The 71,300-nt window shown below is 49.8% G+C and overlaps 2 protein-coding genes across 2 annotated transcripts in view; both read right to left on the reverse strand.

Moving 5' to 3' along the window:
- Positions 1-2,371: 2,371 nt before the first annotated feature.
- On the reverse strand, positions 2,372-59,270 carry ARHGAP33 (Rho GTPase activating protein 33). The gene is given in 24 exon segments (XM_056846410.1): positions 2,372-3,596; positions 5,461-5,741; positions 5,744-5,818; positions 9,136-9,693; positions 10,612-10,686; positions 13,045-13,190; positions 14,324-14,513; positions 15,786-15,931; positions 17,114-17,221; positions 17,386-17,468; positions 22,714-22,858; positions 23,001-23,103; positions 24,575-24,724; positions 27,720-27,779; positions 28,729-28,795; positions 30,336-30,413; positions 31,599-31,721; positions 33,621-33,713; positions 36,270-36,407; positions 37,261-37,344; positions 37,463-37,547; positions 39,722-39,850; positions 58,070-58,200; positions 59,265-59,270. Coding segments are annotated over 24 exon segments (4,203 nt in total). The 3' UTR covers positions 2,372-2,447.
- A 9,492-nt stretch (positions 59,271-68,762) lies between these two features.
- The window catches only part of PROSER3 (proline and serine rich 3), an 18,965-nt gene continuing 16,427 nt past the window's right edge, over positions 68,763-71,300 (reverse strand). The window contains exons 11-12 of the mRNA XM_056846411.1: positions 70,708-70,789; positions 68,763-68,829 (exon numbers count right to left, since the gene is read on the reverse strand). Coding sequence (XP_056702389.1) covers positions 68,763-68,829; positions 70,708-70,789 — 149 coding nt within the window. The remainder of the gene's footprint in view (positions 68,830-70,707; positions 70,790-71,300) is intronic.

Raw genomic sequence — 71,300 nt, forward strand, 5'->3', positions numbered from 1 at the left:
TAAGATTTGCTCATTCACTGTAACACATTTATCTACAGCAATGCTCCAATAGCATCCAATAGATGCCCATTTCTTCCTCTAACAGATACATCTCCCAAACCAGCAAGACTCATGGCTATGGATTCTAATGCCAACATTGTGTTCTCATGAAGTTTTATACTCTTTTTTTGAGCATGCACCCATGCCTCCCTAAAGGAACACGAGAAGTGGCTTCCAAACGTTCAGCTCCTCTGAAAACCCAGGGAAGGGCACAGGATGAGAACATGGGGTAGTCTTAAGGTCGGTGCCATGGTAGTGCAAAATAAAATAAAAATGAAATAAATAACCTGATGACATTAGTGCAATTTCTGCAGTTTAAGTTGAATAAGTTTGTTGGGTGAGTCACGTTATCTGAAATTCTGGCACAGGGGTAGGTTGCTCATTTCCTACTGGCAGCCATATTGGAACGGGAGCCCTGTGAACATTATGCATATGCCTTTTGCGCATAAACCACCGTCACTTGCATTAATATGACCGATGCCTGGTCGTGGCAGAACATGGGCTGCGTCTCACCGCAGGAAACTGGCAGCCAGCCAGGGGTGGCCAAGATCCAGTACAGGCGTAGCTCCAACTGTTTAAATTCAGGAGTGATTCAGCCTCTGGGGGGTTGATGCCTTTTGAAATTACATGTTCAAGGCTCTAATCCTAAGCCCACATCCTTAGAAGTTAAGTCTCACTGAATCAGGTGAAACGTGCTTTCAGGTAAACATAGAACTGGGTTGGCTAGAAAGGACACAATCCTCGCTGAAGCGAACCGTTTTTCCCCAGACCCTGCTGATTTCGATGGGGAATGGCTCGAGTGCATGCTTCTTGCGCCACTGGCATCAACAGGAAATAAAAGTTACATCTGAATTGTGCTCAAACAGAATGCAAAATGCATTTTTTTTTTTGCAAAAGTGAATGGCCCCCGAGGAGTCGCCATCGCTGTTTCCAATTTTTGCTATGAGATCTGATATTATGAAGAGCCCACAGGCTGTAGAAAAGTGCTTTTGGGGTGGGGTGGGGGGACACGGGGTTATGCGGGGGGCTTATTCATCACCCACAATTGCACTAGAATCGTGGGATGGGTGAGCCAGCAGGGACTGTGCATCCAAAGGGGAATAAGGCATCGATTCCCCTCCCTCCTTCCCCCACATAGCTCAAATACTGTCTGCGAAACACACACAAACACCGGCACAGACATACACACGTCAAAGCCCACGCCAATTCCAGACACAAACTCACATCCCCCCCACAAAAAGAACACTGATACACCCAACCCTACATCCTTCCAAACACACACAAACCTGATTCCCAAACGCACACACATACAAAAAAATTTCCATGCCAGGCACACATGCATCTTAAAAACAAAAGAATCCCCTCCACACATACATACATATACAAAGACCCCTCTGATTCTAAATAAACGTACAAACGCTTCGATCCCACCTGCTCCATCAACTAAATTTCTCGGAATTCGCCTCGTTCTACCCAGATTTAAACCCCACAAGCATATGTCCTGTCTCAGGATGTTACACATGCGCAGGCTGGAGTCACTCTAAACATCCTTTTTCTCCTTGCACAAACTGTGGTCACACCTCTGGGGAGGCAGAAGAAAAGGGTGTGTGTGTGTGCTGTTAATGTTTTAATTGGGTTAAGACATGGGTTAAAAAGCTAGAACTTTTCCTCGCTGGAAACGCTGGAAGGATGTCGCGTCTGAAGGGATTGCTGCATCGTTCGCTCCGTCCCTCGCTCCAAAGGCCCTTGGGTAGAGCTCCCGAGAGATTGCGAGCATATCGCAGAGCGATGTGCTTCAGGGGCATCAGGGTGCCAAGAGCAGCCCACTGTGTCAACGCCGGCACCTTGCACCCCCATGAACATGACTAGCAGCACGTTTGGGTCCCGTAGACGTCAGCTGTGGGTGTTATCGCAAGGGCGGCATCGCCATCAAAGCAAAAACAGGAAGTTTGGCCACCTCGCCTGGTTCGTTATGAAGTGACCAAAAGGTCTCCTTTGATGGTGTTCAGGAGCAGTCCCTGGCAATGCATGATGGGAGCGCAGCGGCAACAGGTGGAGTCGCCGGGGAGTCGAAGCGCTGCAGACAATCGCTTCGCGACGTGATGTTGTGCTGGTCTTTGCACGACGGACAGAGTCGCAGCTGCCTCCAGAGGTTCATGTGCTTTCCAAAACCAACAGCCAGTAAAGTCACAGAAACGGGCAAACACAGCAGCCAAAATGGGCGCCAGGTGAGACGTCCCCGGGATCCGCAGCGGCAGATCCTTCCCGCCGACGCCCACGCTTTTCACAGCAAACAGTACACAACATAGTTCCATGAACAGCCAGAGGGAGGTGGGGAAGAGAGGCAAGCAGAAACCCCAGAGCCCAGCCCCGGGGAGCCTTGGTGTGCGCCCCCAGGGCACGGTCTCTCAACAATAGCTGTGCGTTTGGCCCTCCGTGTACACTGTCCAACTGGGCCCCAAGTAGCACCTGGACGGAGACCCCTCCCTCCTTTCGACATTGCCATACTGCAGGGGGGACGGGCAGCACTCGTCCAGCTTCCGCAGCGATGAAGTGGGGGCAGAGGCCTGGCTCCCCGGGCGGGCCAGGGGCCCATCGTACGTGATGATGGGCTCGGGACCGTAGGGGGGTCGGCCCCAACAGGCTGGGGGAGGGCGGTAGAACTGCCACATGGTACGGCTGCACGGCAAAACATCCATCAGCTGGCGGTATGGCCCAGTGGACGGGTATCCCCAGCCAAGCCTCTGCTTCTGAGGCAAGGGAGGTCTGCTGTGGTGTGCTAGAGGCTGAGCAGCTCCGGGGTCGGAATGACTGCGAGGGTGTGCCGTTTCGGGTGGGGGGGAAGATGCGGGGATAGCGGAGGGGGGCTCGGGGAAGGGCACGTTGACGTAGATGGGCTCCTGCCGAGTCACCGCGGGCGGCATTGGCTGGCTGTGCACGCGGTTGTTCTTCAAGATGGGTTGGAGTGACGACGGGGCTGAGGGGAGGTAGGGCTGGCGCCATGGCCTCTCAAACACCCCATAGGAGGCGTTAAATGTGGCCAAATACTCCGGGGGCGGGTAGGACGGCCAGGGCCGCGCCATTCCTGGGTAAGCTGGAGGCTCTCCCGCAATCTCGTAATAGAGATTCTCGTGTTCCAACTGGGAAGGGGGCGTCCCATTAACGCCTGCCCGAGAAGAGACAGGGAAGCGGCTGCTGTGCCGGAGTTGGTGATCTGGGAGGTAGGACTGGAAGGTAGATAGCCGGCTTTTGAGGGGCAGGGGACTCGGGGTGACGGGGAAGTGTGGAGGAGGCGGAGGCTTAGGCGGGGCGGGAGACTGAGTGGACGAAGGGAAAGGGTCTTGGGGCTGGCAGGGCGCAGGATAGGGTGCCGACAGGGGAGGCGGCTGGTGGTGGAAGTTGTAGGTGACGGGCGAGGCGGGAGACTGGCAGGACAAGCGGTACGAGTCCGATAAGGAATGTGGCGGGGGATCTCTCTGGGGCAGGTCGCTGAGGACCCGCCGGTAGGGCGAAAAGGAATCCGAGCTACCCAGGGGTGAGGCCTGGCTTAACGGCACCTGTGGAGAGAGAGGGAACAGTAGAGACTCGTAAAGTATTTTGGAAAACACGCACACAGATAACCCTGGCTCCTTCCCACAGAGATCCTATGATTGCTTCCTCCAAGTGCATGCTCCCCACACCTTCTATCCCAGGGTCCCCAACGTGGTGACTGTGGGTACCATGGTGACCACAGGGACCTTTCTTGGCGCCTGCCCAGTGTTTTGGCAATCTGATTGGCTGTGCAGATTTTTTAAAAACATTGCTTTGGCGGCAGTTGCCACCACAGCACAAGGATCTTCGATGCTTGACGGAAGGTCTCGGCAAGAAAATATTCTTAAAACTATATATTCATTTTTAAAAGGCATCCTATCAGACATCGCTTCTGTCTGAAACGTTAAAGGTTTACTATTAAAATTACACATAAGAGTGTGTGGCTGTCCTCCACGAGAGCCGGGGCCTTTTCGGCCCTGGCGCCGGCCTGGTGGAATGCTCTGTCTGGTGACGTAAGGGCCCTGCGGGACCTTAAAGGGTTCCACAGGGCCTGCAAGACAGAGCTATTCGGCCAGGCCTATGGCTGAGGACAGCCGCAAATATCATCAGCTGGCCTCCCTATTGCCCCTCCTTCCTGTTCTATTGTTGATGTCAACGGAGGGGTAATCCTGCTGCAAACACCCAGCAAAGCGAGTATGGTTAGGCGCCATTTGAAACTTTGTAATTTTGTGTTCTAATTGGGATTTTATTGTTTTAAATTTAGATTCTTATTGTTGGGTGTTGTGATGTTTTTATATGAGGTTGCCCACTCTGAGCCAGCTTTGGCCGGGGAGGGCAGGCTATAATTCACAAAATAAAGTTACTCCTTGACATTTTGGGGTTGGCTCCGCCTCCCGCAGCAGCCATTTTGGGGCTGCGCCCACAGCCCTGGGCCAGGATTTCAAAGGGCCCACAGGCTCAAAATGGTTGGGGGGCCCCTGTTCTATCCTAATCGTTGCCTACTGGGTTTGCGTTCACAGAGAGAGAGAACTTAGCAGAGAGTTCTTCTTTTGTCCAGACTTGGAAACTCCACAGGACGTAGTGGCGCTTGAGAACATCCTCCCTCCGCCATGGTGATACAAGATAGGTCATTCATGATTGGATCCTTTCACTCACGTTCACCCCTGGTCTGTCTGGGTCGTTCCTTAGAGTTATGCATGAGTTTTCCGGCCATTAGAAATGACCTTGCTGCCAGCCCTCGCAAATCCCGGGACCTCCTGTACCTCTATTAACCCAATTCTTCCATCTCCCCTGAGCTCAGCCCAGGTGAAATCCCCATGCATAAGGCAAAGCGTGGGACACGGAAACTTGGGGGAGGGGCGTTTCACAGAAAGCACTACAACCAATTACAAAGCAGTGTGTCAGGGGACAGGGATTCAAATGCTTCCTGCTTCCTCGGAGTTCTTTCTCAGCAGAAGAACAGCATTTAAAAACGAGGGTTGGGTTTCTCCCACCCTCCCTATTCCTTTCAGATAGCTCTGCTTTTTGTTTTTGCTCTTAAAATACTTTTTTATGCAGCAGTTGGGTTTCTGTGGGGGGCGGACTTTTCTCTCACTGCAGCCAATTACAAAGCAGCATTGCAAGGGGCGGGGATTCAAATGCTTCTTGATTGGAGCTTGGAGACTGCTGGTGCAGAGATTCCCCCACAGGAAAGTGTGGGTCCAGTGAGCAACGAACCTCAGGTAAAACTCCCATGTATAAACGACCATAATAATACACTAATAAACTGAGAAACTTGCAGCCTCTGAACAGCAACCCCAGCTCCGCCACCTCCCCAGCCTTATGTCAGGGCCACCCAGCCCTTCCATACCCCTTCCGGTCAACCCCTTCAACCAGCCTCTGTCTCCTCACCTGGTTTCCACCCTGGCGCTCACGGCAATGGCTGCCGACGCTCCTGCCCCTAGCCTGGCCTTGCAGCGATGCGGGACCTGCGGCCTTAGGGCTGGGGCGTACCATGGAGTAGAGCGCCCGCGCTCCACTCGACAGCTCTCCTGCTTTGCACTCCAGGGACAGCGAGCGTCGGAAGTGCGTCCGCGGTTCCCTCTTCCCGCGGCTGGCTTGCTGCTGCTGCTGCAGTACTGCCTGGTGCGCGCTCTCGGCCAGCGCTAGCGCCATCAGCCGAGCTGGGTTCTTGGAGGAGGAGGTGGCGGGATATGGCGCAGCACGGAGAGGGCACCGGGAGATGTGGGGACCGCTTCAGTCTTTGGACCTGAATGGGGGGGGGGGGAGAGAGAGAGACAGAGAGACAGAGAGAGTGAGGAGAAAGATCATGGTGGATCCTACAATCATGATGGGGGCGAGAACATCTTCCCAGGAAGGAGTGCCCAAAAAAAAGCAGACCAAATATGCGTTACAGAGTATATCCTTCCTGCTCCAGCTGGAACTGCAGAGAGATGAAGGTTGAAGTGAGGAAAGGTTGAAGGGAGTTGGGTATTTAGCCCTGCAGAGGCGACGACTGAGAGGTGACCTGATAACCATCTTCAAAGTACTTAAAGGGCTGTCATATATAGAGGAGGGTGCCCAGTTGTTTTCTGTTGCCCCAGAAGGTCGGACCAGAACCAGCGGGTTGAAATTAAATCAAAAGAGTTTCCGTATAGACCACTGGTTCCCAACCAGGGGTCCATGGACCCCCAGGGGTCCGCAAGAACTAAATTAAGGTCTGCGAAACAAAGTTATAAACCCATAATAAAATTGATATTTTCAATTAAAAGTTCTCTATTATAAAAATATATATTCAAATATTATTTTAAGTTTAATGTTTAACTAACAGTTGTGATTAAAAGTTTATTTTCAATTCTCTGATTTTTTATTTTGAACCTTGGGGTCCCTGCACCGAACAAAAAAGTCCTAGTGGTCCCTGGTCAAAAAAAGGTTGGGAACCACTGGTATAGACAGCAGGAAGAATTTTCTAACAAGTTAGAGCGGTTCCTCAGTGGAACAGGCTTTCTCGGGAGGTGGTGAGCTCTCCTCCCCTGGAGGTTTTTAAGCAGAGGCAAGATGGTCATCTGTCTGCAATGCTGATTCTGTGACCTTAGGCAGATAATGAGAGGCAGGGCATCTTGGCCATCTTCTGGTGACTAGGGATGTGGGGGGGGGGGTAGTTGTGAATTTATTGCATTGTGCAGATGTTGGACTAGATGACCCTGGTGGTCCCTTCAAACTCTATGATTCTCCAGACATTCCCAGCTCCCTCAGCCTTTCCTGGTAGGGTTTGGTCTCCAGGCCCCTGATCTTCCTCGTCGCTCTCCTCTGCACCTGCTCCATTCTGTCCACATTCTTTGCTGAAGTGAGGCCTCCTGAACGGCACAGGTGCGGCCTGACCAATGCAGTGTACAGCGGAACTATGACATCTTGCGATTTGGATGTTATGCATCATAGCATAATAATTTAACAGTCTGTATGGCAGACATTTATTCAAATATTATCTACTTCAGGCAGATTCAGATGACCACCTAATCATACACCTGCACCTGATGTGTATACAAATCTTCTTTATCACTTAGCAGAGTAATATAGACCCAGACACTGTGGCAAATCTGGGTCCATCCATTTTGTCTCCTAAATGTGTTGTATTTGATGAGTTTTATGGACCCTGTTATGGCCATTTCAAGCAGTGCTCAAACTGTAGGGGAGCCAGGGGGGGGGAGACCTTCCCCCATCTTCTGTGACAGGCCCCCTAGCTACTGTTTTAGAATGCTCCCGAGGAAGTTATGATATGGGACCTACATAATTTTGTTGTTTATAATTTTTACATTAGACCTCAGAATGCAAATGTCTGACCTTTTGTACATTTTCACATTCTGCTTTTGAAAACCAACTTTTCAGCTTGCTGTCAAAGCCACTTTTACTATTTTATTTTTGTCGATAACTTTCAAGGGAACTATGTTAAATGTCAGAGACCAAGATTTTTGGGGTATAAACTTTTGGGAGAGAGCTCCCTTCATGTCTGATGATGGGAGCTTTGACTCTCGAAAGCTTATACCCCAGAAATCTTCTTGGTCTCTAAGGTGCTACTGGACTCAAACCTAGCAGTTCTACTGCAGACCAACACAGCTACGAAAGAAAGAAAGAAAGAAAGAAAGAAAGAAAGAAAGAAAGAAAGAAAGAAAGAAAGAAAGAAAGAAAGAAAGAAAGAAAGAAAGAAAGAAAGAAAGAAAGAAAGAAAGAAAGAAAGAGGGAGGGAGGGAGTAAAGGAAGGAAGGAAGGAAGGAAGGAAGGAAAGAAGGAAGGAAGGAAGGAAGGAAGGAAGAAGGAAGGAAGGAAGGAAGGAAGGAAGGAAGGAAGGAAGGAAGGAAGGAAGGAAGGAAGGAGGGAAGAAGGAGGGAGGGAAGGAGGGAAGAAGGAGGGAGGGAAGAATGAGGGAGGAAGGAAGGAAGAAAGAGGGAGGAGGGAAGGGAAGGAAGGAAGGAAGGAAGAGGGAGGGAGGAAAGAAGGAAGGAAGGAAGAAGGAGGGAGGGAGGGAAGGAAGGGGGAGGGAGGGAAGGAAGGGGGAGGGAGGGAAGGAAGAATGAGGGAGGAGCGAAGGAAGGAAGGAGGGAAGGAAGGAAGAGGGAGGGAGGGAGGGAGGGAGGGAGGGAGGGAAGGAAGGAAGGAAGGAAGGAAGGAGGGGAAGAAGGGAGGGAAGGAAGGAAGGAAGAGGAGGGAGGGAAGGAAGGAAGGAAGGAAGAAGGAGGGAGGGAAGGAAGGAAGAGGGAGGGAGGAAGGAGGGAGGGGAGGGAGGGAGGGAAGGAAGGAAGGAAGGGAGGGAGGGAGGGAGGGAGGGAAGGAAGAAGGAGGGAGGGAGGGAGGAGGGAAGGACGGGGGAGGGAGGGAGGGAGGGAAGGAAGGAAGGAAGGAAGAAGAAGGAGGGAGGGAAGGGGGAGGGAGGGAGGGAGGGGAGGAGGGAAGGAAGAGGGAGGGAGGGAGGGAGGAAGGAAGGAAGAAGGAGGGAGGGAAGGGGGAGGGAGGGAGGGAGGGAGGGAAGGAAGAAGGAGGGAGGGAGGGAAGGAAAGAGGGAGGGAGGGAGGGAAGGAAGGAAGGAAGGAGGGAGGGAGGGAAGGGAAGGGAAGGGAAGGAAGGGAAGAAGGAAGGAAGGAAGGAAGGAAGGAAGGAAGGAAGGAAGGAAGGAAGGAAGGAAGGAAGGAAGGAAGGAAGGAAGAAAGAGAGAGAGAGAGAAGGAAAGAGGGAAGAAAAGATAGAAACCACATGTTTAGCGCTGAGAGTTTGCAAAATATTTTTCCCATTCAAATTAAGTTTACCTCTAATCAGTTACCCCATAATCTATTAGTTTTACTGATTAGATTTCACCATCTCTGAGAGTCAAAAGAGCTCTGAGCAGGGGGCCCTGTCTCCCCTTCTGGGGCCCCTCAGCTACACTCACAACCAGAGCGGATGTCTCCATTCCCATCCACGCACACGTACTGACAAAGAAGGTGTTCTAACTCTTGGGCTATGAGTTCAGAACGGTCGACGGGCAAGTCTTCCCGACTAACAGAACGCAGAGAGCTTGCATTCACGGAACACAAGGTGTGCGCCAAAGGTACTCACTGCGAGGCAGCGCACGGCCTTTGGCTTGCGTGAGCTTGCAGCGGACTTCGCGTTTGCAGCTGTCACTCAGCTGGCCCCCAGCAGCGCTCAGCAGCATGGAGATCATGTGCGGGGGCGAGGCGTGCACACTCCGCCCCTTGGCCTCGCCGCCGGCAAACATTTCCAGCACCTTGTCGGGCAGGGAGATGGGTAAAGGCTCCGACGTGTCCTGTCCGATTGTGGGGGGCGAACTGGGCGAGAGGGCCCCGGGGGGGCTCGGGGAGCTGGAGCTGTCGGAGGGCGAGGATCGCCGGGCAGGAGGGCTGCACTGGAAGGTCAGCGGGTCGAAGTCCAGGCCGCGGAGGCCGGGAGGACTCATCTCCAGCTCCGAGTCCAGCTCTGAGTCGCCTTCCAGCCAGGAAGAGCGGCGCCGTGCGATCATGTCGGCTGCCCCAGCGGGGCCGTCCCCCCGGCCCGACACGGAGGAGCCCAGGGAGGAACACGAACGGCATGGCTTCAGGGTGGGGAAGGCGTCGCTGCTGGAGTGTGGGCGCCGCAGGCAGGGCAGCTTGGGGAGACCTAGGCCAAAGATAGAAAGAAAGAGGAGTTGGTTTTTCTATGCCGACCTTCGCTAACACTTAAGGAAGAATCAAACTAGCTGATAACCCCCTTCCCTTCCCCTACCCCCAACAGACACCCCGTGAGGTAGGTGGGGCTGAGAGAGCTATAAGAGAGCGGTGACTAGCCCAACGCATAATGCTGTTATTATGCCAATAAAGGTTTATGTATGTGTGTGTGGCTAGCCCAAGGTCACCCAGCCGGCTTCATGTGGAGGAGTGGGGGATCAAACCCAGTTCTCCAGATTAGAGTTCGCCGAGCCAAACCACCACTCTTAACCACTACACCATGCTGCAAGGATGAATGGCAGGACCCCCCCACCCCCGACAAATTGTGTATTTGAGAGTAGAAGAAGAGTTGGTTTTTATATGCCAACTTTCTCTACCACTTAAGGAAGAATCAAACCAGCTTACAATCGCCTTCCCTTCCCCTCCCCACAACAGACACCCTGTGAGGTAGGTGGGGCTGAGAGAGCGTGTGACTAGCCCAAGGTCACCCAGCTGGCTTCGTGTGTAGGAGTGGGGAAACCAACTGAGTTCACCAGATTAGCCTCCGCCGTTCATGCGGAGGAGTGGGGAATCAAACCTGGTTCCCCAGATCAGAGTCCACCGCTCCAAACCACCGTTCCTAACCACTACACCATGCTGGTTCTTGCACCAGCACTAACCCTCTCCCCCTTTTAAGCCCGGTGGCGACCATCGTGGGCCGAGCGGTTGGGAAGGCCGTGACCCGCTGTGATTATACAGGGGACTTTTTGTGCAGCTGATTTTTTTTTTTATTACAGGGGGAAAGTCACCACGAGGTTGGCAAAGCCAGTACAAAAAGCAGGCTCCCTCTTCCTGGCTCGCTACTTCGCAATTCCCAGCCCACAAGATTTACCTGTCATACTGGCCTGGGAGGTCAGGGACTCCTCGCTCTTGGCCGATCTCAGGGTGACGGTCTCAGCTTGGCCCCCTAGGGCAAGAGACAACGAGAGGCCAAGTTATCGTCAGTCCCCAGAAAGGCCTTAACACAATCTTCCACCTTGTTTCAAACCTCATTCATTCAACAGTTCCACATGTCATGCTGCTGGGTACTCATTTTCCAAGGGCGGGGGGGGGGGCTGATTCAGATTGGGACCACAGCATGGGAGCATAAGGGGCTTTACCCTTCCCTCCCTGCACCATTTTCTCGACCTGAAATGGCCTCAGGAGAGGAGGAGGAAAAGAAGAGTTGGTTTTTATATGCCGATTTTCTCTACCAATTAAGGAAGACTCGAACTGGTTTACAATCACCTTCCCTTCCTCTCCCCACAACAGGCACCCTGTGAGGTAGGTGGGGCTGAGAGAGCTCTAACAGAGCTGTGACTAGCCCAAGATCACCCAGCTGGCTTCATAAGGAGGAGTGGGGAAACAAATCCAGTTCACCAGATTAGCCTCCACTGCTCATGTGGAGGAGTGGGGAATCAAACCCGGCTCTCCAGGTCAGAGTCCACCGCTCCAAACCACCGTTCTTAACCACTACACCATTCTGGCTCTCCTCTGGAGGAGGAGGAAGAGTTGGTTTTTTATACCTTGCTTTTCTCTACCAAAAGGAGTCTCAAAGCAGCTTACAATCACCTTCCCTTCCTCTCCCCACAACAGACACCTTGTGAGGTAGGTAGGGCTGGGAGAGTTCGGAGAGAACTGACTAGCCCAAGGTCACCCAGCAGGCTTCATGTGGAGGGGAATCACACCTGGTTCTCCAGATTAGAGTCCGCCACTCTTAACCACTACACCACACTGGCTCCCCATTGAGGGGCTGGACGTGCAGCCTGTCAGTACATATGTACCCATCCACTCATGGGGCAAGTAGCATCCCCTGCCCGAGCCGTTTCTCCCACAGTGACATGGTCCCATTCCGAATCAGGGTCCGGCACTTGGGCGAAAAGTTGGGTCCCGGAACCCAGACCCAACCCATGAAAAAAAATCTTGTCTAGCTTAGCTGTAAGTCTCCATATCCCAGCAAGTTTATTCTCCGCATTTGCAACTGCACTATTATTGTGAAGGGGAAGGTTCCCTGTGCAAGTACCGGGTCATTCCTGACCCATGGGGTGACGTCACATCATGACGTTTACTGGGCAGACTATGTTTACAGGGTGGCCTTCCCCAGTCCTCTGGGTGCTCATTTACCGACCTTGGAAGGATGGACGGCTGAGTCAACCTTGAGCCGGGATACCTGAACCCGACTTCCATTGGGATCGAACTCAGGTCGTGAGCAGAGCTTGGACTGCAGTACTGCAGCTGACCACTGTGTGCCACGGGGCTTCTGCACTATTATTAACTGGTGCAAAGTTCCATATTGGAATATCTCACTTTCCTTTTCAAAAAGTCCCTGTGGCTGCTCAAATAAGCTTAGAAACACACAGGAATCGCTTGATTAGGCGCCAGAAGCCCAAATGAGAGCCTTTGTTGCCCTGGATACACTTTAATTGTATTAATAAAGTCTGATTCTCTAATAGCCCTAAGGCTATTAAATGAGAACAGGTTATACAAAATTGTGTGAATGCAAGGCTCCTTTGATTTCTTTACATAATTTATCAAGGACATGAATTGTGATTTTTTTCCCCTGGGTATAATTTTATATTTTAGCCAGAATAAACAAAAAAAACACACCAAAAAATGGGTACTTGAAGAACTCCAGCATGTCTTTTTAAAGGCACTTTGTCCTATAACTGAACAGTTTAAATGTCAGAAAAGGTAAGACAGTCTGTGCAGAAACATTTATGGCTTTTATTTCCTGTGCTTGATCTTAATTGCTTTTGTAAATTGTTTTCTCTAAAGAAAAACTTCTAGTTCAAAATGTGCGGGGAATTCTAAAATGTCCTCAATGGGTATTCAAGCAAATTTGTATTGCAGATTTCTGCGCTACTTTAGTGTGGAATTTGGAGGGGGGGCAGGAAACATACAGACCTGCCTCGTACATCCTAGACCAGGGTAGCTACAGATTGGTTATGGAACAAAGGAAGACAGTGTCGGTAAAGAGAAGAAGAAGAGTTGGTTTTTATATGCCAACTTTCTCTACCACTTAAGGAAGAATCAAACCAGCTTACAACCGCCTTCCCTTCCCCTCCCCACAACACACACCCTGTGAGGTAGGTGGGGCGGAGAGAATTGTGACTATCCAAGGTCACCCAGCAGGCTTCATGTGGAGGAGTGGGGAAACCAACCCGGTTCACCAGATTAGCCTCCGCCGCTCATGTGGAGGAGTGGAGAATCAAACCCGGTGCTCCAGATCAGACTCCACTGCTCTTAACCACGACACCACACAGTCAATATCAGTTGGGTCTCTCACCTGGCAGAGTCTCTCCGAGTCCAAAGAGCTCACCGAGCCGATGTGATTTCTTGCGGAAGGTGACGGGCGCCTTGCCGATGGCGAAGAATGCCTTCCAGCTGGGGCCCGAGGTCTTGCGTAGTCTCCCGTTGCTTTCTGCCTTTTGCCTATAGGAGGGACACACGGGGTCAGTCTGGAACCACGCTCTCCAGCACCCTGGATTAGAGAGAGCGACACACTCCCTCCAAGAGAAATCCAATTCTCCCTCAAAGAACACACTGCCGCTGCAGGTGAAAATCCAGCATCTCCTTTGCTGAGCTGGCTGTTAAAAGATCTTGCCCTGGACGGCCCAGGCTAGCCTGATCTCATCAGATCTCAGAAGCTAAGCAGGGACAGCCCTGGCTAGTACTTGGATGGGAGACCGCCAAGGAATGCCAGGGTCGCTATGCAGAGGCAGGCAATGGCAAACCACCTCTGTTCGTCTCTTGCCTTGAAAACCCCATAAGGGGCTGCCCTAAGTTGGCTGGGACTTGAAGTCAACAAAACAGAACAAATGACAACGATGTTTGTAAGAATTATCTTGCTGCATCGAAAAATCACAGAATCAGAAGTGGCCATACAGGCCATCTAGTTCAACCCCCTGCTTAATGCAGGATCAGCTTAGAGAATCCCTGACAAGTGTTTCTCCAGCCTCTGTTTAAAGACTGCCAGTGAGGGGGAGCTCACCACCTCCCTAGGTAGCCGATTCCATTGTCGAACAACTCTTACTGTAAAAAAATGTTTCCTAATATCCAGTACCTTTCCGCCTGCAATTTAAACCCATTATTGTGAGTCCTATCCTCTGCTGCCAACAGGAACAGCTCCCTGCCCTCCTCGAAGTGACAGCCCTTCAGATACATAAAGAGAGCAGTCATGTCCCCCCTCAACCTCTTCTTCTCCAGACTGAACATTCCCAGCTCCCTCAGCCTTTCCTCGTAGGGCTTCGTCTCCAGGCCCAATCATCCTCGTGGCTCTCCTCTGCACCCGCTCCATTCTGTCCACATCCTTTTTGATATGGGGCCTCCAGAACTGCACACAATCCTCCAGGTGCGGCCTGACCAATGCAGCATACAGTGGAACTATGACATCAGATTTGTCTAGTCCAGCATCTGGCTTTCAGCAACACCCAGCCCAACGCCACCAGAAGCTCCCAAGGAGAGCAATGGAAGTATGGGCCTTCTGTCCCCAGAATCCGGACTGGGGCCTGCCTCATTGCCCAGAGGTTCTTGGGACCTACCCCTACGTTCTCCATCCCCGTTACCTGGCGTCAGGTGATCCCAATACGGAGGAGACTTTCCCCTGTCCCTGCGGATCGGTGGACTCGCGGCTGGCCTCCAGCTTGGTCATCTTGCACAGGGCCTGAGTGCGCGCCTGAGCCTCCTCCAGAGACAGCAGTCGGGTGGAAGGGCAGCTGACCAGCTGGGATTTGGGTCGGGGAAGGAAGCAGCGTCCTGGTGGAGACAGGAAATTGGCGGTGCAGGGAGGAACGTTACAGCCTGCTCATACGCTCACGGGTCCAGTGTCCGAAGGACACTGTGACCATACAAACGGATGTCCCATGGACACGCACGAGAGGGTTTCAGTGCAGAAAGTAGTGCTATGTGCCACTGGAACACAGGTCAGGAAATAACCCCTCACTAGTGATGGTCAAAAGGGGATAGAATGTTACTCTGGAATTTCCATATTATTATGGCTGAGGTCGGAGTTGGTTTTTATACTCCGATTTTCTCTACCTTTCTCAAACCGGCTTACAATCACCTTCCCTTCCTCTCCCCACAACAGGCACCTTGTGAAGTAGGTGGGGCTGAGACAGTTCGAAGAGAACTGTGACTGGCCCAAGGTCACCCAGCAGGCTTCATGTGGAGGAGTGGGGAAACCAACCCGGTTCACCAGATTAGAGTCTGCCGCTCATGTGAAGGAGTGGGGAAACAAATCCAGTTCACCAGATTAGAGTCCACCGCTCATGTGGAGGAGTGAATATGCAGGGCAATTCAGCCTGGAACGTGCTGCTAATTACCATGCAAAAATGTCCAATGTCTTTTCTGGACTCCTCCAGGGCGTCTGCCAATACTGCTATAAGATTTCACTACTATCTTCTTGTCACACACACACAAGCCTCATGGGAGAATATGGGATTCAAGAGAGGTTTCTTCATTCTTGCTAAGGCACACAGCTAGCAATTACAGAAGGCGACCTCCTAACAAAGCATCTTGGCCAAACGCCCAGTGGCCAATTTTGTCAGAATTAGACATTCTGTGCCAAGGAAGAAAAAAGAAGAGTTGGTCTTTATATCCCACTTTTCTCTACCAGAAGGAGTCTTAAAGCAGCTCACAATCGCCTTCCCTTCCCCACTCCACAACAGACACCTTGTGAGGTAGGTGAGGCTGAGAGAGTTCGGAGAGATCTGTGACTAGCCCAAGGTCATTCAGTAGGCTGCATGTTTAGGAGTGGGGGAACCAACCTGGTTCTCCAGATTAGAGTCCTGTGAAGGAGCGGGGAATCAAACCTGGTTCTCCAGATTAGAGTCTGCCACTCTTATCCACACCATGCTGGCTCTTTGCCTGAGGTGGGAGGGTCGGGCGGACATCTACAGCTATAATAAAAATGTAAATAAACTGCTCTTTCTCAGCTTCCCTCGAGAATTCTGGGATTTGTAGGAAGATGCTGGGTGAGTCTTAGCAGGATTCTTAGCACCCTGACAGAAATACGGTCTGGAGAGGTACCTGCACTGTCCTTCCCAACGGAGGTGAAGGTGTCGCTGAAGAGAACCTGAACGTTGTTGAGAAGAAACTCGACCACGAGGGACTGAACTCGGACTTCCTGGAAGGCGTCAGCGCCACACTGCGCTACGGACTCTAGGGCCATCGAACTGCCGTGAAGAAAGGGAGGAGCAATTATTAGGCAGCCTGGTATTTCTGTGAGAATCAAGGAAGGCTGGGGAAGGGTACAAGCACATTTGTGGGTTTCTAATCTGTGAGGGGCGTGGCACAGACCTGAGGTAAGCAGGGAAGTAAGGCCAGGCTGCCAAATTATGAGATCACGATGAACACAGGCAGGGTGCCAGGAATGGGCATTGGGTTGGTGTGGGGGGAACTCTAAGGCATTATGGGTAAGGTCAGGAACAGAGTAATGGTGGGGGAAAGAGATAAAGGCTAGTAAAAGCACAGGTGGAATCTCAGATGAAGAGCTAAACAGCATTGCCGGCAGAACATCTTCCTGTTTCAAACGCGTGCCAAAGCTACAGCCCCAATTCAGTGGCTTAGGCTGAGATCGGAGGCACTCGCCTTGATCCAAAGGGGTGGGGGAGGACAGAATCCCAAACCAACAGCTTGTATATGTGCATTTGAGTGTATTTTAGTGGCTGTGGCTCAGTGGAAGAGCATCTGCTAGGCATGCAGAAGGTCCCAGGTTCAATCCCTGGCATCTCCAGTTAAAGAGACTAGGCAGGTAGGTGATGTGAAAGACCTCTGCCTGAGACCCTGGAGAGCCGCTGCCGGTCTGAGTAGACAATACTGACTTGGATGGACCATGGGGTCTGATTCAGTATAAGGCAGCTTCAGGTGTTCATGAGACAAGTCACACAGCTACATTTCTAAGAAACAAAACTGCAAGAAAGAACTATTAATTTATTTACTTCACATATAAGCCATCTTTCTCCCTAACTGGGACCCAAAGCAGCTTACTTCCTTTTCCTTGCCTCCATTTTATCTTCACAAGAACCCCAGGAGATAAGTTTGGCTGATTCTATGGCAAAGTGGGGTTTGGAACTCAGGTCTCCCAGATCATAGCCCAGCACCCTAACCACTACATCATACCAGCTCTCTCAGGAAGCTGAGCTAAGCCCAGGAACTATAGATCCATGGTATGGTGCAGGAAAGGGGGAGTTTCATGCCCCAGAGGACTGTTGCTAAGGGCAACAGGGAAGCACAGGGAAAATGCCAGGGAAGCACAAGTATGGTTTTTGGGAACAGCACAGTGAAGAGCCGGAGAGGGTGCCAGGCAGAGTGTCTTGGCAGCATAGGGAAGGCAACAGTGCGTCTGGGCGACTCACCGCAGCAGGTTGGGTGCCCAAACAATGGCTAAGTTGCGGATGTGCATGCTGGTGTTTTGACTGTGCATAGCCATGCGTGCCAGGTGCCGCAGCAGGAATTCCAGGGTCCTGTTGGGACAGAGCAGAAGCTGCTACCGCTACGGCCCGTTTCTAGGAGCCTCCCTCGCAACCCAGCCCGCGGCCCGGTGCCCACCTCCAAACGCTTCTCTGCCCGCCATGCCCGTTTCTCAGGGCTACCTTCAGAGACACCCGTATCTCAGGTAATTCTGTACCTGTAGTGTGGCGGAGGCAGCTGCTGGATGACATCATGGACGCGCACCAAGCGCTCCTCGTTCCCGGAGACGGACACAGCCTCCTGCAAGCATGGGAGACAAAAGTAAAAAAGGGGGGAGGTCAGTTTGGCAACAAGGCTTCAGGTGGGGCAGGGCCCTGTCAGTTTTACGAAGAGGAAGATGGAGATGTGGCTCCTTGAAAGTAAGAGGAGTACCATTCTTCAAGCCTATCTTGTTTATCTTGTAAAGATGGTGGTTAAGGGGAGACATGACAGAGGTCTATAAAACCATGCATGGTGTGGAGAGTGGACAGGGAGCTTTTCTCCCTCTCTCACAATACTAGAACAGGGGGTCATCTGCTGAAGCTGGAGAGTGACAGACTCAAAAGACAAAAAGAAGTATTTCTTCACACAATGCATAGTTCAATTGTGGAACTCCCTACCCCAGGATGTGGTGATGGCTGCCAACTTGGAAGGCTTTCAGAGGGGAGTGGACATGTTCATGGAGGAGAGGACTATTCATGGCTACTAGTAAAAATTGTTACTACTCATGATGCATACCTATTATCTCTAGGATCAGAGGAGGATGCCCATTATATTAGGTGTTGTGGAACACAGGCAGGATGGTGCTGCTGCAGTCGTCTTGTTTGTGGGCTTCCTAGAGGCACCTGGTTGGCCACTGTGTGAACCGACTGCTGGACTTGATGGGCCTTGGCCCGATCCAGAATGGCTTTTCTTATGTTCTTACATTCTTATCTCTCGATGTACACAATAAGAGACTCTGAGCAAAGCTGTAAACCCATATTCTCAGGCCAGTTAAGAACTACGGGACTGTCTAGCTGAGCTAAGCAAAAGGGCTGCCTAGTCCAGCATCCTATCTCTGATTGTAGCCAACCGGTTGCTTTTAAAAGCTTGTGAGGCACAAAGGAGAAACCTGACCCTTTTCCCAGAGCTGGGAGTGAGCAATCTGTCGCTTCTGGACATTCTGTTCTAGCAGCTTGATCCCATGTATGCTTATTCAGTAGAATCTCTCATTGACTTCAGTGGGACTTCCACTATAGTTATTGTGAGTCAGGATTAGTCTTAGTTGCCCCAGGAAATAGCCACTGATCAACCTAGCCTCTTCCCTGAATTCAATGAATCCCTTTTTAAAGCCACCAGTATAACTGAGGTCTCCCATCTACTGATGAAGGACCCCCACCTGCTTTGCAGAAATACAGCCCAAATCAGTCTCAGACATCACAAAAAAGTAACCTAGGGTCGTTTATGCATGGGGGTTTTACCTGAGGTTCATTGCTTGCTGGACCCACACTTTCCTGTTGGGAATCTATGCACCAGCAGTCTCCAAGCTCAAATCAGGAAGTATTTGAATCCCCGCCCCTTGAAAAGCTGCTTTATAATTGGCTGTAGTGAGAGAAAAGTTCCTCCCCCCTCGAAACCCAATTGCCGCATTAAAAAAACATTTTAAGAGCATTTTAAGGACAAAAACTGGAGCTATTTGAAAGGAACGGGGGGGGGGGGGAGAAAACCAAGCCTCATTTTTAAAAGCCTTCTGCTCAGAAAGAACTCCAAGAAAGCAGGAAGTATTTGAATTCCCGACCCTTAACATGCTGCTTTGTAATTGACTGTCTGCTTGCTGTGAGGAAAAGCAAGCTTCTGTGTCCCGCGCTTTGCCTTACGCATGGGAATCTCAAGTAGGCTGAGCTCAGGGGAGAGGGAAGAATCGGTTTAATAAAGGAACAAGAAGTCCAGGGATTTGTGAGGCCTGGCCACGAGGTCATCTCTAATGGAGGGAAAACTCATGCATAACTCCAAGGAACAAGCGAGACAAAGGGGGGTGGGGGGAATGTGAGTGAAAGTACCCATGCATAAACGACCTGGGTTGCAAATTCTTCCCAGGTTCCAAGGGATTTTTTTTAAATGGTACAATTGCACGAGAACAAACCAACATAACTTCAGAAAAGCAAAGGAAGTGATGTGAAGTTCACTGGAATTTTAAAAAGTGGTGATCACTGCAGAGGTGGGATACCAAAGCCAAAACAGGATGCAATTCTTCTAGTTTTTGGTCAGGTCAAGGCATCATGCCAAACGGCAGCAAGTTCACGTGGAGGACAGACAAGACTCATCTGCATCTCCTGCTTCCTGCCCGACCAACTGTCAGTGTGGCCAATCCAAGAGCCATAAGTCAGCGGGGCAAGAGGGAACAGTTCCTCTTTTGAGTGCCAAAGAATGCTGAAGCAAAGCTGAAGGGAGAGAAGTTAAATAACTGTGGGGGGATTGGAGAAAACAGAGGCAGTACCCTTAAGCAGAGCTGTGCAGGAATGAGGGATAAATGCAAGCAGGGGGTGGGGAATGGAAGAAGAAGAGGAAGAGGTGTTGGTTTTTATACCCCACAATTCTCTACCTTTAAGGAATCTCAAAGCAGCTTACAATCACCTTCCCTTCCTCTTCCCACAACAGACACTCTGTGAGGTAGGTGGGGCTGAGAGAGTTCTGAGAGAACTGTGACTGGCCCAAGGTGACCCAGCAGGCTTCATGTGGAGGAGTGGGGAGTCGACCCCAGTTCACCAGATTAGAGTCTGCCACTCTTAACCACTACACCACACAGGCCATGCTAATCCATCTGGCCCTGTTTTATCTACTCTGACCGACAGTGCCACTCTAAGGCTCTTATGCAGAGAAAGATCTCTCCCACCTTCTATCTACTTTAACCAGTGACTCCAGAGATGCAACGCAAAGCTGTGCGCTCTACTACTTAGCCACGGCCTCTGTCTTATACTGAATCAGGCCACTGATCCACCAAGGTCAGTACTGTCTTCTCAGACTGGTCGCTGCTCTCCAGGGTCTCAGGCAGAGGTCTTTCCCACCACCTGTTGCCTGGTCCTTTTAACTGGAGATGCCGGGGATAGAACCTGGGGCCTTCTGCGTGCCAAGCAGATGCTCTACCACTGAGCCACAGCCCCTCCCCATCTTTGGCTGAAGTGGCGGGTTCGTCTCGCTAGCTGCGCCCGGCCATCGCCCTCCCTGAGACAACCAAAAGTAATTGAAACAAAACTGAGCAGGAGCAGAAAAGGGAGAGGTGGGTGCGGGAGCTGAGCGAGCTGAAAATAACACAACACAAAGAGCAGGTGGGACAAAAGAGAAAGGAAGTGGGTGGAATCGCTGCACAGATCGTTGTGTAGGTGGCCGACGCGGGAGGACGATTTAATTGCACACTGTTGTCCCCCCCTCCTTCTCTTAGCTCCCACTTCCATTGTTCAGCCTGGGAACAGGCACACGGAAGAGACTGGGAGGCTGCTGATTACTACGCCCCTGGGCCAACTCTCCGTTCACACTTCGGGCCCATGGTGGCTGCAGCGTGTCAGCAACCGACGCTTGCTCGCCGCTTTCCGATCGAGTGTCAAAAGCCGACCTGCTCCTAGGCGCCGCATCGGTCCCAGAACGAATGCAGCATCGTGCCACTCAAACCGATAACCAGCTCCACCCGGTGCCTCCGTTCAGATCCGCTTGTCGTTCTGCACAGGGGCTTTACAACTGAGAGAGGCTTTAAAACTGGGGACTGAAACACTTTTTCGTCTTTAAAGCAGCCGCCTGGATGAAGGGTTCTGGGTCATTTATGCATGGGAGTTTGACCTGAGGTTCGTTGCTCGCTGGACCCACACTTTCCTGTTGGGAATCTCTGCACCAGCAGTCTCCAAGCTCAAATCAGGTCCCCAACCCAAACGCTGCTTCGTAATTGGCTTACTTCATAGACCTTACTGTGAGAGAAAATCCCCTCCCCAAAAAACCCAGTTGCTGCATTAAAAAGCATTTTAAGAACAACAACATAAAAAACAGAGCAATCTGAAAGAGTGGGGAGAAATCCAAGCCTCGGTTTTAAAAAGATTTTCTTCTGCTCAGAACGAGCTCCAAGGAAGCAGGAAGTGTTTCAATCCCCACCTCTGGACATGCTGCTTTGTAACTGGCTGTGAGTGAAACCAAACTTGCGTGTCCCGCACTTTGCCTTATGCATGGGGATTTCACCCGGGCTTTGCTCAGGGAAGATGGAAGAGTCAGGTTAACGGAGGAACAGAAGTCCCGGGATTTGCAAGGGCTGGCAGCAAGGTCATCTCTAATGGAGGGAAAACTCATGTATAACTCCAAGGAACAACCGAGACAGATCGGGGGCGAACGTGAGTGAAAGTACCCATGCATAAACGACCTGAGACTCACGGAGCAGCATCCTGCGATGTCATGAATATTTTGGATGAACGCTAGAGTGTCTGGCAACGCAGTGGTGTCACTTCTGGTTATGTAGCCAGAAATGACATCGTGATGTTACGGGATGCTGTTCCGGCCTCTGCATTTCCCCCTTGCTGCTCGCCGGAGCAAGGGCAGGCAATGGGGGGTAGGGGCACGTTGGAAACAGCAACCCTAAGAGAACTCAAAAGTTTGCACATTGGTTTGTGTTATTTGGATTGTCAAAAAACGGTAGCACATGGCTTTTGTTTTTGAGATTTTGCTCTGGGCCAGTATGGGTACCTGCAACCTTCTGTATATGGTATGCAGAGATGGATTCAGCAGGGAAGGGGCTGTTACTGGAATTATTTTTACAGAATTTACAACTGTTAATAGGGTTGTAAGTCACCTGGAGAACCACACTGCTCCAAAGTGGCCTACAGCTGTACGTTATTAAAATTTGGAACTGTACACTATCTCAATCCACAAAGGAAAGATAAAAGAAGAAGAGTTGGTTTTTATACCCTGCTTTTTCTCTACCTTTAAGAAGTCTCAAAGTGGCTTACAATTGCCTTCCCTTCCCACACCTTGTGAGGTAGGTGGGGCTGAGAGAGTTCAGAGAGAGCTGTGACTAGCCCAATGTCCCCCAGCAGGCTTCATGTGGAGAAGTGGGGAATCAACCCTGGTTCTCCAGATTAGAGTTAGCTGCTTTTAACAACTAACACCACCGTGGTATAAATATTTAAAGAAAGAAGTGTAGAAGAAGCTCAATTTACAGCGACATACATGGAAGTTTGCCCAATAGGGCTAAAACCCACAGTGGACACAAGTTTCAAAGTTCATGCAAACTGGGCTTCTATAATACTGGTGGTGCTTTCACACAAGGGGTGAGCAGCTGAACAGTGTTCTATAGTTATGCATTCTAGGGACAATCTCCATTTTGATAGCTTCTGATCTACACGGAGGAGCAGAAGCCGCACAGGAGACAGAGTGGGAAAACAATCCGGATGCATAAGGTCAGCTGCTGACTAGTGGGGAAGGAACTCTTTCAAGGGCTTTAAAACTGAACCCTTTAAAAGGGGGCCTTCCCCTGGCTCATTGTGAGACTCACAGCAAACTTGTTATACAGCTGGTAGGTGAGCAGTGGGTTTGGCAGTTCCCGGAAGTACAGCTTGCAGAGAGAGCTGACAGAGTGGATGTCCTGCAAGTAGACGTCCTTGGAGAGCTCGGGCACCCGCTCACTGTCGAACTCATGCCTAAAGAAAGATGAAGTGAGGGTTACAAAAAATCAGCATACACCCATAGCCCAATGACCCTTCCCCTTACTACTCAAGCCTGTCTGTTATTTTAGGATTTTTAAAAAGAGGTGCATCCTGCAATCCTCAGTTTGGGGCTTACCGCAACCGCTGGATGTTGGAGGAGACCCCAGAGAGGCGATAGATGCCATCCACAATGCCGTGCTTCTCAATGAACTCAGAGCAGGAGCGTAGTACCTGGGGAACTAGAATAAAAATGTTATTTACTGATTGTTTGGTGGTGGAAAGGGCCGTCAAGTCACAGCTGCCTTATGGCGACCCCACTGGGTTTTCACGGCAAGAAACGTTCGGAGGTGGCTTGCCATTATTGCCTGCCTCCGCATGGGCTGAAAAAGTTCTGAGAGAACCGTGACTGGCCCAAGGTCACCCAGCAGGCTTAGTGTGGAGGAGTGGGGAATCGAAGCCGGTTCTCCAGATCAGAATCCGCTGCTCTTAACCACCACACCATGCTAGCTCTCCACTTATTGTTTACAGTCTTCCTTTCATGCGGAGATTCAAGGCAGTTCATACAATTAAATGCAGTGCAGTCAAAGCAATATAATACACACAATCAACTGTGCAATAAAAGAGGATTGCAAAATTAAAGAGTAGCACACTAGTAAAACAAGCAATGGAACAAAAATGAATTACAAAATTAAAGCAATGATGCAACCGTGTATGTAATGTATACTATGAACAGCACAAAGACGAATAGCTAAAATTTCATAGACATTTACTGGGGCCCTGCTAGTCTCACTGTCTCACTCTGTCACAGGTAGTCCTAATGTGGTCCTGTGAAGAAGAGTGTAGGGATCTCACAGAGATCAAAGGAACGGGCACTTTTAATGTTAGGCTGTAAGGGCGGGAGAGCCCAAAGGATGGGAAACAGCATGTAGGCTGGCAGGGCGGCGGGGGGACTAGAAGAGGCAATTCTGGCAATAAGGTCCAGGCACGTGGCTCGCTACACCACAAAGGCAGTTTCCAAGAAAAGGGAACTCCTGGCTTAATCTCGGCTGCGCTACAGCGCCACCACTGATTCTGGCCAAAGGGTGTATTGCAGCTTCCATTCCAGCTGGACCAGGTAGATCTGTAGTGTCAAATAGGGTTCTGGCCTAATGGAATAACTGATTTTATTTATTTATTTATTTGCTTGGGCTATTTCTATGCCGCTGCTTCAGAGTCCTGCTTGAGGCAGTTTAAGATTAAAAACCACAATATTTTTAAAAAGTCAATAAAAACAAGCCATTGGACATAAGTGGCATAAAAAAAAAACCTACCCATACAACAGAAGCAGACCATTTAGAAGTGGATATGATAGAACCCCTAATTAAAAGACGTGTTCTGGCCTTGCGCCTAAAAGAAAGTAAAGTAGGTGCCCGGCGGGCCTCAAGGGGGAAGGGGCATTCCTCAGACGAGTCCTTGAGTCTGAGTGAGAAATGGTGTAGGTTGCTCTGCACGAAGCCCTTCCTGAACTTCAGCTAAGCTGTCTTGTCCACAGAAGTGCTTGAAGAACTCTTATCCATCCATCCTTCCTTCCTTCCTTCCTTCCTTCCTTCCTTCCTTCCTTCCTTCCTTCCTTCCTTCCTTCCATCCATCCATCCATCCATCCATCCATCCATCCACCCTGCTTCCCCCAACTTGACTACTCTCTGTGGGACCACAGCGCCAAGCTCTCACCGTCGCTGCCGGCGTTCTTCAGGTGCTCGCCCAAGTCACAGCCGAAGACCCTCTCCCGGAGAATCCCGCGCTGTTTGAGGCGCTGCTTGCTGGGCCTGGACTTCATGAAGGTGCGAAGGAACCCGATCAACTTGCCGTGCTTTTTAGACACTGAAAAGAGGGGGCAAAGTCAGAACTTAACGCCACCTCAGAACTCAAGACATTTCAGTGGAGATTCTCCCAGCTGGCTGAGAGTTATCAATAACCAGGTGAAGAGAGATAGCGCAGCTGAGATGAACGCAGGTGTGGCGTCGCGTTTAGCCCCAGTTCAGACCCCTCTCAGCCACAAAAACTACTGGGCAACTTTGGGCTGATCATTCTCTCTCAGCCTAACCTACCTGGTAGGGGTGTTGTGAGGATAAAACAGAGAAGGGAGAAGCCGTGTACACTGCTGCCCTGAACACCTTGCGGGGAACAGTGGGACAACAATATACTAAATAACAATACTAGATAGCTTTAAACAGAGGTTAGACAGATTCATGGAGAAGTCCCACAATGACTACTAGCCATGGTGACTGAAGGGAGCCTCCATATACAGAGGCTGCAAACCTCTGAATACCAGTGCTGGGAGGCAGCAGCAGGCGAGGGCCTTGGCCTCTATGCCCTGCTTGTTTGGCCCTCCATGGCAACTGGTTGGCCACTGTGTGAAACAGGATGCTGGACCACTGGTTAGATCCAGCAGGCTCTACTTGGTGGCAGAAAGCACCGTCAAATCACAGCTGACTTATGGCAACCCTGTAGTTTTCAAGGCAAGAGACGTTCAGAGGTGGTTGGCCAATGCCTGCCTCTAAAGTCGTTCAGAGGTATTGGCCATTGCCTGCCTCTAGAGATGTTCAGAGGTGGTTGGCCAGTGCCTGCCTCTAGAGACGTTCAGAGGTATTGGCCAATGCCTGCCTCTAGAGACGTTCAGAGGTGGTTGGCCAATGCCTGCCTCTAGACTTTCAAAGGTGGTTGGCCAATGCCTGCCTCTAAAGACGTTCAAAGGTGGTTGGCCAATGCCTGCCTCTAAAGACGTTCAGAGGTATTGGCCATTGCCTGCCTCTAGAGACGTTCAGAGGTGGTTGGCCAATGCCTGCCTCTAGAGACTTTCAAAGGTGGTTGGCCAATGCCTGCCTTTAGAGACGTTCAAAGGTGGTTGGCCAATGCCTGCCTCTAGAGACATTCAAAGGTGGTTGGCCAATGCCTGCCTCTAGAGATGTTCAGAGGTGGTTGGCCAATGCCTGCCTCTAGAGACGTTTAGAGGTGTTTGGCCAATGCCTGCTTCTAGAGACGTTCAGAGGTGGTTGGCCAATGCCTGCCTCTAGAGACGTTCAAAGGTGGTTGGCCAATGCCTGCCTCTAGAGACTTTCAGAGGTGGTTGGCCAATGCCTGCCTCTAGAGACTTTCAAAGGTGGTTGGCCAATGCCTGCCTCTAGAGACTTTCAGAGGTGGTTGGCCAATGCCTGCCTCTAGAGACGTTCAGAGGTGGTTGGCCAATGCCTGCCTCTAGAGACGTTTAGAGGTGGTTGGCCAATGCCTGCCTCTAGAGACGTTTAGAGGTGGTTGGCCAATGCCTGCTTCTAGAGATGTTCAGAGGTGGTTGGCCAATGCCTGCCTCTAGAGACGTTCAAAGGTGGTTGGCCAATGCCTGCCTCTAGAGACGTTCAAAGGTGGTTGGCCAATGCCTGCCTCTAGAGACGTTCAGAGGTGGTTGGCCAATGCCTGCCTCTAGAGACTTTCAAAGGTGTTTTGCCACTGCCTGCCTCCGCGTGGGCTGAGAGAGTTCTGAGAGAACTGTGACTGGCCCAAGGTAATCCAGCAGGCTTCATGTGGAGAAGCGGGGAATTGAACCCTGTTCTCCAGATCAGAGTCCACCGCTCTTAACCACCACACCACGCTGACTCTCAGGCTCTACTTATGTCCTAACAAAGGGCATGCATGAATCATTACAGAATAAAGACATGGGGGGAAGACATTCGTTCTCTCAAAGTGACCAAATTTTTTTTTTGAAACTAACAGGGTTTAAAAATAACAAAAGGTACAAGCTAGCCTCAATTCTTGGTGATTCAACAAATGAAGTGGAACGCAGGCATTTTTTCTCATTAGGAGGCTAGCTGGAAAGAAGGTCCTTACAGTTACTGAATTAGGCCATAGAGCACATCCCTGATTCCGGCTCAGCTGCCTCACACAGCGTTTCTCTACTTAAAAATATCTATGAAGCGTTATTTCAAGCTACCCAGTGTGGTGCAGTGGTTAGAGTGTCAGACTAAGATCTGCTAGACCCAGGTTCGAATCCGCACTCTGTCACGGAAACACACCGGGCCACCTTGGGCCAGTCACGCACTCCGAGCTTAGCCTACCTCACGGGGTCATTGTGAGGGTAAAATGGAGGCGGGGAGAATGATGTAAGATGCTTTGGGGCCCCAATGGGGAGAAAGGTGAGGTATAAATGAAGTAAATAAATAAATACAGCAAAGCTTGTTTACGTAAGGAAGACATATGAATTAATCATAGAATCATAAAGTTGGAAGGGATCACCAGGGTCACCTAGTCCAACCCCCTGCACAATGCAGGAAATTCCGAACTACCTCCCCCCTACACCCCCAGTGACCCATACTCCATGCCCAGATGGTGGCCAAGATGCCCTCCCTCTCATAATCTGTCTAAGGTCATAGAATCAGCATTGCTGACAGATGGCCATCTAGCCTCTGCTTAAAAACCTCCAGGGAAGGAGCGCTTATCACATCCCGAGGAAGCCTGTTCCACCGAGGAACTGCTCTAACTGTTCGAAAGTTCTTCCTAATGTTTAGATGGAAACGCTTTTGATCTAATTTCAACCCGTTGGTTCTGGTCCGACCTTCTGGGGCAACAGAAAACAACTCGGCACCCTCCTCTATATGACAGCCCTTCAAGTACTCGAAGATGGTTATCATATCCCCTCTCAGTCTTCTCCTAATGTATGATCATAACACAAAAAATAAAAATGCCCAGCATATAGCAACATCCACCTGTCTGGTAAGGGGTGACACCTCCACATTAAACACCGAAGCGCTCTAAGCAACGGCCCCAACCTGTCTCTCAGGAAGCAGAGAGGGGTCTACCCAGGTTGATTTAGAACGTATCTCACCTGAAGTGGGGGAAAGGAGGCCAGGGGGTCTGGAGATGCCGCAGCTCATCCCTTCTGCATCTGTTGGGGAAGACGCAAACTCAGGAGAGAGCAACAAAACAATCCCCTCTCGGCTTCAAGCACTTCCTTTCTCAGCTATTGATACATCCTGATACAGTCCAGCTCACCTCCTCAAATCTGGAGAACCGGGTTTGTTTTCCCACTCCTACACATGAGGGGCAGACTCTAATGGGGAGAAATGGGTTGGATTCCCCACTCCTCCACATGAAACCTGCTGGGTGACCTTGGGCTAGTCACACTCTCTCAGCCCCACTTACCTCACAGGGTGCCTGTTGTGGGGAGGGGAAGGTGATTGTAAGCCGGTTTGAGTCTTCCTTAAGTGGTGGCGAAAGTCGGCATATAAAAACCAACTCTTCTTCTCCTCCTAACCTCTTCTAGGGTTGTCTACGCTGCCCATTAAGATCCTGCCCCCTAGCCCTGCTCTCTGTGTCCCTTCCTGCAGAGGTGAAGCAGGTGGTGATAACCAGAGACAGGGCTTTTTCAGTGGTGGCACCTCACCTTTGGAATGACCTCCCCCTTGAGGGCTGCCTGGCATCTACCTTCCATCTTTTTAGTTCCATCTTTAGTTCCATCTTTTTCAGTTGTTTTTAATGGTCTGCTTGTAGCCTGAGAATTGTTTATGAACAGGAGCGGATTGGGAAGTGAAAGTGGTCTTGGAGCAAGCCAAGCGGTGTTACAGGGCAGCACTGCAGGGGTCACTCAGCTTAGTGGCACAAACAATGGGCATTAGCTCACCCATTCTTTCCTCCTGCAAACTAACAGGGTCTAAACAGAGTGGCCCCTGAAGTGTTGGCTGAGGCTATGTTATGCTTGCTCCTGGACAACAATGGCCCTCTGGGTCAGTGGCCTGCTGGGAAAGTTTCCTCTAAGTCCACCTTGGGATCCTTGGAGGAAGGCAGATTTGGGAGACTCAGCAACCCTCAGGGTTCCCGGGGTGGGGAAGAGTTACCTGCTTTGAGTCCTGATGCCGGTCGTTCCGAGAACAACTCCACACACTCACTGGGAAAGAAGCCCACCTGGAAAAGAAGTAGGGAAAACAGAGTTGCAACGGCCTCAAGAAAACAGGGAAAGAGAAGAAGAGAACTGATCACTTCCTGGCAAAGCAAAATGTACCCTTTGCCAAAGAGCGAACCCCAAAATGCTGTCACAGATTAGGCCCCCCACGGATAAGTGTGGCCAGTAGACAATAAACAGCATTACCAAGATAGAGGAAAACAGATATTCTTTATCTAGCCATTATCACCTTTACAATGACTGCCAAATTAGACATTATAGTGGCCCCGGGTCCAATCCTTGGCCACCAATGCTGTTTTAGACTGCTGCGAGGGTGGTTTGGGTACTTTGAAAGGTGCACGGGGGGGGGGGGCAAGATCACCTGGTCCCCCTGCACAAAGGGCCCAACCAGTAGGGTTGCCAACCGCCAGGTGCTAGCTGGAGAACTCCTGCTATTACAACTGCTCTCCAGCCGATAAAAGATCAGTTCACCAGGAGAAAATGGCCACTTTGGCAGTTGGACTCTATGGCCTTGAAGTCCCTCCCCTCTCCAAACCCCGCCCTCCTCAGGCCCCAAAAACCTCCCGCCAGTGGCAAAGAGGGACCTGGCAACCCTACCGATCAGGCCAATAACATTTGGGCCCTCACAGCATTTTTTAAGTGGCTAAAATATTCCGAAAAGTGGCACTGGAAGCCATGGGTTGGACCTGTGGTGGTGGAAAGCACCATCAAGTCACAGCTGACCTATGGCCACCCCGTATGGTTTTCAAGGCAAGAGATATTCAGAGGTGGTTTGCCATTGCAGTCCTGAGAGAACCGTGACTGGCCCAAGGTCACCCAGCAGGCTTCATATGGAGGAGTGGGGAATCGAACCCGGTTCTCCAGATTAGAGTCCGCTGCTCTTAACCACTATACCACGCTGACTCTCATAATGTCTAGTTTGGCCCTGATGTGTTTATTCTGGTTGTTCAACTACTACACTAATAGTCAGGAATCGTAACAGTCTGGGACCTGGATGGAGAGGGAAGCTGGGAAGATGGGAGTTGGGAATGTTTAGTCTGGAGGAGGCTGAGGGGGAATATGGTTGCTTTCTTTAAGTATTTGAAGGGCTGTAACTTAGAGGAGGGCAGAGAGCTGTTCCTGTTGGCAGCAGAGGATAGGAGTCACAATAATGGGTTTAAATTGTGGGCGGAATATCAGGGGAAAAGTTTTTGCAGTAAGAGTTGTTCAACAGTGGAATCGGCTACCTAGGGAGATGGTGAGCTCCCCCTCACAGGTGGTCTTTAAGCAGAGGCTGGACAAGCACTTGTCAGGGATGCTCTAGGCTGATCCTGCATTGAGCAGGGGGTTGGACTAGATGGCCTGTATGGCCCCTTCCAACTCTATGATTCTATTCTGCGGATGGATGGGGAAAGGGGAAGAGTTGTAGGGGACAAAAGGCACCCCATTCAGAAAAATAATCATCAGCCATTGGGGTTTAGCACATGAAGGGGTTATATAACATAATTCTGGCCCCGAAGAGGTCTTTCATTAATCAGTGCTTCTATTCTCCAGAAGTCCAACCTGGAATCCATGTTTCCCACGCCACCAGCTCCTGTCTTCTTTGGGAGGCATATCAATCACAGAGATGATGTCTCCAACCTATACCAAACAGATAATTATCATTTTTAAAGGTGCCATATGGATAGACAACATTATGGATTTGCCCTAATTTGCTAGCAGGCGAGGTCAAACGTGTACTTCACACAGAGGCTAAGGTGGATGTAGTATGAACACTGTGTTTCCCTAAGCGTTCAAAACGTTTCAGATACATGATCCTTCCAACAATCCAGTTATCCCTATATAACAAAAGTCAAGTCATCGAGATTTATGGTTTACCCAGTTTGCTAATTGTAAACCTTCTTCATCATTGCAAATAATAAAAAACCCAAAAGATTACATAAAACTGCACCCAAACTACAAGAAAGGTGCATCAAAGGTGCTCGGTCTATAAATTTAAAATCATATCTAATTCAAAGGGCTGCTGTTTGCAGTCCTGGCTGAAGTAAATTTTGATCTCCGTTTCTGCAGGATTACGAAAACTCTTTCATCTCAGAAAAGGGATGCTTCTCTCCATGGGGTGAAGTTTCCAACCAAGGAGTGGGGCCTGGAGTTGTCCTGGAAATATAGCCGATCTCCACCATATAGAGAACAGTTCCCCTGGAGGAAATGACAGCTTTGGAGGGAAGACTCTATGGTATACCGCAGAGTCTAGGAGAAATGGAAATCCTAGAGTGACACTGCATCCCCACTGAGAGCTCCCTTCCCAAACTCCACCCTCTCCAGGCATTGCCCCCAAATAAATTGCTGGAATTTCCCAAGCCAAAGCTGGCAGCTCTACCGTAAAGATGGAGGGATACATACTTTAAAAAAAAAAATCAAGCTATTAATTCACCTGATTGACTGTGCACGTTAAATCCAAACCAAAGTTAAAATTCTTATTTCTACGGCACCTCTCACATGGCAGAAGGGTTACTGTAATCACCAACTGGATATATATCTTGCAAGTAATGCAAGTGAAGTGACCCTCCGCAAAGCTAAGGCAGAGGTAGCCCTTTCTAACCCCATTCCACAGCGGATCCAGTCCTTGGTAAGGGAATTTTGAAGGCAGAGATTAAAACCCATATGCTGTTGCCCTGTTTCAGCTGGGAAAGAGAGCAGCAGTTCTCTGTACTCCTAAGCAGTGACCTCATTGCAAAATATCATAGCGTGGCAGAGGTTGGGAGTCATATGCCCAAAAAGACAAGATAACTCAGAGCAGCTTGTGCCCTACGGGGCCAGACACACCTCAAAGGAGAGCTCGTCGGACGCCTGCGCCGTGTAGCGTTTGACCACGTGGGCGGCTGCAATGGCGGGAACGTTGATAGAGGCTTCCTCGTTGACCAGCAGACGGTTGCCATGGTTATCGATCTGAAATTAGAAGGGGAAGGGCTGGAGTACAACTGAACAGGCAGAGCCCTAGAACGCCCCGTGGGTATCATATGGAAAGTGGCAAGAGGAAATGGTATCATATGGAAAGTGGCAAGAGGAAATGGAAATGGTACGTGGGGTGGCTGGGTAGAGAGAAGGCAAATGACCAAACTGGCTGGCATCACTTGCATGGGGTTGTCCCCCACTTTGCCTTTAGCGGGTGGGAATTCAACAGGTGACTTGAAATGCAAAAAGGATGTATATGGGGCTATTCCAGAGCACACCCAACAACTTCAGTTTGGCCCACTGCTGGCAACGTTACTCATTTCATATACATTAATAGTTCAGCAACCCTTACAACAGCCCCATAAGGTAGGCCAGTGTCTCTACTCTTCTATTGCAGATGGAGTAGAAAGAAGAGCAATTTGTTTAAGGCTGCCTTGTGAGTTGGTAGATGAGATTTGAATCTTCCTTTTAAAAAAAAAGATGGGAAGAAAGAAGCTGCCTAACTTTTCCCCCGCCTGTCATTTTCAGCTGAAAACCTCCTCCCATTGATATTTCACCGGGGTGTGTGTGTGTGTGAAAGAGACTGGGAATCTATCAGGACCCCCAATATCCCATGGGCCTTTTCCCCACTAAGATACAGTCTTGCTCAGATTAAGTTAAAAAACTGGAGGGAAGAACGGCAGAATTGGGGAGGGGCAGTGGCTCAGTGGTAGAGCATCTGCTTGGCATGCAGAAGGTCCCGGGTTCAATCCCTGGCATCTCCAATTGAAAGGATCAGGTGGGGGGAGGTGAAAGACCTCTGCCTGAGACCCTGGAGAGCTGCTGCCAGTCTGAGTAGACAATACTGACTTTGATGGACCAAGAGTCTGATTCAGTTTAAGGCAGCTTTGTGTGCATTCATGCGCAGAACATTTGTGCAATGTGAGATTTGACTGTTATCATACAGTGGGTCTTTTGTATGTAATAACATGGGCATTAAAAATGGCACGATTTCTGAAAGCCCAATCCTCGGGCCAACATCAGATTTCCAAGAGATAACGGGCAGTGGCAGAGGTCGGTGGGAAGAGCTATGGCAAATGAGTCATCCCGACTCAGGAGCCAAGATGAAGTTAGAATGTCAATACATAGAATACACAGAATACATAGAGTTGGAAGGAACCACCAGGGTCATCTAGTTCAACCCCCTGCACAGTACAGGAAATTCACAACTACCTCCCCCTCCACACACCCCAGTGACCCCCTACTCCATGCCCAGAAGATGGCCAAGATGCCCTCCCTCTCATCATCTGCCTAAGGTCACAGAATCAGCATTGCTGACAGATGGCCATCTAACCTCTTCTTTAAAACATCCAGAGAAGGAGAGCTTACCACCTCCCAAGGAAGCCTGTTCCACTGAGGAACTGCTCTGTTAGAAAATTCTTTCTAATGTCTAGATAGAAACTCTTTTGATTTAATTTCAACCCGTTGGTTCTGGTCTGACCTTCTGGGGCAGCAGAAAACAACTCGGCACCCTCCTCTATACCAAAGCTTCTTAAACTGTGGGTCGCAACCCCATATACGGTCGTGAAACTGATTGTGGAGGTTGCGAAAAAATTGATTTATTATCAGTAAATGTTTGATTTGTATACCTATTTTATATACCTATGTACCTGGGGGCGTGAAAAAATTTCTCGGGCGAAAAGGGGTCGCGAGTGGAAAACGTTTAAGAAGCCCTGCTCTATATGACAGCCCTTCAAGTACTTGAAGAAGGTTATCATATCCCCTCTCAGTCTTCTCTTCAGGCTAAACATACCCAGTTCCTTCAACCTTTCCTCATAGGACTTGGTCTCCAGACCCCTCAACAGGCTCCGGCCGCAAAACCCCACCCCCTTTGAACACATTCTGATTTCTCACCTCCATCCAGGTGAGGACGGGCCCGCAGTTGATGTTGCTATCCACAATGGCGGAGAGTTTTTCTAGGTACTGCGTCAGCATGGGCACCAGCAGCTGTTGTGGGAAGAGGCAAAAAACACGGCGTCATTGGCCTGCCCCTCTCCCGGATTCAGAAGCCAAGGGAAGCCAGTTACGGCGGATGGCAGAGATTTCCAACCTTTGACACATTGGGCTTTCCCTTCTCAAGACAGTCAATATTCAATCTCCAACAGAGTTCAGCCGGACAATACTCCTTTGCTTGGACCCTATGACTCCCTTCCATTGTATCTTCTCCCAGCAAAAAAGAGAATTCTTCCAATAGACAAACACTTTCTCTGTTGGAAGCAAAAATCTCTGTGTGTGAAAGGAAGACACAACAGAAGGACGCCACAGGATCCAACTCAACAGAGTAGAATCGCGGGATCCAGCTATTTGTCTTCTGGCAGCGAAGGGGAGATAGAGTAAGCTTCACAACAAAAGGCTATTATGTAATTTATTAATTTTTTTCTTACCATTTCTAGACCACGCTTCCACAAGCTGCGCTTGACAGCCACTCTTCTGATCTTTTGACCAGAGATTCAAAACAGATAAAAGGAAGTATTTCTTCATGCAAAGCATACTTAAATTGTGGAATTCCCAGCCCCAGGATGTGTTGAAAAATGTGGAAGTTCCCTGCCAACTTGGAAGGCTTTAAGAGGGGAGTGGACATGTTCATGGAGGAGAGGGCTATCCGTGGCTACTAGTCAAAACGGATACTGGTCATGATGCATACCTATTCTCTCCAGGATCAGAGGAGCATGCCAAATATATTAGGTGCTGTGGAACACAGCCAGAATAATGCTGCAGTCGTCTTGTTTGTGGGCTTCCTAGAGGCACCTGGTTGGCCACTGTGTGAACAGACTGCTGGACTTGACGGGCCTTGGTCTGATCCAGATAGGCTTTTCTTAAGTTTTTTGTTCATGGAGGAGAGGGCTATCCATGGCTACTAGTAAAAATGGATACTAGTCATGATGCATACCTATTCTCTCCAGGATCAGAGGAGCATGCCTATTATATTAGGTGCTGCAGAACACAGGCAGGATAATGCTGCTGCAGCGGTCTTGTTTGTGGGCTTCCTAGAGGCACGTGGTTGCCCTCTGTGTGAACAGACTGCTGGACTTGACGGGCCTTGGTCTGATCCAACAAGGCTCTTCTTATGTTCTTGTGATTTCAGCAATCAATAACGAACCCCAGTTCTGGCACTCTGATTCCAGGGCCAATCAAAACACTTTGGAGCCGGGCATCAAGAGCAGGGCTAGCGTCTCTGGGCGTCTGCCTACACTCTCCTAGGAAGACACATCCCTCCTTTTTTAAAAAAAGCAAGAAGGAAATTAATGGGAAGCCCAACAGCAGACGCATTCTACAGCGTGGTTGCATGAGATTGGGCAAAATGTCCAGCCTCTGCTGGAAGCCCCTGTTCTTCTGGTGGTGAAGCTATGACCTTAATGGGTTGGATCCAGCCAGCTTTTTTCACTTAATCGCACCCAATTCCCCTCCCTCCCTCTCTACTCCCCACCCTGTTCCAACATGGATGCACCAATGCAGGTCCCATGATTCTCAGCACAGCCCTTTTTCAGTGGCCAAAGAGGAGCGCTCTTTTCTTTTTCATCAGCAAAAAAAGCCGGCTGCACCCAAACCAATCTGTTTCACCTTCTGTATTCCCAAGTCGACAATGAAAGAAAAACAAAGCATCTCCGGGGGAAATACACACATACACCATATCTTTTCCTTAGTAGTATTCTGTACAGACCTTATTTGCAGTCACAGACCATCAAATATCCTAACAAAAAAATTGAAATTAAATACATACATAAATAGTTATGGACCGATAGTACAAACGGTAAAAATGTAGCGGGGATAAAAACTGGAATAAAGGGATAAAATCCTCCATGATATACATCAAACGGTAGAGATTCTAATCACAGATTGGTTATTCCAGAGCCTTAAGTGCATTTTTGTCTTATTTTAGTTGCCAGCCAGGCAAATCTAGCCATACTAAAAGATAAATTTGGTGCTGAGTCTGACAAAAGGAACTCTAGACAATGTTTTCTGAGAGGTCTGGTGCAATCCACTAACAAGGGAATCAGAAGGCCCTAGAGTATATGACTATATAACGTGCACTCCAAAAGGACGTGTTCAGTGGTTTCTAGTAGTATTCTGTAATTTTTCCTCCATAGCTGGGAGGGCCTAAGAGGAAATAGCTAAGCTCTGCTCCCTCTTCCCTCTGATAAGACCCACAGGTCTCCCAGGGCCATTTTTCAAAAGATTCCAGTACACATCTGCAGGTGTCTCACCTCATTCAGCCTTGAGTCGTGCAAACAAGGAGGGGAGCCATGCACCTGTGTTGCATCACCTAACGTCACAACGCTTGTCCATGCACGCCGAAAGCCTAATCTCGCACACGGCAGCAACTCTGGTGCGAGCAAGTGTGCTAAGACTGGGCAAAAATGCGTCGATGCTTTTCATGAGCTTTTGGAACCAGGCCCGGCATGGTAAGAATCTTGGCAGGTGGACAAAAGATGCCTTTGGCGAAGGGCAAGCTGTGGGGACTCACAAGGGAATCCAGGCCCGACGTGGTTCTAAGACACTCACCTCTGGGTTCGCCCTCATGTGGCTGAAGGGAGGCAGCTCGGGAAGCTGGGAGAAACGCCGGTCAAAGATGCAGCAGTGCAGGTGGGCGTCCAGCGTGCGGAATTCCTCATAGCTGCGATGCACCTGCCAGCTCTTCCCCTGGGGCAAGAAAGGCAGCAGGAGAAACAAGGGAGGGGCAAAAGTCATGCTGGGTAACGAATGAACCAACCCCATCCCTGCTCTTCCAACCTTCTGAATAGAAATATAAATGCGTACAAAGTGTATGCAGGATCTGCACCCATGGTACAGAATAAGTCTTCACGCGAGCACTTTTCAGATGAGGAGGGGCTGTGACTCAGTGGTAGAGCATTTGCTTGGCATGCAGAAGGTCCCGGGTTCAGTCCCTGGCATCTCCAGTTAAAGGGACCAGGCAAGTAGGTGACATGAAAGACCCCTGCCTGAGGCCTTGGAGAGCCGATGCCGGTCTGAGTAGACAATACTGACTTTGATGGACCAAGGGTCTGATTCAGTATAAGGCAGCTTCATGTGTTCATGTGTCACGGCCACACGTACTGGGAACCTACCAACCAACGGGAACATGTGCAATCAACCATGCTCTTAATATGCATGGTGGTCATTTCATGTCAGCATGCCTTACAGGGTTCAGTGTAGTGTAGCATGGCCAAGCCTCTAGGGCAGGGCCTGGGGTGGGCCACATTTGACATGGAAGTGACGTCACTTCCAGATACGGCTCTAGGAATCCCAGCAAATCTTGATGGTAAAAACTATAGAGATTGGTAGGATTCCTAGAGTGTAAACCAAAAACGGCATCACTTCTGAGTCAGATGCCATTCCCCCCTTCCTTCTTCCACTACAAACATCACCAGTGGTAAGAATATGAGCACAACGGTGGGGGATTGTCCACTGAAAGGGGGCACTTGGGAAGCAGCAAAGCCAGTAAATCCAACCTCATTCTGCCAACTAACATTTGGCTTGTTTTCCCCCCACTCACCTGGCAGGTAACTTGAATGGCAAAAAGCAGTTCTCCCTCTTCCAAGTTGCTGAGGTTCTCGTTCTGCTCAGGCGCAAACTGTAGCTGTGGGGAGACACAGAAAATAAAGATCCTTCGCCCCAGCCTGCTGCAGGAACCCAGGCGTCCCAGCTATCCGTTCCTCAAGCCCCATATCCTTGGTCAGGCAGGGAAGAAGACATACCTGGATGTGTCCAAAGTCCACCGCTTCATAGTGGAAATGGGCACATTCAGTCAGCTTGGGGAAGTGACCGCGCGTGATGGAAAGCCTATGGAGAAAGACAGGGGTACAAGTCCAGGAAATGGGACACCACGTCATTCTGAGGCGGAATCCTGTCCGGATGTCATTCAGGAAAAATATGGAACACTCGACTCCAAAACCTTGCTACCTAATGTCACAAAACCAACTGCGCCATCCTAGACTGAACAGGGCTCCTTTCCCTCACACACACCCCATTTTAACCCTGTGACTTGTTCTAAATCCCCACAAGGGCACTCCATTCTCTCAGCTTGCTTCGGTCTCACACTCCCGTCGAAGCCGCTCACTGACATCCACCTTAAGGCTTCGGTCACATGCGGCCTGCTATTCCTCTGACCTGAAAAAGGCCCCCATGAGCGGCTGTTTGCCCCCCTTGAGGAAACAGACCTGTAGCCCCTCAGTATATGTACATTTCCTCAATGGGGCAAGTAGCCGCTGCCTAGGCCCTTCAGGTTGGGAAAACAACATGGAGGGGTATGAAGGCTTAAGCCTGCGTGGTGTGGTGGTTTGGAGCAGCGGACTCTAATCTGGACAACTGGGTTTGATTCCCCACTCCTCCACATGAGGGGTGGATTCTAATCTGGGGAACCGGTCTGGTTTCCCCACTCCTACACATGAAGCCTGCTGGGTGACCTTGAGCTAGTCACAATTCTCTTGGAACTCAGGGGAAGGGAAGGCGATCGTAAGCCGCTTTCAGACTCCTTAAAGGCTGAGAAAAGCGGGGTATAAAAACCAACTCTTCTTCTTCTTCCTCCATAGGGTTGCCAACTCTGGGTTGAGAGATTCCGGGGGGGTGCAGCCTGGAGAGGGTGAGTTTTGGGGAGGGGAGGGACCTCAGTAGGGTATAATGCCATAGAGTGTTCCCTCCAAAGCAGCCCTTTTCTCCAGGAATCCTCCCAGGTGTCAAAGTCCTGGTCAGAACTGGGCCCACACAGACTTCAGAATAGAGTTTCCAGAGGGAGAATTCACAGACCACATCTGGTTGAAAGTCCTCATGTTGGCCACCAGTGAGTTAGCCCTCATCCCAGGGCCTAACAGGTGCTTACCACACTGGCACCTCTGGGTAAGGGTGCCTAACCACAGAGGGAACAGGGGCTAGCAGCAACCCACAGCTGCACGAAACAACTCCCCCACCTACAGTTGCCAACCTGCAGGTAGTCGGAAATCAAACAAAATCACTAGTGCCTTACAAGGAAGTTAAGCAAAGCAAGAATAGGCACTTATGGCACAAAAAGCTAACACATTGTGTTAGATGACGCAGATTCGCCATCCGTTAGTACTGTCAGGCTATATGCCTTCTTGTCCGGGTATGTATCTATTTGTCTTTATGCCTGTCTGTGTCTTGTACATAGTTTGTATCTCACTGCAGTGTATTAGTTAGCATTGCTTTTTGTATTTTATAGAACATATGTTCCGTGGATTCAGGATTGCCTGAATTGACAAAGCACCAGCGAAATAGGACTCATTACCGGAAGCCTATTTTCTCTCTACTCATGGCATTCCAGGACTTTGATATTTAGTCACTTCACTTACCTGTCTACATTGCAGGATCGTGGTGACTTTTCTACACATGTAACAGGAATTTCCTTCTGTCCTTGGTCGTATTGTTTGTTTAATTTGTCATTACAAACATGTTGTTCAGCATTCCTTTGTAGTGCTTTTTGTGCCATGAGTGCCTACTCTTGCTTTGCTTAACCTCCAGGTAGTAGCTGGAGATCTCCTGCTATTACAACTGATCTTCACCTGATAGAGATCAGTTCCCCTGGAGAAAATGGCCGCTTTGGCAATTGGACTCTATGGCATTGAAGCCCCTCCCCAAACCCCGCCCTCCTCAGGCTCCACCCCCAGAATTTCCAGGTATTTCCACCCGGAGCTGGCAACCCTACCCCCACCTCACCCCGAAAATGCTAAGCCCCCAAAACAAGGCTATATAATCCATCCTCCCTCCCCCCCAGTGCTTTAGGGTTGCCAGCTGACCAGAGAAAAATTGACCCAGCTTATTCTTCTGCCTCTGAGATCACTCAGGAAAGCTTCCCCCAGGACGGAGGGAAAATGTGATCACCTGCTAAGTGTTGCGGATCTAGCACAAGTTAAAGGCAGAGCCGCAAGGGGTGGTTCAAAAGTTGGCAACCCTAGATGAGCACTGCGGCCGTCTCTGGCCTTCGTCCTCTCCCCGGGTTTTACCTCTTGGTTGGCTTTCCTTTGACGTTGTTGGTCGCATTCCCCAAAGAGCGCACTTGCCCTTCTCCAGAGGTATCGATGTTGTCAGCGCTCCGGGCCTGCACAGCCAAAACAAGCAAGGCAAGGAGAACGCTGTCATACAGAGAACTAGCACGGCGTGATGGTTACAGGGCTGGGTTCAAATCCCTCCCCAAGCTGGGTCCTCATTTTACCGACCTCGGAAGGATGGAAGGCTGAGTCAACCTCAAGCCGGCTACCTGAAACCGACTTCAGTCAGGATCGAACTCAGGTCGGGAGCAGAGCTTGGACTGCAGTACTGCAGCTTGCATGTGTGTGTGTGTGTCTGTGTAAAGTGCCGTCAAGTCGCAGCCGCCTTATGGCGACCCCTTTGGGGGGTTTTTAAGGCAAGAGACTAACAGAGGTGGTTTGCCAGTGCCTTCCTCTGCACAGCAACCCTGGTATTCCTTGGTGGTCTCCCATCTGCAGCTTACCCTCCCCTTGATCCTTGCTTATATTGGAGGCCGGCAATCTCGATGCGGCATGGCTATGTGGCCGATTCTTGACCCAGCACACCCAGCCAAAGCCAAATTCTTCTGCTTCAGGACTGGTCTGCTGCCCCCCTACATCCAAGGCAGGTACCTGGGGGCCCTTTGCCAGCAATATGTCACCGTGGTTTTACACAGCTGTGTGTGTGCAAAGTGCCGTCAAGTCACAGCCAACCCTCATGGGGTTTGCAAGGCAACAGACGGACAGAGGGGGTTTGCCATTGCCTGCCTCTGGATTTCCCTGGCAGAGTCCCATCCAAGTCCTAACCAGGGCTGACCCCACTTAACTGCCGAGATCTGACAAGATCGGGCTAGCCTGGGCCATCCAGGTCAAGGCCTCCCACAACAAATGTCTCAAAATTGCTAAGAATGCAAGCAATGCTCTTCTGGCTGCATCCCTAGCTTTGTAAAGACCTCACCACATGCCAAAAATATGAGTAAAAGAAGCCCATCTGACTTTTCCTTCCCTTGGGTTGCTGTGCTATCCAACTCCACTCAGTTTATTGGGAGACTTTTTCAGATGTCATCCAACCCTTTCTAGGCTCTTTGCCATCCCTCCCCCAAATTTGTGATCACTTAACAGCTTGCTGGGGTGTGGACTGGCATAGTCTAGCCCCATCTTGTCACATCTCGGAAGCTAAGCAGGGCCGGTACTTGGAAGGGGGACCACCAAGGAAGACTCTGCAGAGGAAGGCACTGGAAAACCACCTCTGCTTCTCACTTGCCTTGAAAGCTCTTTGTTGGGGTTCCCATAAGTTGGTTGTGATTTGATGGTACATACATACAAAACCATTTCTCAGTTTGAAAAAAACCAATAAAAATATTTAACTGTACCAGGCGCAAGGGTGTTACCTACAGAATGCCACCAGATACCTCAAAATATACAGGATGGATCCAGCCAGCTTTATAAACTCAGCCTCACCTTCTTCTTCTTCTTCTTACTATGGCCCCATCCCACTTACCCTCTGTCTATGCAGGTCCCATGATTAGGTTTGCCAACTCAGGGTTGGGAAATTCCTGGAGATTTGGGGGTGGAGCTTGGGAAGGTCAGAGTTTGGGGAGGGGAGGGATTTCAGTGGGGTATAATGCCATAGAGTCCACCTTCCAAAGTGGCTATTTTCTCCAGGTGAACTAATCTCCGGTGCCTGGAGATCAGCTGTAATCCCAGGAAATCTCCAGCTACCACCTGGAAGTTAGCAATTAGGGTTGCCAGCTCTGGGTTGGGAAATTCCTGGTGATATGAGGGTAGAGCTTGGGAAGAGTGGAGTTTGGGGAGGGGAGGGACTTCAGCGGGGTATAATGCCACAGAGTCCACCCTCCAGATCAGCCATTTATCTACAGGGGAACTGATTTCTGCAGTCTGGAGATCAGTTGTAATTCCAGATTTCCAGGCCCTGGAGGTTGGCAACCCTATCTATAATGGATGGTCTAAAGAGACCCTTCTCCTTCCTTTCTCACCAGCAGAAAAGCTGGTTGGATCCAACTCATATTTCTAGACACAGCTTCAAGTCCTCAGGGGAAAAAACTTTTTTGTGCCAGACAACCTGAGCTTGAATTGCCAGAAAAGCCCAAACATGATCTAAGGGGATAAGCGCCTGACTCAGAACAAAGCATCGGCTCAGAACGTTTAATGACTGCTTTTTCAGTTGGAGGCTCCTGTTCTCTCGCTTCTTCTTCCCAGGTGGAACCTGATACCAGATCCACCCTGCCCTGCTTTATCTACTAAAATCAGCCGGCGGTCTAGTACAAGATGCTGACATGAAGCCTTAAGATCAGGGCCCGAAACATCTTCTCTCACCTCCCCACCTCTTTTTTTTTTTTTTAACATTCAGCCAGAGGAAGAGTTTTGGAGAATCTGAAAGTTTGCACAACGTTTTGTGTTACTTTGACTGGCGCTAATTCGAGGGGCGACATGGTTTTATTGCTCCTTTAAAATGTCTCAGAGGTAGCTGGAGCCGCAGCCAGCCGGTCTGATGGGTCTGGGATAGAACGGCTCGCTCGAATGCTGACTTGTGGTGAAGCAATGTGTTCGCTATTAGACAGGGTGGATTTTAGATGTTTTGGGCCAATTCTGTATTTTTGTCTTGCTAACAGGGGGGAGCCAGCATGGTGTAGTGGTTAAAGTGTCAGACTAGGACCTGGGAAGACCAGGTTCGAATCCCCACTGACGCTGTGGAAACTGGCTGGGTGACCTTGGGCCAGTCACACACTCTCAGCCCTGACCCTGGCTAGTATTGGGATGGGAGACCTCCAAGGAATACCAGGGTCGTGACCCAGAGGCAGGCAATGGCAAACCACCTCCGAACTTTGCCTTGAAAACCATAGGGGTTGCCATAAGTCAGCTGTGACTTGATGGCAAAACAGTAACAACAGCGACAACTGAGGGATGCACACAGACATGCAGATGAATCAGGACCTGCTGCGTTTCCTCCCATGCATTTCAAATCCATCTTTAACTTCTCTTTGCAACCCATTCAACAGGCACACCAGCCAGAAAACTAAATACTCCGTTAGTCTGACTGCCATCCTCCTGCATGCTTCAGGTGGGTTGTACACCTTTTAAAAAATTCAAACATGTGAGAATTCATTCAGTTTCATGTATAGTTAGTTTCTCTCTCCTTTCATGGTTTTAAAAAAAAAGCAGAATCGTTTTTTAAAAACTGAAAAACTGTTTTGGAAAGGGAAGAAAGCCTATTAGCGATCCCAGCAGTTCACAGCCAATCAGCCCTGCATCCTGCAGCTTCTGCCCCAAAACGAGAAACGTGGGTTTCCCCTGCATTCAGTTTAGGAGAAGATTCTATGCTTGACTAGCCTTGCTAGTTGCCTGCTGATGGTCGGCAAACTCCTGCCCATGCCCTGCATCATGCCCCCCGCGCTTGCGCAATGGAGAAGCAGAGGGAAAATGGGGAGGCCGTCACAGCATCCAGCAACACTAGGAATTCCCCCATTCTCTATGGTCTTTTACCATAGAGACAGAGGAAATTCCTAGAGCAGTGCTTGCCGTGGTGATGTCACTTCTGGGCAGTGACATCACCACATCGTGTGATGCTCCCCCTCTCCATGCCCTGCCCCAAAAAGTTCCCAGGATAACTGTATGCTTGACAACAAATGGTGTGTGCTCCCTCAACAGTCCCACAGCTCAAATGAGGGGCTATGGCTCAGTGAGCAGGGGCTGTGGCTCAGTGGCAGAGCATTTGCTTGGTATGCAGAAAGTCCCAGGTTCAATCCCCAGCATCTCCGGTAACAATCAGGTTATAGGTGATGCGAAGGACATCCACCTGAGACCCTGGAGAGCCACTGCCAGTCTGAGTAGAAGAAGGGTTGGTTTTTATATGCCGACTTTCTCTACCACTTAAGGGAGATTCAAACCGGCTTACCCTTCCCTTCCTCTTCCCACAACAGACACCCTGTGAGGTAGGTGGGGATGAGAGAGTGTGACTAGCCCAAGGTCACCCAGCTGGCTTCATGTGGAGGAGTGGGGAAACAAATCCAGTTCACCAGATTAGCCTCCGCCGCTCATGTGGCGGTTCTCCATAACCCGGTTCTCCAGATCAGACTCCACTGCTTCAAACCACCGCTCTTAACCACTACACCACGCTGGCAACAGACAATACTGAACTTGAGGGACCAATGGTCTGATTCTACATAAGGCAGCTTCATGTGTTCATGATGTGCATTTAGATGCACCCTGCTGTTATTCCCAACTTGGAAGCTCTGGGTTCTACAACAGCTTCACAGACCATCTACATTCTCCCAGCTCTGGCCACAGGTCAAAACAAAGCGAATCGTGTATTTCTGGCGCCGGGCCACAAGAGGGAAGGGTTGATGTTGAAAACAGAAATGCCACTTCACCGCCGCCTCCTCCGCTGTTCCCCACCATGCCCAGTAAAACAAGAAAGTGTGATGGGATGTCCTCCTGATGGGGACCTCCCTGCTTGCGCCTCCCTGGCTGCTGCTTGTTGGGTTGGGGAAATGGAGCGTGATGGATTTTTAAACATTAGCAGCGTGATCCTATGCAGAGTGACTCTAATCTATACCCACTGATTTCAACTGGCTTGGCCCGGAGTACCTTTGCATAGGACTGCCCCATGAGGCTGACGCTAGGCACATTTCTAGTTCTTCTCTCTGGGATTTCTTGACTGCAGCATTTTAATCTGTGGCTGGTGCGGTGGGGGTCACACATGGTGGAATGCTCCCTCATGAAAAAGATGCTTGCCAAGGAGGATACTCTAGAAACGTGTTTCTCAGACTGGGGTTTATGAGGAAAGGCTGAAGAGTCTGGGACTTTTTGGTTTAGAAAAGAGATGACTAGGGTGCTTTCACACATCCTGAATAATGCACTTTCAATCCAGTGCACTTTGCAGCTGGATTTTACTGTGTGAAGTGGCAAAATCCACTCGCAAACAATCGTTAAAGTGCATTGAACGTAGATTGAAAATGCATTATTCAGGATGTGCGAAAGTGCCTTAAGAGAGGACACAATAGAAGTCTATAAAATTATGTACCGGGTGGAAAGATTTCACAAAGAGAACTTTTTCTCCCTGTCCCAAAATACTAGAACTCAAGGGCATCCAATGAAGCTGATGGGCAGTAAATTCAGAATGGACAAAAGGAACTACTACTTTATGCAACAAGTGATTAAAATGTAGCGTTTGCTGCCAGAGGATGTGGTGACGGCCACAGGCATTTCTTTCTTTTTTGGTGCTGTCAAGTCACAGCTGACTTATGGTGATCCCGCAGGGTTTTCAAGGTAAGAGATGTTCGAAAGTGGTTTGCCATTGCCTGCCTCCACGTCACGACCCTGGTATTGCTTGGAGGCCACCCATACAAATACTAACCAGGGCCGACCCTGCTTAGCTTCTGAGATCTGACGAGATCAGGTTAGCCTGGGCTATCCAGGTCAGGACACAGTCAGCTTTAAAAGGGGATTAGAGAGATTCATGGAGGATACGTCTATCAGTGACTACTAGCCATGGTGACTAAACATGGTGCCTCCACATTCAGAGGCAGTCAACCTCTGAATACCAAAACAAGGAGGCAACATGGGGGGGAAGGCCCCATCCTCCAAGCCCTGTTATTAGCTGTCCAGTGGAACTGGTTGGTCACTGTGTGAGACAGGATACTGGACTAGATGGACCACTGGTCTGATCCAGCAGGGATCAGCCAGCCAGCCTGGTGTAGTGGTTAAGAGCGGTGGTTTGGAGTGGTAGACTCTAATCTGAAGAACTGGGTTGGATTCCCCACTCCTCCACATGAGCGGCGGAGGCTAATCTGGTGAACTGGATTTGCTTTCCCACTCCTACACAGGAAGCCAGCTGGGTGACCTTGGGCTACTCACAGCTCTCTTAGAGCTCTCTCAGCCCCACCTACCTCACAGGGTGTCTGTTGTGGGGAGGGGAAGGGGATTGTAAACTGGTTTGATTCTCCCTTAAGTGGTAGAGAAAGTCGGCATATAAAAACCAACTCTTCTTCTTCTTCTTCTCTCCTGATATTCTTAGGTTCAAACTGGTGTCCAGAGATCTCGGGATCTGCAAGTGTACTTTGGGGGTGGGGGGCAGTGAGTACTTCAGGACAGAGGACAAGTCTTTCTCATGTCCATGTGGCTAACATTTTTTAAAATTTATTTGCTTGAAACATCTGTATTCCACCTTTCCAGCCAATAAGAGCCCTCAAGGAGGCAAACATGAAAAGGAGAGCCTTCTCCATTTCCTGAGAATGGGAAAAGAATCCTCTACCTCGAGGGAAGGAGTCGGAATTGGCATCCCCCCCTTTCAAAGGGTGGACGTTCATACAGCCTAAAAATCTGAAATTTCCATAAATGTGGAAGCCATTGTGAGCGGGAGTGTGTTTTTCCCTTGTGGAAGGATGAAAGTTTGAGGGGAACCGAAAGGATTGCTGTATTTACCATCTTACTAAACTTAAACTCATCTTGTTGCTTTTAACAACATAAAATTCATTATTTATGGCTTAGATCAGCATATAAAATGGTACTATTTGGCATAGTTATGAAATGGAAAAAGATAAATGCCTTAGTTTTCTACAAGCAAAGTTTTGAACTGACGCATACTGCTGAGTTAGAGAGAGAGAGCACATACATATGAATCATTACCTAAGGCTGTAGATTGTCTTACATAGAAATCATAGTACTACATATTCTGAACGAGTGGGACCTTGTCTTTGAAAGTATTCCACTCATTCCAAAACAGAAAATATTTCCAAGACAGCATGGTTAGGGGTGCCAACCTCCAGGTACTAGCTGGAGTTCTCCTGCTATTACAACTGATCTCCAGCCGATAGAGATCAGTTCCCCTGGAAAAAATAGCCACTTTGGCAATTGGACTTTATGGCACTGAAGTCCCTCCCCTCCCCAAACCCAGCCCTCCTCTGGCTCCGCCCCAAAATCTCCTGCTGGTGGCGAAGAGGGACCTGGCAACCCTAAGAAAGGTATAGCACTTAAAGTATTGGATTCGGATCTGGGAGACCCAGGCTAAATTCCCCTCTCTGCCATGGACGTTTGCTGGGTGACCTTGGACCAGGTCACACACTCTCAGCCTAACCCACCTCACAGGGTTGTTGTGAGAATAAAATGGAGGAGAAGAGGACGAGACAAGCTGATTTGAGTCCCCAGTGTGGAAAGGTGCGGTATAAATGGTGTATAAATACATAAATATATATATTACTCATTGCTTTCTAAAAATTTCCTATTTTTCTGTTGGGGAAAAGGGGGAAAGTCCTTGGATATTTCCCACCCAGGCCTTTATGACTTTTGCCACCACTACCTTTAGTCCTGCTAACGTTCATAATTCCTCACAGCACCCGCCAGGATATGAGCTGATAGGTTTCTGGCATCCAACTGCTCAGCCCTAGGAACTCTAATTGGATGAGAGGCACCAAGAAAGTACAATCCCAATGCAATCGTGGACACAGGCATAACATCCAAGCCGCAAGATGTCATCGTTCCGCTGCACGCCGCATTGCTCAGGCCGCACCTGGAGTACTGTGCGCAGTTCTGGAGGCCCCACTTCAAAAAAGATGTGGACAGAATGGAGCGGGTGCAGAGGAGAGTGACGAGGATGATCGGGGCCTGGAGACCGAGCCCTACGAGGAAAGGCTGAGGGAGTTGGGAATGTTTAAGTCTGGAGAAGAGGAGGTTGAGGGGGGACCGGATTGCTCTCTTTAAATATCTGAAGGGCTGTCACTTCGAGGAGGGCAGGAAGATGTTCCTGTTGGCAGCGGAGGGTAGGACTCGCAATAAAGGGTTTAAATTGCAGGTGGAAAGGTGCCGGGGGGGGGGGATTTACAGTAAGAGTTGTTCGACAGTGGAATCAGCTCCCTAGGGAGGTGGTGAGCTCCCCCACACTCGCAGTCTTAAGCAGAGGCTGGACAAGCACTTGTCAGGGATGCTCTAGGCTGCATTGAACGGGCGGGGGGTTGGACTAGATGGCCTCTATGGCCTCTTCCAACCCTATGATTTCTGTCATAAAAGTGAACTGTTTTTCACCTATTTTCCAGTGCAAAGGATTCCACTCTAGAGACAGAGAGAAGCCATGCCGTGTCCACAGAGAACAATAGCCTACGGCGGTTTTCAATTAAATACCAGAAGGTCAGGTTTTGTCTGATGCTGGCCTATCTTCAGGTAGCCCCTGGCTCTAAGTTTTTAAACAAGGGACTATATCACTGTCTCTGGTGCAAAGCTCCTTCCAACCAAGGGATGAGACTGTGGTTGCCAACCTCCAGTTGCAGCAGGGCCATCTCCCAGAATGACAAATGATTTCCAGACTACGATCAATTCGCCTGAAGAAATGACAGAGTGTGGACTCTGTGGCTTTATACCCAGCCCAGGTCCCTCCCTTCCTCAAACCCCACCCTCCCTCCAAATCTCCAGGAATCTCCCAATCTGGAGACAGCAACCCTACATGAGATTGGTTTGATCTTGCGTCAGGGGATTTTGAGTTGTGGCCCAGCGGAAGAAGTTATCCTGCTCTCATAAACCATATAATGCAAACATTTTATTTAGATTTACTTTGGAAGTGATAATCAGGGGTCCTCCTCCTTTTTGACCCTGCGGGCACCTTTGGGATTCTGACACAGGGCGATGGGTGCAACCACAAAATGGGCTGCCATAGGAGGTGGAGCTAGGCTTGCCAATTGCCCCCCAATCGCAAATGCCCCCCAATCAAACTTTATTTTCTTTATTCTGTTCTTTACGCTCGTGGACCGACAGGTCATGAGCAGAACACACTCAATAAATTCAATAATACAAAAATTACCAAACATACAGAAATACAATATCTGAGCAGGACAGTTAAAAGGAAGTATCACTAAAATCCCTAGATAAAATTTTTGCCACTGCGAGGGTTACATTTGGATCCCCCCAAATCGACCCGGCTGCCCGCCGACACTCAGCTAGAAGTGACGTGGATGCTCTAGCACTCCCCCCCCCAAAAAAACTCTATGGTTTCCACAGAGTTTTAAGAGATTGCTAGAGCTGCCCCATCACTTCTGGAAGTGATGCAGATGTTCTAGCGCACTCCCCCCCCACACGTATCAATGGAAACCATAGAGTTTTCAGAGGCGATCGGTAGAGTGTCTGCATCACTTCTGGGTCACATTGCCCCACCCCTGGAAACCTTCCGCGGGTTGCCAGGGGGGACCTGGCAACCCTAGGTGCAGCCAACTACAAAATGTCAGGGTGTGAGGTTATGTATAAGTCTTATAGTAACTCCTCGACATTTCTGGCAGAAGCTAAATTGAACAGTATGCCTTTTAATCTGCCTTAACGCATACTAAAAAGAATCTGAAAGATTCCCCCTGACGAAGCTGCACGTGAAACATGTCAGGGTTGTAAAAAATATTAAAGGATTCGTTTCCCTTGGCACCATTTGTGTCCTTGCCTTCTTTTAATCTGCACAGCCAATCAGAAGCCTTGTTGGGCAAAAACCCCACCTGGCCCTGCCCACTTTCTAAAAGCACTTGGTGGGTACCAGAAAGGTGGGTACCACAGCACCCATAGACACCACGCTGGGGACCCCTGGTGAAGACGGTATGGTCCTCTCTGTATTGGTTTGTGGACACAGCCCTCTGTGGGACATACGTGGATTGTTACACACTTCGAAAGGGGTCTGTGCAAAGCAGGTGCCAGTGAGGGAGAAGTATCTTGGGGGGGGGGGTCCATGACATTTTAAAAACCAGGTCCTTTTATTGTGAAATCTGCCATGCTTTGATTACGTGGGGTTAGACTATCGTCATGTGCTCTACATGGGACAGCCCTTGAAAATGGCCTGGAAACATCAGCTGGTCCAAAAAGCAGCAGTCAGGGGCTGGGATACAGAGATCGTATCACTCCAGTGATGAAAGATCTGCACCAGCTGCCCATTTCTTTCCTGGCACAATACAAGCATTGATTCTTACCTTTAAAGCCCTAAACGGTTCAGGGCTGGGGGCCTGGAAGGACCTCCCCCTCCCATACTGTCCAGCCTGCCAGGTTAAGTACTGCCCCACAAGCTCTCTGTGGCCCCACCTTCAGAAGGGAGGCAGACGGCAACCAGAGATGGCTTTTTCTGTGGTGGCCCCTCACTTGTGGAATGCCCTTCCCCTCGAGGGTCGCCTGGCGACTACCACACTACTCTCTTGTAGATCCCACACCAAAACGTTTATTTCAATAAAGGGGTTGATCGTTTAACACCATTTTTATAATGTGTTTTATGTTTCCATGCTCTGGCTGGGTTTTTAATGCTTGGCTTTGAGATGCAACTTCTAATGCTTTGTGTTTGTGTTACGTTTTATTTTATCAGCCACCTGGAGTGGGTTCCTTAGAGAGACATTCTCTAACTAGGGATCTACTTTGAACACACGAAGCTGCCTGATACTGAATCAGTTCCTCTGTCCATCAAAATCAGTACTGTCTAATCAGACCGGCAGTGGCTCTCCAGGATCTCAGGCTGAGGTCTTTCCCATCACCTACTTGCCTGGTCCCTTTAACTGGAGGTGCCGGGGATTGAACCTGGGGCCTTCTGCATGCCAAGCAGATGCTCTACCACTGAGCCACAGCCCCTCCCCTACTTCACTTTAACGTGCTGTGGGAACTAGTTTGGGTCGTTTGAAAGCACATTGGCCAGACACAATGAGAAGGGGGTATCTATCTTGTCATCCTTGCTTACAGCCACAAAGACAGAGGCTACAATCCTATGACCACTTTCCTGGGAGTAAGCCCCATCGACTAACGTGAGACTTTCTTCCAAGTAGACCTGCTTATGACTGCTCCCAGAGATTCCTACCTGGAGCCACTGTGCTGGGGACATGAGTGCGTGTGCGTATGTGTGTGAAGTGCCATCAAGTCACAGCTGACTTGAGAGCCCAACGTAGTGTAGTGGTTAAGAGTGGTGGTTTGGAGCAGTGGAATCTGACCTGGAGAACCAGGTTTGATCCCCCACTCCTCCACATGAGCGGCGGAGGCTGATCTGGTGAACCGGGTTGGTTCCCCCACTCCTCCACATGAAGCCAGCTGGGCGACCTTGAGTGAGTCACAGCTTAATTGAGTCACAGAGCTCTCTCAGCCCCACCTACCTCACAAGGTGTCTGTTGTGGGGAGGGGAAGGGAAGGTGATTGTAAACCGGTTTGATTCTTCCTTAAGTGGTAGAGAAAGTCAGCATATAAAAATCAACTCTTCTTCTTTTTATGGCGACCCCTTATGGGGTTTTCAAGGCAAGAGACAAATAGGGGTGGTATGCCAGTGCCTTCCTCTGCATAGCAACCCTGGTATTCCCTGGGGGTCTCCCGTCCAAATATTAACCAAGGCTGATCCTGCTTAGCTTTTGAGATTTGACGAGATGGGGCTACACCATGCTGCCTTCCCTCCCGGGTACATGATTACTGGTCTGTAATTCACAGTCAAGTATGGCACACCTTGAGTGTGGTTATCTCTGGATCAGGGTCAAAATGAAGGCAGTATCAGCTTTGGCAGGGTCTAATCACGTTTCTGGCCTCCTAGATTACTTGGGTGTTCTCTTCAGTGGTTAGCACACTCTGGAGTTCTCGGGGTCCCCATAAGTCGGCTGCGACTTGATGGCACTTTACACACACACACAGAAAGAGCTGCAGATTTCCCCCAAGGAAAAGGAGAAATTAGATTTTCTGTTTGAATGCTGTCAAAACTTGCCCCTCCCTCTTTCGGACCAAGGGGATAAAACAGCCATTCTCCAGGTGTTTGAGAACCCCTTGGTTGCTCTGCTCACGAGGTGAGGTCTATCAAATGAGGTTAGCTTCTGACATAGGGTTGGATCCGGACTAAAGTGGCCATTTCCACTGATTCCCCCTTCCTTCTGCCAAACACTCACGTGTCATTTTTCGAGGTCCCCTAACGCTCGGGGCGGCATTTAAGTGGGCTGCATTGGGAGGTGGCAGGCGGCAAAGTCCTGTCCCACTGATGGAAAATTTAGCCTGGCTCCAACTGGTAATGTGTAAAAATTCTTTAGGATTTGGTTTAAACAGGAGGCGAGTATCTAAACGCTGCAGACTCATGTAAAATTCAAATATTTGTAAGCTGCCTCTGCTAAGGTCTTAAGACTGTGACAATTCTGGGTAGGAGTTCTCCAGTTCAGGAAGCTATGCTTTTGCATTTAGGCAGCTTCCTTACGTTCCCCCCTCAAATCTAACTCAAGGCTCCATCCCGCTGCCCGTACAGATCTATTATGCCTCCCAACGCACCATGTGCTACTAGAACAAAGCAGCCTGCCATCCAGAATAGACAAGAGTCCTGCATTTTGCAGCCAGAACAAAGCATGGAAACGAAGTGGTGACGGTACTTCAGAATTGCCGGAAAGCATAAATTTGGTGCGCACCTTGCCCCAAAACGCTCCAACTTAACACACATATGCAAATATGTCTGTGGTTAGAAGAATGGGTTCCAATCACAATTTAGAGATTTCTGTTTGTGAGATTATCTCTTTAAAAAAAACCCACCCAGTTCTTCTACGTCCGATCACAAGACCCCGGAGCACCTCTCAACTGCTCAATCAAATTTCAACCTTCTCAGGGAACCAGGAAGAGGAAACCCACTGCTCTCCATGGAATGAGAGCTACTGAAGAGAGGTTCCCCCATGTAGGTCCCAGGTTTGCACAAATAGATGATGCCTCTACTTTACCCCCAACTGCTTTGTCTTCTACCCCCAAATTAACAGCAAAAGATGGCGAAAAGCTGCCATCTCCAGAAACGAACTGCCTGATTATTCCCACACACACACACTGTGCATTTCATCAAAATACCTCTGACTTAGCGCCACGCTTAATATCGAAATTTGCTCCGTCGGCAGTTTCTAAACCTTTGCAATACCGCTGACTTCAAGGCAGCCTTTGATCACAATATAGCTGGATCCCGCACACGAGTTCAATGCCCAGGTAAAAAGGATCCCAAAATAAAATAAAAATAAATAAATGTCACAAAGCCGGGGGCAGAACTGCGCTCAGCCACAACAGATTGTGTTGGAATAGACGGGCCCACAGGGCTAACCCAGGACAACGCTGCTTATTTTATGTGTGACAGTGAAATCCGGAGACTGTTGACAGTCACGTGTGGGTGTTGGCAGACAAATGCTGTGACTGTCCAAAAACACAGAGATACGACAGGGAATGGGAGAGTCAATAAATGGGTCTGTCAACCTTCACTTCCATACATCCAAAAGGGAGCGGGTTATTTTCAAGGGTTCACAAAAATGCGTCCGAGATCAGCAATAGTAACTAAATGTTGGATGTTCATTCCCTGTAAACACAAGGCATCACATCTGATGAAGTAGTAAGTTTGTCTCTAAAAACTCATGTGATTATAATATTGTTACTAAGGTGCCCCAGGGAGGGAAGGCAGCATGGCATAGCCCGCTCGTCATATCTTAGAAGCTAGGCAGGGTTGGTACTTGGATGGGTGACCACCAAGGAAGGCTCTGTAGAGGAAGGGAAGGGAAAACCACCTCTGCTCCTCACTTGCCTTGAAAGCCCCTTGCTGGGGTCGCCATAAGTCGGCTGTGACTTGGTGACACTTTACACGCACACAAAATACTTTTGTTGTTTTAGATGCTGAACGGTCCGCTTGTGGGGGTTATCAAAATTGTTCAGGTACTTGCACACTGGGCTGTGGAATGGCCTAGTCTATCCTGATCTCATCAGATGTCAGAAGCTAAGCAGAGTCAGTTCTTGGATGAGGGACCACCAAGGAAGACTCTGCAGAGGAAGGAAATGGTAAATCGCCTCTGCTTCACACGCCCTGAAAGCACCTGGCTGGGGTCACCATAAGTCCATGATATAGCCCCATCTTGTCAGATCTCAGAAGCTAAGCAGGGTCGGTACTCGGATGGGGGACCACCAAGGAAGACTCTGCAGAGGAAGGCAATGGCAAACCATCTCTGCTTCTCACCTGCCTTGAAAGCCTCTGGCTGGGGTTGCCATAAGTCCATGGTAAAGCCCAATCTCTTCAGATCTCAGAAGCTAAGCAAGGTTGGTACTTTGATGGGGGACCACCAAGGAAGACTCTGCAGAGGAAGGCAATGGCAAACCACCTCTGCTTCTCACTTCACTAGCAAGCCCCTTGCTGGGGTCACCAAAAGTCACCGGCAACTTGACAGCACATACATATATATAGACTTGCAAACCACCCAGAAAGCTGAAATTTTGCCCCGGGCACACTGGCAATTATAAAATAAGGAACAGCAGAGCAATGAGTCTGAAATTGGGTACATCTTGCCATCAAAGTTGTAACATAAAGCATACCCTGAAATAGTTCAGCTACTTCTGCGCTACCTGGAAAGCTGACATTTCATACAACTATTGACCCACCGAATTCCAGAAAACATGTGCAAGGACATAAGCATCTTTCTTTTGAAACGTAATAGGAAAACAACCATGAAGGAGGAGGTGGTTACGGTTTTCCCACACACCCAGTAAGCTGGCAAGTTGGTACTTGTGTAACCAAAGATATCACCTATCAGAGAAGTATGAAAGGGAATCCTTTTGGTGCTTTCTAACATAGTGTTAAGCCAACAGGCTTACACTGGAGTAATTCCACATAGGATCTAACAGTTTGGCACGCAATGGTCAAACCCAACCAACATTTTCATCATAGCAAAAGCCAGTACACACCGTTATAAGCTGTACAATTTGGGTAATGGGAGTTCTGTTCCCCCTCCATCAGTAATCCTTGATTGGGAAATTTGCACAATACAAACTCGAGTATCTTACAAAAATATCTTACAAACTTGAGTATCTTACAGAAAAAGCTTCTAATCTCACTACAGATGTTAATTTTCTGCCTGTAAGCATTTTTCCCCTGCTCTGATCAGGCTGATTACATTTTGCTTTGTCCCTTTGCTTCCTGGCTCCTTTATTTACAACATATGAACACACATGAAGCTGCCTTATACTGAATCAGACCCTTAGTCTATCAAAGTCAGTATTGTCTACTCAGACCGGCAGCAGCTTCAGGGTCTCAGGCAGGGGTCTTTCTCATCACCAACTTGCCTAGTCCCTTTAACTGGAGATGCCGGGGATCGAACCTCGGACCTTCTGCATGCCAAGGAGAGGCTCTACCACTGAGCCACAGCCCCTCCCCAAAATAGACACATGAACACATGAAGCTGCCTTATACTGAATCAGACCCTTGGTCCATCAAAGTCAGTATTGTCTACTCAGACTGGCAGTGGCTCTCCAGGGTCTCAGGCTGAGGACTTTCACATCACCTGCTTGCCTAGTTCCTTTAACTGGAGATGCTGGGGATTGAACCCGGGACTTTCTGCATGCCAAGCAGATGCTCTGCCACTCAGCAGCACCCCCTCCCACATTCTGACTGGGATAAGAGGACTCAAGGATCTCCATTCCTACTTGTATCTGACATAGGGAGCTTTGACTCTTGATAGCTTATAACCCCAAAATCTTGTTGGTCTCTACGGTGCTACTGGACTCGAATCCAGCTCTTACAAAAACTGAGCTGTCCATACTCATCATGGTTGCCAAGTCTGGGCTGTACCCATTGGTTCTTGGGCCCTTCTCTTCTCCCCTCCGGCTTTTGTCTATCTAAGAAAAGCAGTGCGTGAGAACCAGCCTGGTATAGTGGTTAACGTGTCAGAGTTGGATGGGGACACCCAGCTTCAAATCCCCTCTCGGGCATTATTTATTTAGGGAGGGTCTATAGCAGTGGTTCCCAAACCTTTCAGGCCACCGCCCCCTTGGTTCCACAAACTCAACCCCAGCACCCCCTACCTTATCCAACAACACAATTGAAGGGGCCCACCTCTAGCACCCCCCTGCTTCCCCCTTGCCTCTTAGTGCCCCCCTAGGTAATCCCACTGCCCCCCAGGGGGTGGTACTGCCCACTTTGGGAACCACTGGTCTATAGTGTAGTTTGGCATGCAGAAGGTCCCAGGTTCAATCCCTGGCAGCTCCAGATAAAAGGATCATGGAAGCGGTGATGTGAAAGACCTCGGCCTGATACCCTGGAAAGCCACTGCTAGTCTGAGTAAACAATACATGCCTTGATAGACCAATGATCTGATTCACTGTAAAACAGCTTCACATGTAGCCATACCTTGTTTTTCTCTGAAAACCAGACTCAGTGGCTTACGTATCAAAACCTATAAGCGGTCCACCCACGTTAAAATACCTCACAGACAGGAGGGATACAGCGTCCCAAGAATTCACCATCATGTCTAGCAAACCGCCAAACCGCCCAGGGGCTGAACAATTAGACATCGTCCACGGCTCATTTATATCACTCTGCAGAACTTCCTGAACTTCTGTTAAATGAGAAATCCGTCCCGCTCGTTTCAGCAAACTCTTCCAAAATGCTAGTGTAGCAACAGAAAAAAATCCGAGCCCAGGGCTGAAGTAGCTCTCACCCCTATACAGGTGTGTGTGTTAAGTGCCGTCAAGTCGCTTCCGACTCATGGAGACCCTATGAATCAATGTCCTCCAAAATGTCCTATCTTTGACAGCCTTGCGGAGGTCTTGCAAAGTGAGGGCTGTGGCTTCCTTTATAGAGTCAATCCATCTCTTGTTGGGTCTCCCTCTTTTCCTGCTGCCCTCAACTTTTCCTACCATTATTGTCTTCTCCAGTGACTCTTGTCACCTATACAGGTAGGTACTGTTAATAAAACCTTGGCAGGCAACCAGAGTGGCCGCATATATGGGGAAGGTGTTCCCTAAGATATAAAGGTCCTGGGGTCTTGAAGAGCTTTCAAGGTGTAAAACCAGCACCTGGAAGTGGACGAAGGAGCAGTCAATGTACAGATCAAAGAATTGGGGAAGGGATCACACACACCTAACGCTTTGCCCCTGCTAACTGTTGACTTCGTGTTGTAACTTCTGTACTGTCTCCAAGGGCAGCCCCATGTTGAGCGTGTTACAATCATCCAGTCTTGTGGTTACCATAACGTGGATGAGCATCGCTAGGCCACCTGGGTCCAAGAGGGGAGACAGTTTCTTTGCCAGATGTGGCGGAAAGCTTCGTCAAGTCGCAACCGACTTAACAGCGACCCCCCCACAGGGTTTTCAAGGCAAGAGATGTTCAGAGGTGGTTTGCCATTGCCTGCCTCTGCATAGTAACCCTGGAATTCCTTGATGGTCTCCCATCCAAGGACTAACCGGGGCCAATCCTGCTTGCCAAAGGGATCTGAATAAAAAGCTCCCTGTCTGACCTTGGGCCAGCTGTGCTCTCTTTCTCTCTCTCTTGCTCTGCCTAGCCCGCCTTACAAGAATGTTGGGAGGGCAAATGGGGGGAAGCAATTATGCCATCCTGAGCTGCATGGATGAAAAAGCTGGTAGAAAATATGTTCACATCATTTGCATCTCTGGGTTTTCATTGTTGTCTCAGGAGCCAATGTGAAACATGACCTTTCTCCCATAAATCTCCCATTTCTCAATGAGATTTAAAGAAAAAAAAGACCTCATTAGTTTTAAAAGGATGACCTTATAAGCATGCAAAGCCAGAAGACTAGCAGAGGAAAACTCTGCTGCTAGCAAAATGAAAGAACAATTGTAATGGCAGCCAAGGACCTGAAGCAGTTTAAATACTATTCCAATTAAACGCTAGATTCCCCCCCACACACACACACAGAGAACGGAAGGAGGTTTGAGAGAGGGAGAAAGATCTCTTCTCATGACATATATGTTCCTCCTGCTCTGGTCTTTGGTGAAAAGATCTGATAGGCTTTCCTAGCGGGTTGGATCCAGACTAAATTTTCCACTAGTGGAAGGAGAGGTGTAATTTCCGCCCATTACCCCTCTCCTCCTGCAGACCCCCAACTGGCCCCTAGCTTCCTCGGAAGCAGCATTTTGGGGGAAATCCAGAGGATGGAGGCAGGAAAATTCCGTTCCGCTGACCGAAGAGCCTTCCGTCCCTGGAAAACGTAGTCTGGTTCCAACCCGCCATCTCGAAAACCTGCAAAACCTCTTTGACTGGAGTCAATGACGGGAGAAAAATGTGCCCACCACAGGAAGCAAAGCCCCTTCTCTTGGAAACAATATATCCCGCATCTCTTGTGGCGATCAGAGAAAGCTGATTTGGGCCGGGCAAGCCATCTGGTAGAGGAGAACTTTTTGGGAACCGCGTTTCAAGGCCTCAACATCTGATGGTCAAGGCTTTCTCCTTCTTCCGCCCCAGAGCCGTTTTCTCATCCTGGTGCTTCTGACAACGGAAGCCGGACAGGCTTTACACTAAAATCATGGCAAGAAGCACCTGTCCCGATCCAGGTAACTTGTGCACATCATCCTAGATCTGTACTCCTGGCTGGGGGTGGGGGGAGACAATTCTCCTCCTGATCCCACCTGACCTTCCCATCAGACTCTTCACTGTCGGCTTCCTCACTTAGCTTTTGACCTCTCTCCTGGTTATCCAGCTGTCCAGGCCGGGTGCTTCGGCTGAGGTTGCGTGAAGTACAGAACATCTGGCTATCTCTCTACAGAAAGATGACTGAGAAGAGCGGGGATCTGCTCATTACAAGAGAGGAAGGATGATCCCCCCCCCCAATGATTCCAGGGTGATGGGGGGAGGAATACTGGTTCCTTCCCCCCCCCCCCCCGCTCTTTAGTGTAGAGGAATTCAAGGCCGGTGCCAAGGCGCGGGTGAGTTTCTGGGGCAGCCAAAGCGTTTTGTTCCCCAGCATCTCCCGAGTTTCAGGATTTAGCCGGCACTAATCCCAAACCAGGAACAAAAACTAAACAAAAACGAAACCCATACAGGAGGAACCGGGAATGGAAAGAGGAACAGGAACTCAAGGGACCTGATCCCCACACGCCCCCCCCCCTCGTGCACTAATCGCAAACCGAGGGGGGGATTTCTAAAGGAGAAACTGGTAAGAGAAAGAGGGATGGGAACTCAAGAGACCCCTATATGGTTCTCCCCCCCCCCAACTCCACGATTCTGGATAGCTGGTATTGAATGGAACTGAATTTATTTGCGGTCAAAGACCAATAAATACCCATGATACGTAGCAACCATACCGCATTTCAAATAAAATATGACACAAAAACTTACGGTATCAACATTAAAAATCAGATTGCAGAACAGTAATTGAACCATTTCCCTTTCCTATGAACAAAAACTATTAGATGTATTTAACACTGAAGGTATACATTAAGCTATATATTGCTACTTACTAACATATGGAATGATAAGCTTTACGAAAGACCGACTAAGATGGATTGTGTTATGGAAAAAAATAATAAAAAGTAATTTAAAAAAAATAAAACCGCCATCAGGTTTCTCCACTTTTGGAGGATAGCTGGTGGAGAATGATGCTGGGGAGGGGGGAGGGGGAGGGGGGCGAGGGAGGGGGCAGAGCGTCGGGCCGTGCCCTCTCCCCACCACCCCGACGCGGGGCCAGCCCGGGGCGGGGTTTTTTGGGGACGGGGCGCCCGATCCGGGGTTTCCGAGGGTAACAGGTGCATGCCTCCGGAGGGAGCCGCCCGATCCCCTCCTCTTCCCCCCCAACCCGAGGGAAAGACCCCCTTTTGAACTCACCACCATGGCGCCGCGGTGCCAGCGCGCCCCGGCGGCCGCCCGAGCCAGTCCCGGGCCGAGCGGGGACAATAGGGGAGGGGAGCCGCGCGGACGCCCGACGCCGCCGCCGCCGCCACCCGATCCTCTCCGGCCCGGCCCCTTCGGGGATGGCCCGGCCCCTTCCCCCTCCTCCCCGGCGGGGGGAGAGCCGAGCAAGCTGGGCGGAGGAGATGGACGGGGGTGGGGGGGCAGAAGCGCGGGCTGGTTGGCTGGCGGGGGCGGGCTCGGAGGAGGAGGGGGACCGGGGATCGATCGGGCGCTTTGCAACAATAGGGGTTTTTTTTTGCACGGGAATGGGGGGAGATCAGAAGACGCCCCCCCTCTCCTCTTCCTCCCCCCCCAGGTTTGGTGCGACCGCGCTAATGGGGGTTAAAGGAAAAAAAAGGGGGGAGTACATCCAGCGCTGGAACAAAGGGGCAGCTGGAAGGGCGCGCACAAAGGCGCTTCTGTGCGCGCAGCCGGCCAGCTCGCACCCCCCCCCCCCAGCAGCAACCGATGACTCCCCAGCCATTTATTATATGGACGCTTCCCATCCCTTTCGACAATGGGGGGGGGGCGCTGCTCTGCCTCCTCGTGGCTCTTCGCCCCCACCCTGGGCAGATAGAACCCAGGGGTCCGAGGAGTTCAGCCTTTATTTCCCCCCTTGCAAAACCTTTATTTCCCCCCCTGCAAAACCTTTATTCCCCCCTGCAAAGCCTTTATTCACCCCCCCTTGCAAAACCTTTATTCACCCCCCCTTGCAAAACCTTTATTCACCCCCGTTGCAAAACCTTTATTTCCCCCCTTGCAAAACCTTTATTTCCCCCTTGCAAAACCTTTATTTTCCCCTGCAAAGCCTTTATTCACCCTCCTTGCAAAACCTTTATTCACCCCCCCTTGCAAAACCTTTATTTCCCCCCCCTTGCAAAGCCTTTATTCACCCCCCCTTGCAAAACCTTTATTCACCCCCCCCTTGCAAAGCCTTTATTCCCCACCTTGCAAAGCCTTTATTCACCACCACCCCCCTTGCAAAGCAAAGCAGCCGCCTCCCTTTCCTGGGAGTTATGAAAGACCGCGTGTTGCTTCCCGGTAAGGAAACCACCTCCATGAAGGCGACAGGCCCCGATCCCTGCCTCGCCTTCTCTTCCCGCTGCCGCCCCCGGACTTCGGGCCCGGTTTGTATTTCGCTACTACTGCCAGGCAGATGGAGCAGCTAGGGAGTACTACGAGGAGTGGAAGGCGCGGAGACAGGCCCAGGAGCCTCCCCACACACACACACACTATGAGCTGTGATGGGAAAGGCATGCGCTTTGCCCTGACCCCACAAGAGACTGTACGCCCCAGCCAGAGGTGCACCCCGTGACAGGTGCGTGGAAGCCCCTGCTGCTTGCACCTAAGTGAACGGTGCATGCATTTATGCGATCAAGCGGTAGTTAAAAAGAAGCTCGGCCTCACCCACAAGTGAACGCTGAGATCCGGCATCACAAATATGACACACCGAGAAATGCTGTGTGTGTGTGTGTGGGGGGGGTGTTGTTACATAATGACAGATGTTCTTTAATAGGCGACGACATCTTCTGTCGTTGACACTCACAGGTAGCCAACCTGGAGGCCGGATGGGGCTGTCGCTGCTGTCACAACTCCAGATGAGATGCCCCAACTAGGGGAGGAGATGAAGAAGAGGAGTTGGTTTTTATATGCCGACTTTCTCTACCGCTTAAGGAAGGGTCAAACCAGCTTACAAACAACACCTCCCCACAGCAGACACCCTGTGAGGTAGGTGGGGCTGAGAGAGCTCTAAGAGAGCTGTGACTAGCCCAAGGTCACCCAGCTGGCTTTGTGTGGAGGAGTGGGGAAACCAACCTGGTTCACCAGATTAGAGTCCACCGCTCCTAACCACTACCCCATGTTGAGGAAGGCAGACTCTATGGCATTAAGCAGAAGAGTTGGTTTTTATACCCCGCTTTTTTTTACCTTTAAGGAGTCTCAAAGCAGCTAACAATCACCTTCCCCTCCCCACAACAGTCACCTTGTGAGGTAGGTGGGGCTGAGAGAGTGTGACTAGCCCAAGGTCACCCAGCTGGTGTCATGTGGAGGAGTGGGGAATCAAACCCGATTCACCAGGTTAGAGTCCACCACTCTTAACCACTACACCACGCTGGCTTTCTCAGATGTGGCTCAGTGGTAGAGCATCAGCTTGGTGTGCAGAAGGTCCCAGGTTCAATCCTCAGCATCTCCACTTAAAGGAGCAGGCAAGAAGGTGATGTGAACATCCTTGACCTGCGAGCCACTGCCAGTCAGAGTAGGTGATACCAGCCTTGATAGACTGATGGCCTGAGCCAGTATAAGCCAGTATGTCTTCTACCTCCCTGTGCCTGGCTCATAAATATCATTACACCGGCATGGTGTAGTGGTTAAAGTGATGGACTAGTATCTGGGAAACCCAGGTTCAACTCCCTGCTCTGCTGTGGAGGCTCACTGGGTGACCTTGGGCCGGTCACACCCTCTCAGCCTTACCTACCACACAGGGTTGATGTGAGGATAAAATGGAGAATATGAGGTGCTGTGGAACACAGGCAGGATGCTGCTGCAGTCGTCTTGGGGAGGGAACATGTCTCAGTGGTAGAGCAGCTGCTTTGCATACAGAAGGTCCCAGGTTCAATCCCCGGCATCTCCACTAAAAGGGTTTGGGTGATGTGAAAGACCTCTGCCTGAAATCCTGGAGAGCCACTGCCAGCCTGAGCAGACAATACAGACCTTGATGAACCAAGATTCAGTATAAGGCAGCTTCATGTGTCTTGTTTGTGGGCTTCCTAGAGGTACCTGGTTGGCCACTGTGTGGACAAACTGCTGGACTTGATGGGCCTTGGTCTCATCCAGCAGGGCTTTTCTTACGTTCTTAATGATGTAAGCCACTTTGGGTCCCCACTGGGGAGAAAGACGGACTATAAAATAAATAAATACAATCCCAACCTCTCACCCAGTATTCAGAGACCAAAAGGCTGCCACTCAAGTTCGGGGGACGAGTCACCCTCACACACCCTGCATACAGCAATAGGCTTGTTGGGAATCCATAAGACGGTAGGTGACCTACGTAAAAATTAGCTGGATAAGATGGAGCTGCTTTCCGTCAGGAACAAGTGATGGGGATTTATTTATTTAGAACATTTTTATGCTGCCTTTCCACCCGATCAGGGTCCCCGTGGCAGCTTTGAGATGCTCCTGGGTGGGGGGGTCAAGGTGGGCAGCTATGGTTAGGGATACCGGCTTTGGCTCCTGCGCTGGCTGCATCCCCTTCCAAGATAGGAGGGATCTGGCCCAGGTTACACATACCTTAGTGGTGTCCAGACTAGACTACTGTAATGCATGGTACACAGAGCTGCCCTTGAGGAGTGTTTGGGAATCACTGCTGGGGCAATCAGGAGGGGATTAAGTTGTTGCTAAGGTCAAGCTGCCAGGAACATAGCGCTCAGTTTCATCTCTTACACCGATTGTGAGCTTCCAGATCTAATCCAGAGGTGCTGGCCGTGACCTTTAAAACCCTCAACAATCCGGGACCCTGTGTCACAAGGATCATTTCCTGGCACCGCAGTCATAAGAACGGCCATGCTGGATCAGACCAAGGCATATCAAGTCCAGCAGTTTGTTCACACAGTGGCCAACCAGGTGCCTCTAGGAAGCCCCCAAACAAGACAACTGCGGCAGGATCCTGCCTGGTTCCACAGCACCTAATACAATAGGCATGTTTTTCTGATACTACAGAGAATAGGTATGAATCATGACTGGTATTCATTTTGACTATTAGCCATGGATAGCCCTCTCCTCAATGAACGTATCCACTCCCCTCTTAAAGCCTTCAAAGTTGGCAGCCATCACATCCTGGGGCAGGGAGTTCCACAATTTAACTGTGCATTGTGTGAAGAAATACTTCCTTTTATCTGTTTTGAATCTCTCACCCTCCAGCTTCAGCAGATGACCCCGCATTATGGGAGGAGAAAAGCTTCTCCCTGTCTACTGTCTCCATACCATGCATAATCATCAGAAGCCCTTCTCTTGTGCCTTCATGAACGGAAGTAGGGTTGGTGGCTGTGAGCAAGAGATTACGCCTTCTCCGTACTCTGAAGGGGAGTCTGTCTGGCTCCATCTTTATTTCTATCCTGCTGATTGTTTAAGCCAATCCTTTTAAAGAAGACCCTTCATAAGTAAATGGCTCTGGCCTGCTGCCTTGTTAGGGAAGATTATAGGGGATGCACATCTTTTAAAAATAAATGCTGTGGATTTGACCCATCTCTAGTAACTGCGGTATTAGTGTGTTTTACTGTGGTCCCAAACTGTTTGTCTTTTATGAGAAAAACTGGGGGACTGTCAGTTATCAGCTTTTAAAATGCACCGATTTGTCTTTTTTGCGTTGATTTTAAAATGATGTTTGCTACCCTGGAGATCCTGTTGCAGGAGGGAAAAACACAGAGCATAAATATTTTCAATAAATGCCAGATATTCAAAGAATAGATGACAAGCAGGTACCAGTGAAAACTCACAGAAGCGAGGGAGTTTAAGACTAGGATCAGATGAGATTCATGCTCCAACCAAGCCCCCCCAATGTTCTTTTCCAAGCGCACACAGGTAGAGCATACCTGCAAAACATTTCACATGCAAGCATCCCTAAGCTGAGAACACCAAGTAGTTTATCTCTGCTTAGAAAGTCCAGCTCCTCGAATTTCACTGCACCCACAACGGAGAGTTTAGGAGCATGCGCACAAGTCCTAATGTTTCAGGTGGGTAGCCCTGTTGGTCTGCAGTACAAGAGCAGGATACATATCCAGTAGCATCTTAAAGACTAAGAAGATTCCTAGGTTATAAGCTTCCAAAAATCCCTTCGTCAGTGTTTCCCTTTGTCAGTTTTGGATCTCCAAAGTTTATACCCTGGAAATCTTGTTGTGCACAGGGTCATCTGAAGCTCGAGGGTGAGAGATTCAAAACAGATAAAAGGAAGTATTTCTTCACACAACGTATAGTTAAATTGTGGAACTCCCTGCCCCAGGATGTGGTGATGGCTGCCAACTTGGAAGGCTTTAAGAGGGGAGTGGACATGTTCATGGAGGAGAGGGCTATCCATGGCTACTAGTCATGATGCATACCTATTTTCTCCAGTAGCAGATGAGCATGCCTATTATCTTAGGTGCTGTGGAGCACAGGCAGGATGGTGCTGCTACAGTTGTCTTGCTTGTGGGCTTCCTAGAGGCAGCTGGTTGGCCGCCATGTGAACTGACTGCTGGAGTTGATGGACCTTGGTCTGATCCAGCAGGGCCTTTCTTGTGTTCTTATGTAAGGTGCTACTGGATTCAAATCTTACAAGCCCTAAATGAAATTTCTCTTGACAATTGCATAAAGCTGTGTTTCCAAGCCTACACAGCCCAGCCGTGCACGTGGTATGTCACAGCCAGGCATTTGCAGGCAACGGAGTTCCGATCACCCCTAGCCGATGACAAGGAAGGAAAGTTGCTAGAGTTCAGCACCCGGCTTGTAAATACGACGGGACTGGAGTTCAGAATGACTGAAATGGGACACAGCCCAGGGAAGATCAGCGGAAACTTTGCCACTTTGACACGGGGAGACATTCAGAAGAAGCGCAGAAGACGGGACAATGGTGAAGAGGAAGACACAGTGACAAATGGGCCCGGCCAACAAAAGTACCTTGTTCTTTGCCAGACACAGCCATCTCTAATGCCTGGCACTACCTAGGCAATGATCCCAGCTGTGTCTGTCCATCCCCCCCAGCCCAGCCTGTTCCCACAGAGGCCTACGCCGCCACCATTCACAAGGCTGCTGGAGCCAGGCAACCGAGCGCAGGGCAAGCGAACTCACGGGCTGGACTCTGCCCCAGGATGTGCGACGGAGAGCCCTCCACGGTTCTGACCAGCTGGTATTTTGGCACCTTCTGTGTGTCTGGCTGCACGTCCCAACATCTGCTCAAGGCAGCTGACACTGATTCAGTCAGGCACAGGTGGGGAACCTGCGACAAGACACAGGCGTTTCGAATTAGGTGGATGGTGTCGATCCCTGTATGTGCTGTCTTTATGAATGTGGTGGCTCTTGGGAGAGCAGCTTCCCTGGCAAAATACAGTAGTCAACAGTTTTCAAGGGACAGTTTGGGGAGGGGCTGTGGCTCAGTGTTAGAGCCTCTGCTTGGAATGCAGAAGGTCCCAGGTTCAATCCCCGACATCTCCAGTTAAAGGGACTAGGCAGGTAGGTGATGTGAAAGACCCCTGCCTGAGACCCTGGAGAGCCGCTGCCAGTCTGAATGGACAATACTGACGTTGATGGACCAAGGCAGGCAGCTTCATGTCTGTTCATGAGACATTTCCCCCTAATATTGGGGGGGGGGAGAATGGCAGCTAAGGTGCTTCTAGCTTCCCCACCCCAAATAAGCACTACATGGAAATCTTCTTTCCTCCCCCTTACCCTATGTATTGAAGGGAATTGAGATGATGTATAGGAGCTGGCGCCCACCCTTCTCTGCCATGCTGCCAGGGTTCTGTGGCTCCCGCATACAGTAGCCATTCTGTAGGTTTGGGCAGAGTGAGAGGAAAATCATGGTTTTCTGCATACCCCCATGCTGCTTTGGTGATTTGTCTGGGCCCCCTTACAATTTGGGGCAAACACAGGCCCATGTGCCTTATAGGGGGGAGGGAACCAAACAGAAATTCAAGACATTAAACTCAGCTGTGGGGGGGGGGGGGAGAGTGAATGCAACCACCCGGTTTTCCAGAGATCAGAGCAGATACTTCTTGGGGAGGGAGATGGTCCTTTGGGGAAGGGGCTGTGGCTCAGTGGTACAGCATCTGCTTAGCATACAGAAGGTCCCAGGTTCATTCCCCGACATCTCCAGACAAAAAGGCAATGTGAAAGACCTCCACCAGTCTTGAGACCCTGATGTTGCCAGTCTGAGTAGACAATACTGATTTTGATTGAACAATGGCCTGATTCAGTGTAAGGCAGCTTCATGGCCCTGTGTTCTAAAGCAACAGTTCATTTCGGTCAAAGCAGAGTGAGGCCAGACGACCATCGTAAGTTGCTCCTTTAATCAGCTCTTGCTTGAGGCTCAAATTATAAACCGATAACCTGGTTCTCGATCCCCCTCTTGACTTACAACTACCCAATTCTGCTAGAGAAGGAATTTCTCCTTTCTGTATAATACTAGGAACCTCAGCATCAACCATTGGTGAAACTGACTGGCATTTGGTGAAACTGACTAGCAGTCTGTTCAGGACAGACAAAAGGATGTTGTTCTTCATACAGCTTCAGTTTATAGAATTTGCAGCCACAGAGAGAGATGGTTCCCAGCTTAGACACTTATTTTTTTTAAAAGAACGTTTTAGACAAATGTATGGAGATGGCTAAACTAAATCTCCCATTTACAGAAATAATAAATCCCTAAAAAGCAGAAGCAGAGGTCAAAACAGGCAAAGATCATCACTTACATCATATCCTAATGGCAAGCATTCAGGGACATCTGGCTGCCCACTGTTGGAAACTGAATGCTGGGTCAGGGGGAATCTTGGGTCTGATTTGCAGTGAAAGCAAAGGAAACGGGTGGGGGGGGAATAGGTGGCCTCTGCTTTCTTGGGACTATTACCTTCCAGCCTTCATTTCCTTCCCCACAATCATCTTGTGGATGGTTTTAAAAGGGATTGGACAGATTCGTGGAAGAGAATTCCATCAATGACTACAATCCAGGGTGAATGAAGAGAGCCTCCATCTCCAGAGGCAGCAGACCTCTGAATACCAGTCCCAGGAGGCAGCATCAGGGGCTTGGCTCCTGGGACCAGAAGCTTGGCTTCTACACCCTCTTTGTTGGCGCTCTAGGGCAAGGTTTCCCAACATGGCCCCTGCAGGTACCTCCCCAGGTGCCTGCCATGTGAGTCTGGGAAGTAGGTGGGGCCATTTTGAAGGCAGAACTAATGCCTGGCTGCCTCCATACAAATCAAGGGGCTTTCCACTTGGATCCGCCGCACTGGAGAAGGATCCACAATCCTGTTAACAGGGCCCACAAATCAACTATGAAATGGTGGAGGCTAGGAAGCCCCAGAGCATCTCCTACTATTGGCTGTTTTAGAAGGGAAGTATAAGAAGATCCCTAGATCAGAGAGGTTATGTCTGTTTGGAACAGGGGACATTGAAACCATCGAACTTGCACTGATACGTTGCCCATTCTACCACAAAGTCAGATCAAAGCTTATTTCACCCCTACTTGGTTAATTCCCTGATGAGTCAGTTGAGCTTTTGGCAAAGCTCCTATTAGGAGAAGACCCTCTGCTGGCACTCCAAACTGCCAAGTTCTGCGCTGTTGCTATTAAAATACACAGAGCTTTATTAGAGAATGATTGTTAGAATATTTTACAATTTTATCAATTTTAATGTGATAATTTTAACCAGGGGTTGCTTTTATTGACCTTACACCTTTACATGCATGGCCAGTCTGTGATTCTGTGGTGCAAAACTATTGTGTCCGGAAACGTTGATGTGTTGGAACGTGATTGGTCAGTCGACCGTATTAATAAACTTGACTTGACCAGAGCATCCCTTTCCTTCTTTGGCCATCTTCCCCGTGTGTGTGTTTTATCCTCCCTTTTCCCCACTGGTCATCTCCGGCATGCATGTTATCCTCCTTCGGGCTTCTTCTCTGTGTGTGTATGTGTTACTCCCATCCCGCATCCTCTTGTGCATGTACATCTGCTTGGCTCCACCTCTGTGGCAGCCGTTTTGCACTTGGCTCAGCCTCCTAGGTAAAGTTAAAGGTCCCCTGTGCAAGCACCGGGTCATTCCTGACCCATGGGGTGACGTCACATCTTGACGTTTCCTAGGCAGACTTTGTTTTTACGAGGTGGTTTGCCAGTGCCTTCCGCCTCCTGGGGCAGCCATTTTCCAGAGTGGCCTGCCACCCTGCTTCAAATTTCCAAAAGGTGCCCGCAATGTCAAAAAGGACAACGGAGCCTGCTCTACAGCAACTAGCCGGCCTCTGTGAAACAGGATGCTGCATCAGAGGGACCACAGATCTGCCCCGAGCAGGGAAGAAACTCCCGGCTGCAGTTCAAAGAAGTTGGATCCAACACGCCACCGCTCCACTGGACTGTTAAGTGCCGGATCAGCTGTCTTCCTACCAACCATCACAATCCCCCTTCGATCCAAAAATACACTTTTATTTTAGTTCTGACAAAAAAAATACACAGGGAAACCATGGAAACAGGGCACTATTTATGTGCCAGGGACATCACTATGTATCAGAGCCTGGTTCCTCTGCACTCGCCATTTGCGTCTGTGAATGTACACCAAGCGTGCTAGATGCGTAGTGTGCAACCAAACCTGAGGCGTGCCAGTGGTCGAGGCGCTCAGCCCTTTGCCCCGGGCCTTGCGTACCCTCCTCTGGAGAAAGGGATGCTCAAAACATCGGGGAGACCGGGAAGATCATATCGGAGTTGGTCACGGATGGGAGGGATCCTGCTCGGAACAGTGGCCTTCTAGCTGAGCCACCCGGGTGTCCACTGCCCTGCAAGGAAATGGAGCACAAACGCATACCACCTTTGAGGGCCAGAGGGCACCAGAGCCACACAGAGCATGAGGCCAGAGCTAATGCACAGAGCAACGCACGAGGGGATAGACTGTCCCTGCTGGGTCACAGAGGTCTTTTATGCACGGCTGTTTCCCTCGCCATCACCCCTCCAATTACTTTGGGTCTTTGGATTATGCATGCTGTTTCCGACCGTCAGAGGTCGCCTTGTTCTCCCCCTGCCTTTCCCCACGGTTTCAGGGACCTGTTTTATCTCAGATTTGAAAAGGCAGGGAGCACACATGAACGCGTGAAGCTGCCTTATACTGAACCAGACCCTTGGTCCATCAAAGTCAGTATCGTCTACTCAGACCGGCTGCGGCTCTCCAGGGTCTCAGGCAGAGGTTTTTCACATCACCTGCCTGCCTGGTCCCTTTAACTGGAGATGCCGTGGATTGAACCTGGGGCCTTCTGCATGCCAAGCAGATGCTCTAACACTGAGCTACGGGAAACGCAGGGGGAGAGCGAGGCGACCTCTGACAGCTGGAAGTGGCATGCATAATCAAAACAAAGACCCAAAGCCGTCAGAGGGGTGACGGCGAGGGAAACAGCCATGCATAAAAGGCCAGAGTTGCCTTTAGTTTAGAGCAGCGGGTCACCGTCGACTGACACAGCAATAGTACCCCATCAGAGCGCCAAATTCCATAACCAGGGCTGTGTACCCTGAAGAGAAAAAAAAAACCTAGCAGTGCACCAAGGTAACCTAAATTCTACAACTATGATGAATCAGGAAAGTTTACATATCTGGCATGTTTGACTTAATTTATTCGGCTCCTCCTAGATGGAGGAGGGCCAAAAGGGTGAGCAGGGTGTTGTGGCATATCCCTGGCTAGGAAAAAAAATGAAGTCATTCAGCTAGACTTGTGAGATTACCATGCACTTCCCACATGTTTTTAAGCACATCTTTACAGTCAAAAAGACCAGAAACTTTTTGTGTTTTTTTAAAAAATGAGAATGAGTCATCAAGAAGCTGAATTGTTCACCGAACGCCACAATCATTTTACCTAATGCTGATTTAGCTTGACGTTCATGGGGCTGTTGAAACATTTAACTGTTTTGCTATTAATAATGATTTCACTGTATTCTATTTTATTTACTGTATTCACTTTTATGCTGTGAGCCCCCGAGCCCAGCTTTAGCTGGGTCAAAAATCTAAATAAATAAATAAATCTATGCTAAAGTCAGACGAGCTGGATTCCAGTAACAATGGCTACTGGTCATGATGCACATACCTATTCTCTCCAGGATCAGAGCAGCATGCCTATTATCTTAGGTGCTGTGGAACACAGGCAGGACAATGCTGCTGCAGTTGTCTTGTTTGGCGGCTTCCTAGAGGCACCTGGTTGGCCACTGTGGGAACAGAGTGCTGGACTTGATGGGCCTTGGTCTGATCCAGCAGGGCCTTTCTTATGTTTCCTTATGTTCTTATACATGCAGCCTTTCCCAGCCCCTTGGAGTTGGCACAGATATGCGATCCCCAGCCCACTTTGCGCAAGGCAACACTCCCCAGCACTGGATAAAAGCTTTCAATTAGCACCAACCCAAGTAAGAATCCCGTTATCTTTGCTAAGGCTGGAAGTACCGATCGTCAGTCTAATCCCCTCTTCCTCCAAGGAGCTCGGGGTGGTATTTATCTCTCCCCTCCACCTTTTTAATTCTCCCAGTTGTACTGTGAGGTAGGTTAGTGTGAGAGATGCACACACACAACACACACACCCCGAATGGCCCAGATGACCCAGGAAGCTCCGAGGCTGAGTAGAAACTCGAACCCGGGGGGCCCTGCTCTAAGACCAATGCTCTCATTGCTACAACACTGACCTCAGCTGTCTGCGCAATAGGTCCCTTTGGCTCCTCAGCACCTGCAGCAGCGGATCCTCCTCGAAATCTGCACCATCCGACTCTGCAAAACAGAATTGGGTCAGCTCAAGGGCTGCCTGAGAGCCAGTGTGGTAGTGGTTAAGAGCGGTGGTTTGGAACGATGGACTTTAATCTGGAGAACCAGGTTTGATTCCCCACTCCTCCACATGAAGCCAGCTGGGTGACCTTGGGCTAGTCACAGCTCTCTCAGAGCTCTCTCAGCCCCACCTACCTCAGAGGGTGTCTGTTGTGGGGAGGGGAAGGGAAGGTGACTGTAAGCCGGTTTGATTCTTCCTTAAGTAGTAGAGAAAGTCGGCATATTAAAACCAACTCTTCTTTCCACGCAGCCCCAAGCCTGAAGGGCGCCCTTATCAGAGCAGCAAATCTTCCCATCAGAGTCGCTCTGTGTCGCCTCCCACGCTTGTCTGGGCTTGATCCGCCCTCATGGTTCCCTCCATCTTTTGCCTATGCCTTCCTCCTGGCCCCCCTCCCCCCTGCCCCACCAAAAAGACTGAATGGTTTTGTTTCTCTTTTGGGGATGCATCTGCACTGCA

This window comes from Euleptes europaea, chromosome 3 (assembly GCF_029931775.1).
Source record: "Euleptes europaea isolate rEulEur1 chromosome 3, rEulEur1.hap1, whole genome shotgun sequence".
Lineage (NCBI taxonomy): Eukaryota > Metazoa > Chordata > Lepidosauria > Squamata > Sphaerodactylidae > Euleptes > Euleptes europaea.